The following is a 70,947-nucleotide window of genomic DNA, read 5'->3' as shown; positions in this document are numbered from 1 at the left end:
GGCAGTAAGAGCCAGAGGTGTCAGATGGCTGCAGGGGAACAGCGTCCTCCAGACGTAACAGACGTGTGTATCACAGGATCCACATAGGAACTCACAGACTGCGACAGCACAAACGAGACCCGAGTGTGTCGCGTCCGCCTCAACCAGCAAGGAAGACGCAACACCAGGCTCTTCTCCAAGCAGTTTATTCAGGAACCTTGAGACAATCTCCTGACCCCGGGGAACGCCATCTTCTTCTTCTCCTCTCTCTCTCTCTCTCTCTCTCTCTCTCTCTCTCTCTCTCTCTCTCACTCTCTCACTCTCACTCTGATCTCCTCCTCCTGGGGAAAGCCAGCCCATGCCCTTTATAGCCACTGGGCAATCAACCCCGTAGTGCCACGTGGACAATGCCGATAGGGTCAGACATATGCAAGCAAGCCAGATTAGGTCCAGGTGCGCGGAAGCAAGTCAGATCCTAGCCTTAGCCAAATAAGGAGCACCTGCCACCGGGAAGGCAGAAGCCAGACGCCGGCGCCATCTTTGAGGCACGGCCGTGCACGGCTCTCTATAGTTCCCCCTTTATTGTTTTAAGCAGCAGGCAAGAGCAGAGGTCTAATCTCTACCAAAAAACAACTTGGACATTGTACTGGTGTTAGTCCAGGTGTCATCCACCCAGAGAACACTTGACCCATCCGATACCCTTTTTTGCAGAGGTGGGAATAAGGGCATCAACCCACATGCAATTAGACTTGCTCTTCTTGGGTTTTGCAATACAGCTAGACCCAAGTTCAGTGCACTAGCCTCGCATCCTGCACAATCAAGTTTTTAATGCGGCCAGCCAGGCCTGGGGAGACTGTCTAGCTTCTATGGCTGTAAAGGCTTGGATAATCATGGCTGCATCGCGCTGCTGAGAAACCCTTAAACGAACAATGCACCACAGGCACATCAGGGAGACAAGCACCAGTAGGCCTGCCAGGGCACCTAATCCCGCCCACTCCTTTGAAAAGGTGATAGGCCAGGTGCACACGGGTGGAGTTGACTGCAATGATCTTATTGCGCAGGATCTGGGTTCTGTTCCTGCAGCAAGTCAACTCAAAAATAAAGCAATACACTAGAATGTGATGTTATGGGTAAAGGGTATGGCCAGGCTTTTATAAGAGCCCAGAGCAGTCGATCCTCAGCTGCTCCCGCTGGCACGCTTGTCAGAATCAGGGCTATCAGGATCAGGCACATCAGCTTCCGGGGTGTCATCACGTCTCTCCGTCTGAGGGGCCGTCGCACCAGTCGTTCAGGTACCCAGATAGGGTCTAGCCGGTCCTGTGGGAAAACACAAACAGAACCTCCCACCCATGTCAGCACGGGATCGGGGCCATGCCAGCTACCGGTGAGGATATCTTTCCACTTCACCATGCCCTTCATAGGGCTGTGTGGATTATGATGCCTATCTGCTGATGAACTTCCCGAGGCATCCAAATTCTTGAAATAAGGGAATGGAAAAGAAACAATCTTCTATATCCACGGCAATAATATACCAGGAGGCTGGCAGAGCCAATAGAAGCGGCAGCCCTCGCTGCATTGGACCCATGACCTGCATCTGATTATTAATAGCCTTAAGGTCATGTAACAATCACCACTTTCCAGATTTTTTTTTTCTGATGACAAATATAGGTGTATTCCAAAGGGACACAGAGGGTCGTATATGTCCAGCCTCAAGCTGTTCTTTTACTAGCTCTTCTGCCGCTGATAACTTTTCAGAGGAAAGTGGCCACTGAGGTACCCATACCGGGTCCTCTGTTTTCCAGGAAATGGGAATTCCTTCCTCAGTGGCCCCTATGAAAAACCCAATCCTGCCTAGGTGGTCTACTCTGCGCCTGAACTGGATCTTTTCTGCCCTGGAGAAACTTCCCCAAACCAAACCTAGGATGACATCCCATCTTTATCATACTCCACTAATTGTACTCCCATCTGTGGAGTCAGTAATTTTAAACCGCACCGTTTTCACTGTTAGCTCAGGTTTTTCTGTGTTGCATTGATTTTCCACAGATCTCAGCTGCGGATGCCTTGTTGTGCTGGTTCTGGCGTCCACCATTCTTAGCTTAGTGGCTTCTGTTTTTGAAAACCACTCAGACTGCCTGCTTTGCAGTCTGCTAGGACACTAACCTTCTGTGTCTCAGGTTCTTTCACCACATACATTAAGCTTAGATTCACAATCAACATTTACACCTTTTCACAAACTCACATATAACATGTGCTTAGGCCTAAACTCACACTCAACATTTACACATTTTTACAAACTCACATATAACATATTAACATCTACTTATTTATACTCTTTAATGAAACTATAGAAGTTACCTTCTCCTTGAGGGCAGCTATGCTTGAGATGGCCCATTTTTCCACACTGAAAACATGCCCCAGTGTTCCCTCCTTTCTTGTTACTAAGTTGCATAACTGCAGCCGCAAGGCCTGTGTTAGAGGTCCCCCTAATTCTCTGCACACTTTTATCCATACTTCTAGACCTTTGTTCTTATAAGGGGTGATCGCAGCCTTGCATTCTTTGGTACATTGTTCATAAACTAGCTGCTTTATAAGCGGCATCGCGGCATCTGGGTCCCCAAAGATTCTGCCTGCAGCCTCGACCATGCGGGCCACAAAATCTGAAAAAGGTTCCATAGGTCCCTGAAGGATCTTAGTAAGGTTGCTACTCACTTCCCCTTTATTAGGTAGGGACTTCCATGCCCTTGTTCCTAGTTGATTTATCTGGTCATGGTATCTCTGTTGAGTCTGGGCATTGAGAAACACTGGGTAAGCTAGCTGCATTTCAGTTCTAACCTGTCTCCAAACCTCCGGGTTACTCTTCTTAATCTTTAATTTCTTTGAAAGGAGCAGCTCGTTAAGAGCCAGAAAAATTGGGTGCGAAGAAGTTGCGCCCATGATACTAGCAGCACCTTTTCCTTCACCTGCTTTCACTTTCTTTAATTTTCCCGCCCACTTTTGACTCGGTTCCACTTAACCTTCCTGTCCGCTTTGGTCGCAGCTCCACTTAATTTTCCTGTCCGCTTTGGTCGCGGTTCCACTTAATTTTCCTGTCCGTTTTGGTCACGGCTCTACTTAATTTTCCCGTCCGCTTTTGTCGAGGCTCCACTTAATTTTCCTGTCCACTTTTGTCGCGGCTCCACTTAATTTTCCCGCTTTTGTCGCGGATCCCCACCTTACCTGGGGACTTACCAGTGCACTGCCCTGACTGCGAAGAGTTCTGAGCCTTAAAGGGTTCCCCGTACGGGCCACCACTTGTCGCGTCTGCCTTGACCAGCAAGGAAGACACAACACCAGGCTCTTCTCCAAGCAGTTTATTCAGGAACCTTGAGACAATCTTCTGACCCCGGGGAACGCCATCTTCGTCTCCTCTCTCTCTCTCTCTCTCTCTCTCTCTCTCTCTCTCTCTCTCTCTCTCTCTCTCTCACTCACTCTCACTCTGATCTCCTCCTCCTGGGGAAAGCCAGCCCATGCCCTTTATAGCCACTGGGCAATCAACCCCGTAGTGCCACGTGGACAATGCCGATAGGGTCAGACATATGCAAGCAAGCCAGATTAGGTCCAGGTGCGTGGAAGCAAGTCAGATCCTAGCCTTAGCCAAATAAGGAGCACCTGCCATTGGAAGGCAGAAGCCAGACGCCGGCGCCATCTTTGAGGCACGGCCGTGCACGGCTCTCTACACGAGTGGGATCAAACCAGACAAAATCCCTGTGCTGAGAAGGGAAGTGGGCATCATGTCCCACTCCTAACCAAGAAGCTATTTCAAATTGATACCTGCCGGGTAAGGGAAATCTGTTCTCTCTGTAGAAGGAAATCTGGAAGAATCATTGTATCTAGGGTAAACATTAGAATGAAACAGTTGTTTCTGAAAGTATTTAGACCTTCAAGAAGTCATTGTAGAAAACAGTGATTGTTTTCTGTGATTTATAGGGTTGTTTTTCTGAAGGAGCTTTACAGCTTTTGCGTGACTTTACCCACAAGATGGTCCTGAAACACCTGGAATGTCTTGCATTATTGAGTACTACAAACAGTGGACAATAAGGACTGAAATTGAAGCATGAGGTGCTCATTCAAGAAACATACAGATTAGATCAGGGGCCTTGGTATGAGTAACTTGTTTTACCCAAAAAACAACTCTTGTATAACAATCAATAAATACGCTTCTGCATGGCTGTTCAGGGTTCACTCCACAGACATCATCTCTCTGCTGCCCGCAAGGCCTCACTTCATCCTTGAGTGACCCTCTTTCTTTGATTGCCCTGAGGGACTCAGATACCAACATCCCTCCAGTGCAGTCTCACTGGGTATATCAGCCACAGTCCAGGGTAGGCCCATGCCCAGGGGCAATGGGCCAACACAAAATGAACTCATGGTTTTTGCTCCTCTCTTCGTTTGTTTATTGTTGGTGGTGTACTTTGGGTTTGCTTTAGAATTTTTTTATCTTACTAATTTTCCTTTTTTGGATTGTTTTGATGTTCAGTTTTTGTTTTCTGTTTTGCTGTTTTGTGTTGTTTTGTTTTGAGAGAGGGAGAGAGGACATGAAGTTGAGTGGGTAGGGAGGTGGGGAGGATCTGGGAGGAGTTGAGGGAGAAGAAATAATATCATCAAAGTATATTATATGAAAAATTTAAATAAAGGGGAAAAGAAACTTGAAGACACTGAGGGAGGAACAACTCGTCCACCAGAGGGACAGACAGCTTTCCTGGTCAAATCTACCAAACACTGGGAACCTCACCATGTGTTTTCACATTTGTGATCGTTGCGATTAACTTCCTTTACTTAAAACATCTTAACACAACCTATATTGAAAGCAAAGCATACTGACACAATGTGAACCCAAACAGTCAAAAACGAAGAAGAAATGATAGCTATCAAACTGCTGTTCCCATTGTAAGCATCTAACCACTGCAAAGAAAAGAGAAAGCAGTGTAAAAAAAAAAAAAAGAAAGCGAGAAAGAGAGAAAAAAGTCATACTCCAGTGTTCAAACCAGGCTCATTTGTTATTTAAAAAGAATGTCTGCAAAGATGAAATGTGCTTTTTGAATCTAGGAGAGATAAAAGGGGCTGGAAAGATGCCTTGAGTTGGTAAAGTGTTTGCTGCCCAAACCATGAGAATCTGAGTTCAGATCCCTGACACACATAAAAAGCTGGCCACAACAGCGCTGGGGAGGAGAGACAGGAGGGTCCCTGGGGCTCACTCGCCACGCATCTACCCAAATGAATGAGCTCCAGGTTCAATGAGAGATCCTGACTCAAAATAAAAGGTGGCAGAGCAACTGAAGAAATCCCCACCATCAACTGCTGGCCTCCACATGCATGTGTACAAATGTGCATGTGTACCAACACACACACACACACACACACACACACACACACACACACACACACACGGACGGGGAGAGAGAGAGAGAGAGGATAACAGCAGTGACATCCTTGATAGCCACCAGGAGAGTAATTTAAGAGCATACTGAAAGAAAAATCTCACATGGGAGATTGAGGGCAGCTGCCTGGTGAGGAGGAGATTTGCAGGAGATGAGCAGAGGGCTGAGAACACCTTCAGTGGGAACATGCCCAACAGGGATGAAATAATGTTTGCACACCAGCCGTTTATGCATCTCCTTTGTGGGTTTTTTTTAATTCTTTGACAGTTTCATACATCTATATAATGAATTTCAACCCCACCCCCACCCCTCGTTCTTCTCTCTCCTCTCCCCTTCTCCCAACAAGTCTGCCTCCTACTTTAATGTCTTGATTTTGTGTATGGCCAGTGAGTTTCCTGCCTGAGTGTGGGTGGGGGATAGTCACTGACCAAGGACAGCTCTTCATTGTCTGCAACACCACAGAAAAGCAAATCCCCTCCCCAACAGTCATTAACTGCCGAGACTCCCTCCCTACTTACAATAAAATGTTGAGGGGCACTCTATGGTGATATTTTATTTGTATTAAAATGTTATTTGTATGTTAATAAATAAAGTTGCCCGGGGGTCAGAGCTATTAGCAAGCCATAGGAAAGCAGGGCAGTGGTTGCGTACGCTTATAATTCCAGCACTTGGTAGGCAGAGCTGGGTAAGTCTCTGTGTGTTCAGGGATACAGCCATTATTGAATACACATGCCTTTAATCTTAATACCAATCATGGAAAACCTGGAGGCCTATACAGACAGGCTGTGAGGAGGCAGTCATGTGGTTGGGTTTACAACCAATGAGAAGGCAGGACAGGAACTCTATATAAAGACTTTAACACAGGGGTAGCTCTGGTTCGGAGAGGTAGGACCACCGCAGGAGGAAGGGTAAGGTTTTAGCTCTTGGCTCTGACCTCTTGGCTTTCTTCTTTGCATTGGTTCTGTGTTTCTTATTTAATAAGAAGGTTGGATACATCTACATTTGGCGCCCAACGTGACAAGAATTCATTAAAAACCACTTGGCTTGGCTTGGCGGCAGGTCCGGTTTCCAGCCTGGGCGGCCCGGCTGGAAAACTCTAGCTCAGTCGGTAGAGCATGAGACTCTTAATCTCAGGGTCGTGGGTTCGAGCCCCACGTTGGGCGCCATTTGTAGCTAGAGTTTTCCTGCCTGACCCACAGTCAGGACAAATCTCTCTCACCTGCCAGTCCCACAGCCGCTCAGACCCGACCAAGTAAACACAGAGACTTATATTGGTTACAAACTGTATGGCCATGGCAGGCTTCTTGCTAACTGTTCTTACAGCTTAAATTAACCCATTTCTATAAATCTATACCTTGCCACATAGCTTGTGGCTTACCGGCATCTTCACATGCTGTTTCTCATCATGGCGGCTGGCAGTGTCTCTCTGACTCAGCCTTCCACTTCCCAGCTTTATTCTCCTCCTTGTCCCGCCTACACTTCCTGCCTAGCCAATGGCCAATCAGTGTTTTATTTATTGACTAATCAGCAACACATTTGCCATACAGAACATCCCACAGCAGGCACTCATTTATAAACCTTATCTCTTTGGGTTGTATCCATTTGTTGTTTCATTTGTACATGAGAAACTCACGTAGTCCCCCCAAAGTCAGGTCTGAGCATAACTAGTGGCATGCTCCACCCCCCCCACACTCCCTCCTCTGCCCCACCCCATCCCTGACAACAGCCATAGGCAATCTCTCTCACTGGTGGCCTGGGTTTCTTGTTTGTTTTGTTTTTTTTAAGTTTTGCCTTGTTTGTTTTGCTGCCCTGGATAGGTAAATGGAAATCTTACTTCCATTCTTTGCATTTCTCACATCACACTGTACCTGCAAAGCTCCCCTGTGGCTGCACAGGCAGTTTTCTTCTGTTCGTGAGCTATTTCCCAGGACTTCATTGTACAGGCGCAATGTGTAACCACTCCCCACCGTCTGGGCATTTAGTTTACTTCCACTGCTCTGTGGTTATAAATGATGTGTCAACCAACACATTTCCTTGAGTTCCATGGTTTGGCTTAGATCACTGTACTGGTCTGGAATTCCCACTATGTTTCCCTCAGTATCAGGACAAGATCATCAACCCACAGTGTTTCCATAGAGGCTGAGTCTTCTAGCCATGCTGATCTAAAGAAGAAGGATGTCGAGGACAGAATATTCTCCTTTCTAGCTCTGCTCCTGACTCCTGAATATTTTTGCCCATTTGTAAATGAGGAGTTTCCTAGATACTGTTTCCTGGAATTATGACACCAAGTTTCACTTGAGAAAGTGGCTCAGGATGTCTGGCCGCTGGGTATTTTGAGATTATGGAAACAGATTCACATGGCTGGTTAGAACACAGTCTTCAAGGCCTTGGGTTATCATTGATTACCACTGCTTTGGAATGCACGAGGGAAAAATGGCATTTGGTCTTAGAGAAACACTCAGTAGCTCCAGAGAGCTCTGGATCTCTAATGAATAGTGAGACCAGTTGATTTGGGCCAAGCAAAGAACAAAACCCAAACAGACTTGGAGGCATCTTACAAGCCACACTGGACACTTACCTCAGTTGTGTTCTCTTTTTCCTTTCACCCAGTTAGCAGACCCAGAACTGTTGTTCGAATCTTAGATGGTCTTTTTTTTTTTTTTTTTTTTTTTTTGGTTTTTTGAGACAGGGTTTCTCTGTGTAGCTTTACATCTTTCCTGGATCTCGCTCTGTAGACCAGGCTGGCCTCGAATTCACAAAGATCCACCTGGCTCTGCCTCCCAATTACTGGGATTAAAGGCGTGCGCCGCCGCCGCCGCCGCCTCCGCCGCCGCCACCACCACCACCACCACCACCACCACCACCACCACCACCACCCGGCCTTAGATGGTCTTTTTTTTTTTTTTTTTTTTTTTTTGGTTTTTCGAGACAGGGTTTCTCTGTGTAGCTTTGCGCCTTCCCTGGAACTCACTTGGTAGTCCAGGCTGGCCTCGAACTCACAGAGATCCGCCTGGATCTGCCTCCTGAGTGCTGGGATTAAAGGCGTGCGCCACCACCGCCCGGCTAGATGGTCTTTTAAAAACAAACAAACAAAACCAGCTGGGCAGTGGTGGCACATGCCTTTAATCCCAGCACTTGGGAGGCAGGGGCATGCGGATCTCTGCGTTAAAGGTCAGCCTGGGCTACCGAGTGAGTTCCAGGAAGGGCTCAAAGCTACACAGAGAAACCCTGTCTCGAAAAAACAAAAACAACAAAACAAAACAAAACAAAAACAAAAACCAGAAAGCAAAACCCAGAGCCAAACATTGGGGTGAAAGCTGAAAGATCAGAGAAGCAGAACAAGCCACAGACAACCTCACCTCGCCAACTCCTCAGCCGATCCTGTTTCCATGAATCCTCAGACTGAAAGTCTCTGAGTCCTCACCTGAAAGGGTCTCTGCTGAACCGCCTTAGTTCCTGTTTCCTCACACCTTATATACCTTTCTCTGCCCTGCTGTCACTTCCTGGGATTAAAGGTGTGTGCCACCACTGCCTGGCTGTTTCCAGTGTGGCCTTGAACTCACAGAGATCCAGACAGATCTCTGCCTCCTGAGTGATAGGATTAAAGGTGTGTGCCACCACTGTCTTGGCCTCTATGTCTAATCTAGTGGCTGGCTCTGTCGTCTGATCCTTGGGCAAGTCTATTAGGGTACACAATACATCACCACACAGAACTCTTTCCTGTTGCTTCTGTTCTTCATCTCCCAACAACAAAATGATCCACTGCTATCTGCCTGAGCTACTTGTGGATGAAGGAATGTAGAGAGGTGTGTCGCCTCCCATTCTCCACCTCTTCATTTGGTTTCCTAAAAGAAAACATGAATGTAAGTGGTAGATATGGATTGTTCAGGTCCCACACACAGGGTAGCCAAGGAAACAGCATAAGCATTGCTTGCTCAGGGCAGGAGGGCGGGGGGTGTTATAGACTATGTTTCTTGGATTCTCAAAGTAAAAATGTCTACTTGGGGAGAATGACCACAGAGATGAAAAGCTGGATTCTTGCTGCTGCCCCTCCCCCTGCTTCCTTCAGCCCTGCCTCCCTGCCTCATATGAGCTGAGCTCGGATCATGAGACATGGGCAATCTAAAGGGCATTTGTGAGTTAGGTATTAGCACAGATAGCGTCATAGTAAATGGTGAGCACTCATTTCCAAGGTGTTTGTTGCAAAGTTAGCTGTGTTTGACTTTGAAGAGAAGTAGCAATCATGGCCCCTGCTTTGGACATATCTGACTTGGCGTCTTGACCAAGGAATACATGGCATCTGTGGGCAGAGTCATAGCACTGAGGAGCTACACAGGGACCAGTATCAGACTGATTTTGACTGTGAGTCTACATACACTGGTCTCCTTATTTTAAAATTTTTTGTTTTTATTTATTTACATATACGTGGGCATTGTCTATTTACACATGTATGTGCATATGTGTGCAGGTACCTGTGGAGGCCAAAAGATGGCATCAAATCCCCTTGGAGCTGAAGTTACAAGCAGTTGTGAGCTACTAATAAGGGTGCTAGACACTAAACCCTGGTTCTCTGCAAGAGCAACAACTGCTCTTAACTAATGAGTCATCTCTCTGGTACAGCTTTCCCTATCTGTAACCTATTCTCTTCACGGTGGATTCCAGGCAGGCTTCCTAGTGACTACATGTTACCTGGCCCAGAAATGACTTCTTTGTGAAGCATGTTCTTCTATCTGGGTGACTGGTGGTATGAAGGGTTCCAAAGAATCATTCTACAACCAACAATCACAACAGATGGAAGTTATTATTGCATCAAATGTTTTTCATTCATTGAATGTTAAAGTATACATAGGTTGTTTTCATATATATGTGCATGTTTTCATATATGTATATTATACATAATATATACATATATATATTTAAATTGTTACTGTGCTTAAGCCAACCAGCAGAGTCATGATCTCCCACAAAGGATTTGCTCGCTCTCTCTCTCTCTCTCTCTCTCTCTCTCTCTCTCTCTCTCTCTCCCTCCCCTCCCTCTCCTGAATCCATCAGATATACTCTTATTAGGAAGTCATATCCGTACCTTTGTTCTAATCTCTAAACCACCGCAGACACATTCTGACTAGGCAAAGCTTTCATTGTTGTCTCTGAGAAGATCTGCCAATCTCATCTTTGATGTGATGAGGCTGTCCCTGATTCAGAGCACACTGCTTGTTCCACATCAGAGAGAAGGCTCTGTCACCGGGGAGCTGTCAACATCAACACTGGGATGATTTTATATCCTGTTCAGTAGTAGATGTACTTCCCACTGAGTGAGTTGATGCACATGACTAGGTGAAGGACCCTCTCTTGCTCCAATCAGGGACTGTGACAGGCTTGAGTTTTCTTCAGGCTCTATTGTTTTTCCCCAAAGATGACTATGGAGCCACAAATGAGCAAGGTGCTTCCCACACAGACAAAAGACCAGGTCCTGGTGCATACTGATGTGTTAAATCCATAAATGAAAGCAAGGTAAACAGGTGGGTGATATTTGTTTCCTCCCACTCCTGGATACTTGATATCTGCTACATACATGCCAACTCACTGTGAATAACTCAAATAGCATTTTACATAACCTAAATTGTACCAAACACATAATTTTTCTCCCTCTTTCTCACTTCCTTCTAAAGGTCCCTATACATTCAGATGTGTCCACCAACGGCACTATGAGATTCAGTTACAAAGTTCATTTACAGTTCAGTTACAAAGTTCAGAGTGTCATGCCTTATCTTTTACAGATGGCATTGCTGAGATTCAAAGAAATATGAATTCAGAGAAATTTTGAACTCTGTGAGTTGAAGACCAAGCATGTCTGTTTGGTCAAGAGGGGAACTTAAGTCCAGAAGATGGTTCTATGTTGAGATTTTCTGAAATCCCAAAGACTAACAGACATGGTGTCTTAGTTACGGTTTCTATTGCTTCAATGAAACACCATGACCAAAAAGCAAGTTGGGGAGGAAAGGGTTTATTTGGTTTATACTTCCACATTGCCTTTCATCACTGAAGTCAGGAAGTCAGGACAGGAACTTAAACAGGGCAGTAACTTGGAGGGCAGGTGCCAAAGCAGAAGCCATGGAGGAGTGCCTCTTACCGGCTTGCTTCCCCTGGCTTGCTCAGCCTGTTTTTTAATAGAACCCAGGACCACCAGCCCAAGGGTGGTACTACCATGGGCTGAGCCCTCCCCCATTAATCACTAATTGAGAAAGTGCCTTCCAGCTGGATCTCATGGAGGCATTTCCTCAACTGAGGCTCCTTCCTCTCTGATGACTCAAGATTGTGTCAAATTGAAACAAAACCAGACAGTACTACAACTGACTCCTTGTCAACTTGACACACAAATACGTCACTATTAAGTCACAACCCTTCCTTTGTTATTTATCCCCAAGATTTCACATTAAAAACATAAAAGTCTCACAGTCTCAAACATTAAAATTTCAGTCCCTTTAATTCAGCTAATCTCTTTTAAAAATCCAAAGTCTTTTAAAATTCAAAATCTCTCAACTGTGGGCTCCAGTAAAATACTTTCTTACTTCAAGAGGGAAAAATTAGGGCACAGTCATAATAAAATCAAATCAAAACCAAATTCTAACTGTTCCATGGCTTGGATCCATTCATGATCTTCTGGATTCCTCCAAAGGGCTTGGGTCACTTCCCCTGCTCTGCCCTCTGCAGCACAGACAGCTTGTCTTCTAGGTGCCAGCTGCTCCCCTCCACTGTTGCTGCTGTTCTTTGTGGTCATCCCATGGTGCTGGCATCTCCAAAACACTGAGGTCTTCTGCTGCAACTGGGCTGCATTCTCACCAATAGCCTTTCATGGGCTCTCCTCACGGTGCCAAGCCTCAACTTCTTTGCATGAGCCCTTCAGTCCTGGGCCTTCAACTGCCACTGAAGCTGCACCTTCACCAATGGCCTCTCCTGGCCTCTCACAGTGCCAAGCCTCACCTGCTCTCCATGACCCCTTCATACCTTCAAAACCAGTACTACCTGGATGACTCTTACACATTACCAAGTCCAGCTGCCAGCATGAGGAACAACCGTGGCCGCCTCTGGAACATAACTTCTCTGTGCTCTCAGGAAACACTTCCCAGAAGAGTTCACCTACTTCAGTAATGCTGGCCTCTTCTTAGTCATCACTAATTTCTTAGTTCCAGCTAACCAGTATCAATTGTCCCAGTAGCATAAAGGTTTCACTCCAGTAGTTCTGGTGTCCTGTTGAACACAGATTATTCTTCAGCCCCAGCTAACCAGAAACACAGAATCTTAATTCAAAATAACAAATGGTCTTGATAGTCTTTAAACCCTCTGAAGCTTCACAAGCAAGCCTCCATCTTCTGCACTGCTCTTAACATTCTTATCTTCCAAGCTCCTAAAGAACATCCCACAGAACTCAATACTCAATGGTTCTTTTAGCCCAAAGTTCCAAAGTCCTTCCACAATCTTCCCCCAAAACATCGTCAAGTCTGTCACAGAACACCCTAGTCCTGGTACCAACTTCTGTCTTAGTTAGCGTTTCTATTGCTGTGAAGAGTCACCATTACCACAGCAACTCTTATTAAGGAAAACATTTGAGGTGGAAGCTTATTTTTTCAAAGATTTAGTCCATTATCATCATGGTGGGGAGCATGACGGCATGCAGGTAGACATGGTGCTAGAGAAAGAATTGCGACATGTTGATATGCAGGCAACAGGAAGTAGACTGAGACACTGGATGGTATCTTGACCATTTATGAGACCTCAAAGCCCACCTCCACAGTGACACACTTCCTCTAACAAGACCATACCTACTCCAACAGGGCTATACCTCCTAATAGTACTATTCCTTATGAGATTATGGGGGCCAATTACCTTCAAACTACCACACATGGAAGGAACAGAAAGGTAGACAATTGAATGAGGAGAAAAAGAGTCTTGACCCTGCCTAAGTACATGATGTTTTAGTTAGACAGACCAAGCCCAAATGGGGGCTAGAAGACTCAGCTAGAGAAACAAGACAAGAGAAAGAAATAAAAAGCATACAAACTGGAAAGGAAGATGTCAACTTACTACTTTTTGCATATGATATGATCCTATAAATAAAAAATTCTAGAGATTCTGCAAAACATCATAGATCTTAAACACATTATCAGTGAAGTACGGGAGAATATGAGATTAGTACGCAAGGGCCAGGCATGGCACACAAGTTCAATTCCAGAGCTAAGGAAGCAGAGGCATATGGATCTCTATGAGTTCAAGACCAGCCTGACCTACATAATGAGTTCCAGGCCAGCCAGGGCTACATAGAGAGACTCTGTCTCAAGAAAATCAGTATGCAAGAGGCAGCAGTTTTCCAATAATAAACTTACCACAAAAGAAGTCAAGAAAAATAACACCATTCCAATAGCTGCAACAAAATAAATTAAAACATTCCTTGGTAGGAATAGTCCTAACCAAGGAGATAAGAGACTTCTCTAAGATAAAAACTTTAAGACACTGTAGAAGGAAATTGAAGAAAACACCAGAAGATGGAAAGATTTCTCAAGTTCACAGATAAGCAGAATTGATTTTGTGAAAATGGCATTACAATACCTGATCTCAAATCATACTACAGAGCCACAGTGACAAAAGTTGTACAGTATTGGCATACATAGATCAATAGGATGAAACAGAAGGCCCAGAAATAAAACCTTATTAGCTACAGCCCCCTAATTTTCAACAACTGTGCCAAAAACATATATAAGAAAAAGACAAATGATGGAGAAAATTGGATATCCACATGTAAATGAATTAAACTAGATCTATATATTCACCCTCCATAAAAATCAATTTTAAAGGAATATAAAACTATTTATTGACCACTGTTCACCATTATTTACAATAAAGTAAATATATAGTTGGATGACATTCTGATACTACAAAGTTACTTTTCTGGCTCATTGAACCAGAACCCAAATACTGAAAAGATTGATCCTACCAGTAAGGAATGAGTCAGGGTAAAGAAAAAGCATACAAGTCATTAATTCATTTTACTAAATTTTGTTCATTTATGTCAGTGGGTCTGAAATTGCCAACATCATCTCTAACCATGATTCCATTTCCACAGCAAACAGATATTCCATAAATCATAACCTTTTAGTAGATTTCAACTTTCTACAAAGGAATGGTTCACTAGAGGAACCTTTACATGCCCATTAAGTCTTTTTGTTTGGTTTGTAGAGCCAGGGATTCTCTGGGTAGCCCTGGCTGACCTGGAACTCTCTATAGACCAGGCTGACCTAGTCTAAATCAAAGATGTGTCTGCATTCAGAGTGCTGGGATTAAAGGCATGCACCACCACACCCAGCTTAAGTCTTACTGTTTTGTCTAATTCCACTATCTGAAGGGGGAGTTTGTAAGGACAAAATTTTGTAAATAAACTACTGTATTTATGTGATAATACATAAATTCTGATGTGGTTGCTTAAAACTATCCAATAAATTACAGATTTACTTAATCTGAAAGGTTATGGCCTCAGGAAAATGTTCACAGTGATGAAATCTCATCAACACATGTTTTTATCTACAGTTTTTGAGTATTAAAAAACAAAATGAAAAACAGTTACATGTTTTATGCATATACACACATACAAACAAAAAACCCAGAATGGCCCTTCTGTGTCTCAGTTGAAAACAAATTCTGATTGAGCAGTGACTGTAAAATCTTCTCAGTGTTTAAGAAAAGCTGTCCTTTAAAGCCAAGGAAATACAACATGGTGTCAAATATTCTGTTGTTAAAGAAGCATCTACAGAAAGCTTTTATTTGCTCAAAGGAATCAGTGCCTTTTGATACAGAACAAAAACCAAAAATATCCCAACTACTGTCAATACTTCAAAGCTAGCATATCAAACTCGATTTACATTACAATGCTATTTTTCCACACTAGTAATTCAAATCCCATGATCCAGATTTTTATATATATATATTCAAACAATTATTGCACCTCATTTTCTGGACAAGAATGCCAAGTCAGCCTCTTCTCATAAAAGACGATGACAATCTGAGGACCCTTCATATTCGCCTCCTTTGCCAGCACCAAGTCTGCCTCCTCTGAGTCCCTTCACTTCCTGAGAAACATTGGTTCTCCGCTGCCGGCTGTGGCCCCGATGGTTCGTCCGGATCAGAACTCCGGCAAAGTCCCTGGGTTTGTCAACAGCAGCTCTTCTCTTCTCCGACTTACTATCATCAGAGTCGCTGTCAGATAAAGATTGACTTTTTGCACCATCTTTTTCTTTTTCTGTCTTTTTGAGAATTAAAAAAAAGTGCTTCAATTAATTCTGGACAATCTAAATTTCTTCTGGTTCCCAAGTATCCCAGCATCTGTGAACCCCTTCCACTTGAGGAGATACTCCACCTTCCCATTCATTACACGCCAGTCTAGTATTTTTCTACCACAAATTCTTCAGGCTCTGCCTCTTCGCCTTTTTTTTTTTTTAATTGAAGACTTGAAGAGTTCATCACTCAGATGCTCTGGGCCATGGATCCTACAGAGTCTTCCCGAAGATCAATTTTAAATGGATCAAAGATCTTAATGTAAGACCTGAAACGTTGAAACCACTAAAGGAAAAATAAACTTCAACATATGGGTGTAGTCAAAGACTTCAAAAAGAATTCCAATAGCAAATAATCCTAAGAATTGACAAGTGGGATTACATGGAATTTTAAAACCTTCTGAACAGGGGGTTGGAGAGATGGTTCAGTGGTTAAGAGAACCAGGTTCAGTTCCCAGGTGGTTCACAACCATCCATAAGTCCAGTTCCAGAAGATTTGATGCCCTCTTCTGACCTCTGAAGGCACCAAACATGTACATGGTGCACATGAGCGTACACACACACACACACACACACACACACACACACACACACACACGCACGCACATACACACAGGCAAAACACTCATACACATAAAATAAAATAAATAAGTCTAAAAAATATTTTTCAAAACCTTCCTTGCAGCAACGGAAGCTACACAAAATGAAAGGATGCCCTACAGAATGGGAAGAATCTTTGCCAACAATGTATCTGACAGGAGATTAATTCCTAGAATATATAAGAAACTGCAAAAATTGAATACTCCAATGAACTAAATAAACAGTTATCAAAAGAAGAAATACCTGAAAAAGTGTTCAACATTCTTAGCTATTGGGGATTGCAAATTAAAACTACATTGAGGTTACACCTCATTGCTGTAAGATGACTAAGAATTATGAAAAACTGCCTTAAATGTCAATGAGAACGTGGGGCAAGAGGAACCTTCACACACTAGTGATGGGAATGCAAACTAGTACAGCCACTATGGAAGTCAATGTGGGCTTCCTCAAAAACCACAAATAGAACCACAGTTTGACCTAGCTAATCTTCTGGCTATGTGCCTGAAGGACTATGTCAACCTTCCACACATGCACATGCACACTCAGGTTTATTACTGCACTTAGCATCACGCAGTAGCTGAGAAATGGAAACAATCTGGATATCCATCAACAGAAGATGAAGTACATATGCACAGTGGAAGTTTCTAGACGTTTGCAGGAGAATGGGTGGACCTAGAGATAACTGTTTTAAGCAACATAAGCCAGACTCAGAAAATCATTGCATGTTTTCTATCACATGTGGGATCTAGATTTTTTTTTATTATACACAGTGTAGAGCATGGACATAGAAAGGGACAATGGGAGGAGAGGAAAATCTTAGGGACGGGAGGAGAGAGGAAGAAAAGAAGGGCCAATGGAATTCATATGACATGGAAGAAGAGAGAGGATTATTCAGATAGAGGAAGGGACCAGCAAAGGGAAGGCTAGAGGAGTATGGTGGTTGGGGGGGGCATGAATAAGGACAAAATGCTGAAACGAACACCAACACTGTGTTACTAACTTTTAAAAATAACTTTAGGGCTGGCTCTAAAGATGGCTCAGCAGGTCAAGGCACATGATGCACAAGCCTGATGGCCGGAGTTCAATACCTAGAACCCTGGTAAACTCGGAGGAAGAGAAACGGCTCCATAGACTTTCTTGTCCTTGGACCCCTACATGCATGCTATGGCAAATGCATCCATGCCCCCCACATACACTGTAAAAGACACGTACACGATGATTGATTGATTGATTGAAATTCACAAAGTAACAATTCTTAAAATATAGCAAGCAATGTTAGTGACCCGCTTTCTCTAGGGAAGAAGTGAGCATGAGCAGTTCCTGGCTAGTAAGGTAGCCCAACAATCAGCCTCTCAGAGTCACTGATTCCCTCCATCTTGATGCTCCTCAATTTCCCAGGATCCTGCCCTTAAATCTTGAAGGATGCTGCTTTCACTTTTAGGCTCTAGAACGCTGACCTCTGCCTCTATATCACAGCCAGAAAAAGGGAAAGGGGTGAACAGACCTTTGGCTTTAAGATCATGTCTAGCTTCAAGGGAAGCTTTTTTTTTTTAAATAAATAAATAAACTTATTTATTTATTTATTTATTTATTTACTTATTTATTTTACACCACGGCCACAATTTTCCCTCACTCCTCTCCTCCCAGTCCCTCCCTCAGCCCCTCCCCTTGTTCCCACATCCCAATCCACTCCTCCTCCATTTCTGTTTAAGAAAAATCAGGCCTCCCATGAGTATCAACAAAATATGTCATATCAAGCTGCAGTAAGACTAAGAATTAAGTATTAAGGCTGGGCAAGTCGACCCAGTATGCCCTGGTCCCACTGTTAGGAGTCCCATAAGAGGACCAAGCTACACAACTGGAGCATGCTGTGGGATGGTCTGTATGTCAAATGTGTTGCTGATTGGTCAATGAATAAATCACTGATTGGTCAGTGGCCAGGCAGGAAGTATAGGCGGGACTAACAGAGAGGAGAATTGAGAGAACAGGAAGCTGGGTGAGAGAGACACTGCCAGCCGCCATCAGGACAAGGAAGATGTAAAGCACTGGTAAGCCACAAGCCACGTGGCAAGGTATAGATTAATAGAAATGGATTAATTTAAGCTGTAAGAACAGTTAGCAAGAAGCCTGCCACGGCCATACAGTTTGTAACCAATGTAAGTCTCTGTGTTTACTTGATCGGGTTTGAGCGGCTTGGGACTGGCGGGTGAGAGAGATTTGTCCTGACTGTGGGCCAGGCAGGAAAACTCTAGCTACAGTAGCATATATGCAAAGTGCCTAGGTCAGTCCCATGGAGGCTCCCTGGTTGTAGATTCAGTCTCTGTGAGTCCCAAAGAGCCCAGCTTAGTTGATTCTATGAGTTTTCTTGCAGTGTCCTTGACTCCTCTGGCTCCTACAATCCTTTCTCCCCCTGTTCTGCAGGATTCCATGAACTCTGCCTAATGTTTGGCTGTGGGCCTGCATCTGTCTCCATCGGTTGCTAGATGAAGCCTCTCTGAGGACAATTGGGCTAGGCATCATCTGGTCACATGAGAGGGCCAGTTCAGGCTATGTATCCGCTATTGCTAGGAGTCTTAGCTGGGGTCATCCTTGTAGATTCTTGGGAGATTCCCTTGTACCAGGATTTTACCTGAGTCCAAAATGTCCCCCCCTTTCCAGTAGTCTCTTTCAGTACTCCCCTTACCTCCCCCAACCTGATTGCCACCCACCCTTGGCCCACTCACAAAATCTCTTCTATTTCCCCTTCCCGGGGAGATCAGGGAATCCCCCCAAGACTTCTTCTTGTTATCTAGTCTCTCTGGGTCTGTGGATTGTAACATAGTTATCCTTTATTTTATAGCTAATATCCACTTATAAGTGAGTACATACCATGTTTTTCTTTCTCAGTCTGGGTTACAGACTTACTCGGGATGATTTTTTTTCTAATTCCATCCACTTGCCTGCAAATTTCCTGGTGTCCTTGTTTTTAACAGTTGACCAATACTCTATTGTGTATATGTACCACATTTTCTTTATCCATTCCTCAGTTGAGGGACATCTAGGTTGTTCCCAGGTTCTGGATATTACAAATAAAGCTGCTATGAACATAGCTGAACTTCAAGTCTTTAAACAAAGAAATTGAAGAAGATCCAGAAGATGGAATGATCTTCCATGCTCATGGATCAGTAGGATTAACATAGTAAAAATGGTCATCTTATCGAAAGCAGTCTACAGATTCAATGCAATCCCCACTAAAATCCAAAAAAAAAATATTTACAGACTTTGAAAGAACAATACTCAACTTTGTATGGAAAAACAAAAAAACCCACGATCACTAAAACAACGTTGTACAATAAAAGAACTTGGAGGTATCACCATTCCTGATTTTAAGCTCTACTACAGAGCATGGTATTGACGTAAAAATAGACAGGTGGATCAATGGAATCAAATCGAAGACCCAGATATAAATCCACACACCTATGGACACCTGATTTTCCACAAAGATAGCCAAAATTACACGATGGAAAACAGAAAGCATCTTCAACAAATGGTGCTGGCATAACTGGATGTCAGCATGTAGAAGAATGTAATAGGAGCAAGGGAAGGTTTTAATGAAGTTAAACCAGAGAAGCCAGAGAAGCCAGAAAAGAGAAAGGGAAGTGCTGTGGGATGTTCTGTATGGCAAATGTGTTGCTGATTTGTCAATAAATAAAACACTGATTGGCCATTGGCTAGGCAGGAAGTATAGGCGGGACAAGGAGGAGAATAAAGCTGGGAAGTGGAAGGCTGAGTCAGAGAGACACTGTCAGCCGCCATGATGAGAAACAGCATGTGAAGATGCCGGTAAGCCACGAGCCACGTGGCAAGGTATAGATGAATGGAAATCGATTAATTTAAGCTGTAAGAACAGTTAGCAAGAAGCCTGCCACAGCCGTACAGTTTGTAAACAATATAAGTCTCTGTGTTTACTTGGTCAGGTCTGAGCTGCTGTGGGACTGGCGGGTGACAAAGATTTGTTCTGACTGTAGGCCAGGCAGGAAAACTCTAGCTACAGGAAAGAAACACAGCAGACTTAGAAAAGGCAGGAATAAAACCATCTATAAGCTCTCTCTGGCCTTTAATTCTTAGATTTAAGAATTAAATTCTTATTTCCTTCCCTCTGCCAGCTTTGGGATCAGTTATTTTTCTTAGTTTTTTTAAATGTTTTAATTTTAACTTTGTGTGTTTGCGTGTGTGTGTGTGTGTGTGTGTGTGCGCGCGCGCGCGCGCACGCGCGCGCACATTCATGCAAGAGGGCAAAGAATTCAAGTCATGTATGCAGGTCAGAAGACAACCCTCTCTGATTCCATCATGGGATCTGGAAACCAAACTCCGGCCATGAGGTTTGCATAGCAAGTGCCTTTACCCAGTGAGCCATCTCATAAGCACATGTCATCATTAGTTCTAAAGCTACGTTCCTAGCCTCTTCCACTAATTACAGATCATTTTCTCTTTTCTGTTGTATTTTTGATAATTTATTACTTGAACATATGCTAGTTCTACCTATTTATTTTCTGCTCTTCCTTTTCTTATCGATACCTTTATGATTTCAATCTTAGTAAATATACTGAACTTTTTTGGTGGGCTTGTGTGGCCTCTCTTGGAGACTGTTTCATGGGCACTTGAAAAAAATGTATTAATACATTGTAATGTTTTGTGGTGGAATGCTTAATACACAACTCAGTGGTAATTAATCAGTACACTATTCAAGTTCTGTCTATACTGGTGCCTCATCTCATTGCAGACTTTCTTCTGCTCTCTTCAACTCAGATATCTGCATCATCTACTTGGATCTCTACTGACAACAGCATGCTATGTACATGTTTCAGATATTTACACCTTCTCCGTGGGTAAATCCTGGTGCAAGGGTACAAGAAGGCTGACACCCCAGTTTGACATAAAGATGGGGTGGGGGATGTTTCCTTCCTTTGCTTTTTATTCAGGTCCTCAAATGATTCCCCAGTGCTTCTCGAGTCAGAAAGGTCGTTATCAATACACAAGGCTCTGTTGTTCCATGGCAACTGTGGGTTAGTCTGTTTTATCTGATGCCACCTCGGTTCTTGTTTCTGTTATTGTCCTTCAGCTTGTTTGCATCTAAGTATTGGATATTTTTGATTACTGATTAACGTCCTTTTCGTAGGGCTTCACAAACTCCGTTTAGCCTTTCTTGAAAAACAGGTCTTATGAAGACAACCTCCCTCAGTTTTTATTTCCATGCAAGTGTTTTATCTGTCTTTCATTTACCGAGGACAGGTCTGCGGGGTGAGTATTTTTGATTGGCATGCTTCTGGGAAGTCTCCTAGCACTCCCACTGGAAATTCCTTCTGTTGACTCCTCTGTTCTCTCCATGCCTTCGGATGATCCTCTCTGTCTTTGATCTTCAGAATTTTGATCAGAATGCTTCATGGCGTAAGACTAACCCCTGATAGAAGAAATTTGATCTCCTGAATCTGGACATTTTAGCTTTCCTTGGGTTTGCAAAGTCTCCTGGTATTGCTTCCTTGAAAGATTTAAAACAAATGATTTTCTCTGCTCTCTCTTGAATACCACTGACACAAACACTTGCCCTTTCCATGTTGTCTGGGGACGCATCCTTCTTTTTTGCTCTTTCTTGCAGGGTGACTATGCTTTCAAGCAACTTGTCTGTGAGTTAACAAATTCTTTGGTTCGATCAGTTCTAGCAATGCTCACAGTAGCATGCACATCATTTCACATATTTTCTAACTTTCAAAATGGGAGTGGTAAAAGAAGATATCAACTGAGTGCTAATGACCAGTTAGTATATCAAAAGGGGGATCTGTGTGCTCAGTCTACATTCTGAGAAGTGGTTAGGTAAGAAGTTAGGGGTCTATTAGTAAGGTTGTATAACAAAGGAAGGTCTCACCCTAAATTGCACAAGAAATAAAGCTATTCACCTGACCTAGGAGACAGGTGTTGTTTCATTTGGCCTTGGATGCTTGATAGGTATTTTAGATAAATACACTGCTAGAAGTTCTTGGAAGCACACAAGAAAATCATTGTAGGAACCAGCTAATGTATATAACAAAAGCTAAAATATCACCAAGACTTCTTAAGCCATGGCTTGACCTTTGGAGAAGTCCTTGACTTTTCCAAGTGGTAGTTTTTGTGATAGTAGCTGAATTCCATTGTGTTTTCCTGTGGCTTGCAGCAAATTTAAAGCAAGATTACAATGTAGCTTTCTTCCATGTAAGATCTTTTTCCATATTTGAGCATTCTAAAGTTGTAGAGAAAAATAGACTTTTAAAAACTAAGTATTCTGGGACAGAGTGGCATTTTAAGATTTTGGCAGGTTAAACCAACTAAAAAGAAATTTTCTTTAAAATGAAATCTACAAGTCACCAATGTCAAGATGACCCAGAGATCGAAGACAGCAGCACAAATTACAGCTGAATGATATATAGCTGGGAGATGGCTCAGTGGTTAAGAGTTCATACTGCTCTTACACGGGACTTGATTCCAAGCATACATAAAGGGCAGTTTCCAACCGCCCACACATCTAGCTCCTGAAGAATGCAATGCCTTTTTCCCGCCTCCCTGGGCACCTGTGTAGCTAGAGTTTTCCTGCCTGGCCCACAGTCAGGACAAATCTCTGACACCCGCCAGTCCCACAGCCACTCAGACCCAACCAAATAAACACAGAGACTTATATTGGTTACAAACTGTATGGCCGTGACAGGCTTCTTGCTAACTGTTTTTACAGCTTAAATTAATTCATTTCTATTAATCTATACCTTGCCACGTGGCTTGTGGCTTACCGGTACTTTACATCTTCCTTGTCCTGATGGCAGCTGGCAGTGTCTCTCTCACTCAGCCTTCCACTTCCCAGCTCTATTCTCCTCCTTGTCCCGCCTATACTTCCTGCCTGGCCACGGGCCAATCAGTGATTTATTTATTGACCAATCAGCAACACATTTGACATACAGACCATCCCACAGCACTTCCCCTTTTCTTTTCTTAAAGAGGAAGGTTTTAACCTTTACATATCTCTAAAGTCAGCTTGGTATATTTGGGAATTTGGGCGTAGCTTCTCTTACTACTTCCTGCTGGAGGGGGGCACTGTATCTTATGGGGACACAAAGAATATTTTAGGGTTATGGAGTAGTCCATGAGGGTGTATCATCTGAGCCAGTTGCCTTGAAATGGTTCTGGATGTTGGATCATCTGGGCCATGGTGTCATTGGAGACCTTTCAGGGGGTCTTGGCTGGTCAAACCTGATGTGTCTTAATCTGGAACAAATCCATAGCCTCTGGCTTTCTGTGGAAACAAAAGCAGAATCTTCTTTCCAAAGCAACATATCCTTACATCCAAATTTTGAAGTCAAGGTACCTTTAAAATATACATTTTGGCATAACTCAACAGCTTTTGTAATCAAATGTTTTTCTTTAGTTACGAATATCAAAGAGAACATAATCCAGATTCTTTGTGTGGTAGCCATCTTTACGTGGCTTATTTTTATTTTTTTATATTAGCTTGAGCCTATTGCTTTGAACTGCAGCCTTCTAAGCCTGAAACGGCGCTGGTGCTGTGGCTGCTGGCTCCGCCCACTTCAGCTTCCCAACATGGCGGCGGTATGCTTACCGCCAGCTCTGGGAGTCATCGTGGGCCTATGCTTTTATCCAAGCAGCTTGTAGCCCAGAAACCTCTTTTTTTTGTTTTGTACTAGCAAAGGCTAAATCCACCACGCAGCTTAATGTGGCACTTGCAGAGGCCTCATTCCCGCCATACTGCAGGTCCAACGCGCACGCCAGGAAACCACCAGTAGCTCAAACCGGCAGCTGCCGCTCATTTGAGAGAGACAATTAGGAACTGTTTTTAGCTCCGTTTTAGAATCTTTTTTTTTTTTTTTTAGTTTTTAGGTGGAAACTCTTGCCACCACGTTGGACGCCATTTGTATCTAGAGTTTTCCTGCCTGGCCCACAGTCAGGACAAATCTCTGACACCCGCCAGTCCCACAGCCACTCAGACCCAACCAAATAAACACAGAGACTTATATTGGTTACAAACTGTATGGCCGTGACAGGCTTCTTGCTAACTGTTTTTACAGCTTAAATTAATCCATTTCTATTAATCTATACCTTGCCACGTGGCTTGTGGCTTACCGGTACTTTACATCTTTCTTGTCCTGATGGCGGCTGGCAGTGTCTCTCTCCTCAGCCTTCCACTTCCCAGTTTTTTCTCCTCCTTGTCCCGCCTACACTTCCTGCCTGGCCAATGGCCAATCAGTGATTTATTCATTGACCAATCAGCAACACATTTGACATACAGACCATCCCACAGTACACCTGCACTTACACGCTCATACACACACACATCTATCTGTGCAATTAGAAATGAAAACTAAATATTTTAAAAAGATTAAGTTTTCTTCCACATTGGATTCTAAGTCTCTTGACTGTAGCTACGAAGCTGTTTTGTTGTTTTGTTTTGGGTTTTGTTGTTGTCCTTTTTACATAGCTATTTTTTTTTTTGGTCATTGCCTACATAAGCAGATTATCAACTAAACAAATATCAAACACCTCACATTTTCATGGGCATGCAGAAAGAACCCAAGTGTTGTTTGTCTGGGTACCCAAAGTCCAGATTGGCCTCAAATTAGTTTTTTTTACTTCATCAACAACTAAAGCTTTTACACATTCATGATGACATTTAAAAAAAGAAATTAAGAAATAAAATATTAGTTAAGCATCTTAATCTTGTGTTCCATGTAAATAGATATGTTTTGATAACTCTAATAGTATATTGCTAGGCCATTCTCCTCCCTAATTTTCGAGATGTCATGGGTGTTGTTTGAATATTGATGTGTGGGACGTAAACTTTCAAATGCTCCCCTGAGGAATGCTGCTGGGAGGGCTGGGCTTCCAGTTTCTCTGCATGTTAAGTAAAAAGAAAGGGTTGTCCAGTCTTACGTAATAAAGAAATACATGTTGATTTATGTATTTTTTTTAATATATGAGAGCTCTGGTGGCATGTGTATCTGCACACCAAATGGCATCGGATCCCATCATAGATGGTTGTGAGCCACTATGTGGTTGCTGGGGAATTGAACTCAGGACCTCTGGAAGAGCAAGTAACCAGTACTCTTAACCATGGGATGATCGCTCCAGGAGTTGGCCAGTCTTGATACCCAGTCTAGAAAAAGTATTTTACTCTTACTGACTCCTAGCATCCTGCATGAAGCAGACCTGATGAAAAGGCCAATCTTGTGATAGCCTGAGAAAAGGACAGCCCACCCAGACCCTAGAATGTTGTATCAAGGTGTTAATTCTGCTGTCCTACTCTGTGAAGCATAGGTCCTTCTGATGGTGGCCCTCCCGTGAATCTGACATAAACATCTCTGGCCTCTACGTTCACCTGCACAGCTTTCTTGGGAGATGAAGTCACTTAGCCTTTCTCTACTCACAGTGACAGTCCTTCTTTGCTGTAACATGACTCAGCCTGGACTCAGGAAGAAAGCGGGTAAGGCAGTGTTTCTGGATCTGTTTGGTTAGGAAAGCCTTTCCTCTGATGAGTCCGTGGAACCACTTGGCACTGGTGCTTGGAGTCACCTTGTGGTATTCTTCTGCAGATATAATCAAATCTGGGTTTTGCCCAGAGTATCATCTTTCCTGCCCTTTTGTCCTCTTGTCCAAGTGCAAGCATGATAGAGGCTGCAAGAGAGACAAAAAGTGTTGTTTCTACTACTGTCAGATGCGCTGTGTGGATCCATGGGTGACTCTGGATTAGGTGAGCAGCCCTATAAATGCTACTCTCGACACTCCTTCTGGAACCCTTGTGTGGAGTCCCTTGCCTTGTATGGAGCTGCAAACTGTCTGTACCTCTAGACAGTGTGGCAACCAGAGCATTTGAATTAATTAGAATTGTCCAGAGATTGTCCCCTTCACTAGAAAATGCACCACCGTTGCGTAGGTGGGCATCATATTACCCTTTCCTGAATACTAAGGACATCTGCATAAGATTATCCCTAAACTCCTCAACTGCTACTGGATGTTTCTTATGCTTATTTTCAGTTGCCCCTTTTCATATCCTATAACAATGAAGCATTTCCCACTACACTTTAAATTATGAAGGAATTAGGAAATTATAATTTCCCATTTTACTTGTTTAGAACCACTCATGCCCAGCCCCTAATTCCCTGACGGCACATCTCAGTGTTCTTGGAAAGAGGGCACACAGTAGTAATCAGGGCACGGTGACTAGGTGACCCAGAACCATGTCCCCAGCACAGTATGCATCTGTTCTTATCTCTGTTCTTTCTAGACAAAAATGAGAAGACGCATTTGGTACAGTCTTAGTCCAGAATAGCTGGCCTCCAGTTCCTTCTTGGTCCTCACAGGCTCTTCAAAAAGCTAAGCATTTGGGGCTGGAGGGATGGCTCAGAGGTTAAGAGCACCGGCTGTTCTTCCAGAGGTCCTGAATTCAATTCCCAGCAACCACATGGTGGCTCACAGCCATCTGTAATGAGATCTGGTGCCCTCTTCTGGCCGGCAGGCATATATGCAAGCAGAACACTGTATACATAATAAATAAATAAAATTTTTTAAAGCTAAGCATTTGTTAATATGAATACAAAACAAAGGAATAAAGAGTTGTGCATTTGTCTATTTTCTGTTGTGATTAAGGATAAAAACTGCCTTAGGCTGGGATTTTAGAAACAAGAAAGATTTACAGCCCAGCATTGCAGGATCTACTTGAAAGAGTGCACACAAAACAGAAAGGAAGTTCTAGTATGGAGACTATAGGAAGAATTGATTTCACGAGAGGGATGGGAGAATTGTTAGATACTCTCCATTGATGTGACAAGATGCATGACCATAAGGAAGGAATGGGGTGTTTCCGATCATGGTTTGATGATGCTACCCATCACAGTGGGACTGGCACAGGGAACCTGATATCTGACAAATTAGACTTTAAAACTGGTCAGAGGAGATAAAGGGGAGCCTCTACATATTAATAAAGAGAACAATTCATCGAGAAGATATAATGATTGTGAATACATATGCACAAAACACAGAGACACCCAATTTCAAAAAACAGACACCAAAGGTCAGATGGGTCCAGACACTAAGATAGGGAGTCATTTTACTACACCATTCTCATGTCTAGATAGGCCATCCAAACTCACAGTCAAAAAGAAACTGAAGAGTTAAACTATACTATAGATCAAATACACTTAACGGATACCTATAGGATATTCCACCCAATGGACTTTGTTCTCAGCAGAATTATCTAAAGCAGACTATACCATAGGTCACAAAGCATATTTTAATAAATAAAAAGTAATCAAGATAATTTCTTTTTGGTTTTTTGAGACAGGGTTTCTCTGTGTAGCTTTGCGCCTTTCCTAGAACTCACTTTGTAGACCAGGCTGGCCTTGAACTCACAGAGATCCACCTGCCTCTGCCTCCCAGTGCTGGGATTAAAGGCGTGTGCCACCACCGCCTGGCTAACTTCTTGATACTATCAGATAACAGTACAGTGAAACTAGAAGTCAAGAGCAAGAGAAATTATACTTGGGATTGCATGATACATTCTTGAATGAAGAAAAAAAGATCATAGAATGAAATGAAAATGGGAATGCAACTTTACCTTTACAAAACAGCTAAGGAAATTCCAAAGGAAAATTTGCAGCTATCAGAGTTTATACAGTGAGTCAATGTGAAGATCAGGTAAAAAACTTAAAGCATCCAACAGTCAAATTAAAATGAAAGCACCATTTAGGAGACTCTTAGGAATACAGCTAAGGCAGTTCTAACAATACTTACATTTATCAATGTTTGCCTTTTAAAAAATTATCAGAGAAATCTCAAATAAATAACTTAGTCGTGAACCTCAAGGTCTTAGACAAACAATGACAAGCCAAACTCAAAGCAGTGGATGGCAAGAAATAATAAAGATCAGGGCAGAAATATATTAAAAAGAGACTAAAAGAAAAACAACTACAGAACCATCGACTCAGGACATGGAACTGGTACTAAAGCAGACATCCAGACCAATGGGAGAAAACAGAAGAACTAGAAATAAACCTGTGAAGGATACAGCCATCTGAATTTTTCCAAAGGTGTCAAAACCACTTGCCCAGCCCTGCCATCCACAGCACATATAGCTTGTCTTGTACAGCTTGTCTTGTAAGCTCGGGCCAAGCTTTACTCCAGAGCTGCTGCTATCCTTAACTGCTCCACAGTTCTGGCATCTCTGATATCCTGGGGTCTTTACTGAAGCTGAGGCTGCACCCTCACCAATAGCCTCCTGGCATCTCTTCAGGGACTCTGACCCTGCCTCGTGGTGCCTCAGTTTCTCTTCATTACACTTTTAATCCTGGGGTTCTCACTGCTACTGAGGTTGTCCCTTCACCAATAGCCTCTTCTAGCCTCTCTTCAATGCCAAGCCTCAGCTGCTCTCTGTGACCCCCCACCCCATGCCTTCAAGATCGGCACCATGTGCGAAACTCTTTACATTACCAACCAAGTAGGGCTGCCTACAGCAGGACTTCAGCTTCTGTGTGGGGGATCTGAGGAAATACTCTCCAGAAGGTATCACCTCAATGATGCTGGTCTCTTATTAATCACAGCTGATTCTTCAGTCCTAGCTAAGTAACATTGACTGCCCCTGCAAAACACAGCTTTTTCTTCCACGGATTTTTTATTCTAATGTATAGCAGAAACAGCCATAGTTGTTGTTGTTGTTGTTTTACTCTTTTGGGGGGCCACCACCCAGCTCCCAAATAAATGCACAAAGACTTCTTACTTATGAATGCCTGGCCTTAGCTTGGCTTGTTTCTAGCCAGCTTTTTGTAACTTAAATTATCCCATCTACCTTTTGCCTCTGGGCTTTTACCTTTTTCTGTTCTATATTCCTTTCTTTCCTGCTTACTCCATGGCTGGCTGTGAGGCTAGATGGCTGGCCCCTGGCATCTTCCTCTCCTTTTCCTTTTCTCACTCCTCTCTCTTCTTCTTTTTCTCCTTCTATTTATTCTCTCCTGCCTAGCTATTGACTGTTCAGCTCTTTATTAGATCAATCAGGTATTTTCAATAGGCACAGTAACACAGCTTCACAGAGTTAAACAAATGCAACATAAAAGAATTTGCATCATTAAACAAATATTCCACAGCATGAGCAAATGTAACACATCTTAAACTAACATTCCACATCAAGCAGCCTTGAGAGTCTTTGCTTCCCTCTGAAGCTTCACAAGTAATGCCTCCATTGCCTACACCTTTCTCCCATCCAAGTACTAACCAGGCCCAACTCTGCTTAGCTTCTGAGAGCAGACAAAATTGCGTGTATTCAGGATAGTATGGCTGTAGACCCTCATACTTTTCTCAACATTCCCATCTTCCAAGCTTTCATAACACTTCATTGGGCTTTGAGTTCTGAATGGCTTTTTCAACCCAAAGCTTCAAAATTCTAATCCTTGTCAAAAAAAAGAAAGAAAGAAAAGGAAGGAAAGAAGAAAGGAAGGAAGAGAGAGAGAGAGAGAGAGAGAGAGAGAGAGAGAGAGAGAGAGAAGGAGGGGGAGAGAGGGAGAGAGGGAGAAAGAAAGAAAGGAAGGAAGGAAGGAAGGAAGGAAGGAAGGAAGGAAGGAAGAAAGAAAGAAAGAAAGAAAGAAAGAAAGAAAGAAAGAAAGAAAGAAAGAAAGAAAGAAAGAAAATGTCTGATCCATCGCAGCAATATTCCACTCTCTGCTCCAAATTTCTGCCTAGTTTTCTGTTGCTGTGATAAAACATAGACCAAACCCAACTTGGGGAGGAAGGGTGTCTTAGTTACTTCTCTATTGTTGTGAAAAGAAACCATGCCCAAGGTAACTTACAGAAAGAAGAGCTTATGGAGAATCACAGTTTCAGAGGGTGAGTCATGACCATCCTGGCAGGCAGACATGGTGCTGGAGCAGTATCTGAGAGCTCACATCTTAAAACACAAACACCAGGTAGAGAGAGAGGAGGGAAGGAAGGAAGAGGAGGGGAGAGGGAGAGAGAGAAACTGGGAATGATGTGGGATTTTAAAACCTCAAAGCCCACCTTCAGTGGCACACTTCTTTCAACAAGGCCACACCTCCCAATCCTTCCTAAATGGTTCCATCAAATGGCAACCAAATATTCAAACATATGAGGCTATAGGGGCCATTTTCATTCAAACCACAGACTGTATTTGGTTTATACAGCCGATCATTAAAAGAAGTCAGAACAAAAACTATGGAAGAACATTGCTTACAGGCTTGCTTACTCTGGCTTGCTCAACGTGCCCTCTAACAAAACCTAGGCCCATCTACCCAGGGTAGCACTGCCCACAATGGGCTGGGCCTTCCTTCATCATTCATTAATCAAGAAAATGCCCCCACAGACATGTCCACAGGGCAATTTGATGGGGGCATTTTCTCAATTCAGGTTTCCTCTTCCCAGATGACTCTAGTTTGTGTCAAGTTGACAAAATATAATGGCTACAACCAGTCATAGGCGAAGTATAAATTCACACAGGGGGAAATACTACTAGGTGGCCCCCAGAATAGCTACTGAAAAAGGCAGACATTATCAAGTGTTGCTGAAATTAAGGAGCAGCAAATCTCCTCTCACACACTGGTGCTGTTTGAATTGTTACATGTGTATTGGAGAGGTGTTGGCCATATTTATGAGGGCAGAGCATATCTACTCTCCGTGCCCTCCACTCCATCAATCCAGCAATTCCATTCCTAACTACATCCCACTTACATTCTCAAATGTATGTATGTACAAGAATATTCACGGCAACGCTCCTTGTAAGAGTCAAAACAACAGAGTGGATGCATGGACTTTTGACATCTCCTTTCTGCTGATTTGAATTTTGTTGTTCTTGTTTGTTTTGTTTCTGTTTTGTAGGTTAACAAAGTAATGGTTTGTTAACCTACAGAATAGTTCCCACTTCCAGTAGTTCCCCCATTTGCTTTCATGTCACATGTATTCCATTACTTTTTTTGTAATCCTTGCCTCTCCTTTAAGCTCTCAACCTCCCCTCTCCCAGGCCCCTTTCTACTTTACACATACATACAATTAACCTACAATCCCATATGAGGAAAAATCATGAAGCATCTGTCTTTTTTGTTTGTTTGTTTGTTTGTTTGTTTTTCAAGGCAGAGTTTCTTAACATAGACCTGGCTGTTCTGGAATGTGATCTGTAGATCAGGCTGGCCTCAGAGTCAGAGATCTACCTGCCTCTGCCTCCCCAGTACTGGGATTAAAGGTGTGCACCACTACCACTTAGGGGAGCATCTGTCTTTTCAATGTGAATTATTCCATAGAAGACTATGAGCTCCTGTTCCATCCAGTTTCCTGAAGATGGCATTTATTCTTCCTTAATCCCATTGTGTATGAGCACCACACCACGTTTTCTTTATTCATTCTTCTGTGGTTGAACACCGAGGCTGAGTTCTTATCTATTGAGACTAGTGTGGCAATGAACATTGATTGATCTGCAAATATCTCTAAAATATGTAGAGTTCTTTGGGTAAATGTCCAGAAGTGATATGGCTGGTTCACATGACAAATCTACTTTCAGTTTTTGAGGAATCTCCACATTGATTCTTATAGTAACTGAACTGATTACATGACCACAATTCTATAAGGACCCTTTATCTTTAAATCCCCACAGCATCTGTTACTTGCATTTTTATATAATAATTTAAAGCTTTCTATATTACACATCCCTTAGCAAATTATTATAGTTTTACATTTTAACAAATTTATCTTTTAATCTTCAAATTAAAGATATGAGTGGTTTTTTGTCATTTTTTGTTTTGGGGGTTGTTTTATCTATCTTTAATAAAATATTTTATTAATTCTTCTTTGAGAATTTTATATACTGTATTTCCACTATATTCACTCCACTCCTTCTCCTAACTCCTTCCAGATTCATTTCCCCACCTCTCCACCCTTTCCCAATGCCAAGCCCTCCTTTGTATTTTAATAACCAGCTGAGTCAACTTTATGTTGCCTATATGCTAATGAATGTGAGATCCTCCATTGAAACATGGTTGCCCATATGGCTGATTTATATACCATTGTTACACTGTTACATTTGGTGGAGTTCACTTTTCCTTTATTTTTTTCTTTCCCCACTTTTTTTCCTATGTAGCCTGGGCTGGGTCAAGAACTCAAGATCTATGACTTCACTAGACCTGGATAGTTAGCCAGGCTTCTAATATCAAGCAGGAGAACCCGTCTCCAAAAAAGACAGAGGAGAGAGAGGGGAAACGTATAAATTATTTATTAGCCTTAATCTTAAATCCCATGACACATAGGAAATTTTTCATAAATCTAGAAAGAATATTGCTGGTAACCCATTACACTGTCTTGCTTTATCTTTACAATGGTGTAGGTAGCAGTTAAACATTAATGGCAAAAAGTAAAGCCTCCTGTGCACCCATACCTGAGCAGTATTTGGAGAAGTGGTGTTTCAAATTTTCTGGCTACGTGATAAGAAGAGTGGGTTGGCTAGCTGGGACACATGGCCCCTGAGCAGCAACTCTCTTACTGCCTGAACCTACAGTAAAACTTACAAATTAGGAAAGGCCAGGCCAGCCCTGATAGACCCTAAGAACAGAACATTATCTCCCTTACCCTTGAAAAGGGGGTAGAGGGTGAGGCTTGAAAGAAACCAGCTAAGTCCTTCCGGTTCAGGCTGATAACACTTCCGGTTTTTTTTTCCTGACCTGTGAGCCACAGCACCACCTGCTGGTTATCTGCCACCCAGCGCTGATCCGAACAGATCTTTCTTCCATGTTCACCTGACAATTTTCTTAGGAGATGAAACCAAGGAGTCTCACACTGTTCACAACAACCCTCCTCCTTTGCCTCAGCATGGTGCAGCCTAGAATAAAGAAGAAAAGAGGTGATGCAGCGGGGTGCTGGAGGTACTAGGGGAGGGGAGCGTTTTCCCACGTGGGAATTCTGTGGAACCAGCTAGCTGGTCCTTGCAGTGATCCCACCGGTGCTTCCTATTCACTCAAGGGCATTTTTCTGCAGTAACAACGCCAAAACCTGGGTACTGCCCGGAATTTTCTCTCCCCTGCCCGTTTGTCCGCTTACCCCTATGCAAGCTTGATAAAGGGTGCAAGGGCATCAAAAAGTGCTGTTTCTACTACTGTCAGATGCGCTGCATGGAACCGTGGACAACCACGATTTGAAGTGAGTGGCCCCAGACCTGCTGTACTTGGTGCTGCCCCAGAAACGTGTCCGTGCGTCCATCTTATCTGCCTTAGAGCTTAGTGTTCAGCACCTGTGGAAATCACTGGGATCAGAGCTTTCAAGTTGGCGGTTGCCTAGAAAACATAACAGTCAAGCAGGAAGTGTGTCCCATACCTGTAATCCTAGCACTTGAGAGGTTGAGAGAGGGATTAGGAGACCAGTGTCATCTCTGGCTACATAGAGAGTGTGAGGTCAGCCTGGGCTACATAACACCCTGCTTGAAATGGGCATCAGACTTCCCTGTATGATGGGATCATCTGGACAACGTTATCTCTAAAGCCACCCAACTATCACTGAATTTTTTGTCATGATTATTTTCAACTGACCCGTTTCTCAGTTTGTTGTATTTCACATTTAAGTTGAAAAGTAAGGAATTATGAGTTCATAATTTCAGAGTGGAATTGCCTAGAATCCCCCAGCCCTCAGTCCCCAATTCTTTGACAGACAGCACATCCCAGTTCTCTTGGCAGAAGAGAACCTAGCAAGACTCAGGCCATGATGGCAGTGGGATCCCAAAGCATGTCCCCAGAACAGTTTACAACTGCTTCTATTTCTGATTCTTCTCTTCCTAGATGGAAACCCTTTCTTAACCAAGCCTGGGGAGATATGGTGCCATTGGCTCCAACTTGGATGGCTGACCTCAAGTTCCTCTGTCTCACAGGCCCCTTTTATTTGTGGGTTAAATGCTTATTAATATTAAAGCAAAACAAACAAACAAACAAATCTCTATGTAATAACTGTTTCTTGGTGTCATAGTCAACTGCTTGAAGCTAGATACTTTATATAGAGAAGAGGTTTATTTCCCTTCTAGTTCTGGAGGCTCAGGAACGCACTATCAGTCTGTCTCTAGCTCGAGTTAGGGACCGAGGTGACTGGCACCACACAGTGGTGGCAACACATGTGAAAGTCAACAGCAGTGCATGCAGAAAAAAATAAGGGGAGGCACTAGCCTATGCCAAAGAGAAAATTCCAGTTCCACCAGATAGACGCACTGATTGCTTCTGAAGGTGTTCCTCACATGACCTAATCAGCTGCCACCCGGCCGTACTGCTTAAAGGCCACACTGAACACAAGCTTGCCATACACGAACTGTTCAGAGAAACACTCAAAACAAATCAAACCCACTGTGTATTTTCAACTGTGTGGAGCTCTGTAAGACTTCTCTCTTCACCCCCTCCTCTCCTCTCTACCTCCTTCCTGCTCTTCTGTCCTCTTCCCCTCCACCATCACCCCCTGCCCTCCTTCCCTCCCTTCCCTTCCTCCCCCTTCTCTCTCTTCCATAGATCAGATTCCAGAGATTTTAGGGTCAATTTTTTAGTGTTTGTACCTTATGGAGGAAATCCTAAAATGGACGAGCACATCACGTGTATTACAGCTTCCTGGACACAGGTGCTGGGTCCTTCCCACATCTTGATCTAGGAACTTTGGAGCTTTGAGTTAGAAACAAGTCTGGAACTGTCTTTCATCTGGAGTGTTTAAAGACTGGGGAGATGCTCCACAGGTCAAATGTCTGCTGCATAAGCATGAGGACCTGAGTTTGGATTCCCAGGCCATGTGTGGCACATGCCTGTAATCCCAATGCTGGGAGGTGGAGACAGGAGGCTCTCAGGGGCTATCTGGTCAGCCATAGCTAGCCCATTAGTGAACTCTAGGTTCAATGAGTGACCCTGTCTCAAAAAGTAAGCTGGAGATTGATAGAGGAAGATGCCCAGTGTTGACCTCTGACCTCCACATGCACACACATGTATGCATTATACTCAGAGAGGAGGGTGGGGTATTGTGGGTTTTTTTTTTTTTTAACTCTTTACTCTTTGGGTGAGGCCTTCACCCAGCTCCCAAATAAATACATGGAGACTTATTATTATATGAATGCCCGACCATAGCTTGGCTTATTTCTAACCAGCTTTTCAATCTTAACAATTATCCTGCCTACCTCTTGCCTCTGGGCTTTTCCCTTTCTCTGTTTCTGTATACCTTTTCTTTCCTTCTCACTCCGTGGCTGGCTGGGTAGCTGGGTGGCTGGCCCCTTGTGTTCTACTTCTTTTCTCGTTTTTCTCCTTCTTCTCTTTATCTCCTTCTATTTATTCTCTCTGCCCGCCAGCCCTGCCTATCCCTCTCTTGCCTAGCTATTGGCTGTTCAGCTCTTTGTTAGACCAATCAGGTATTTTAGACAGTTACAGTAACACAGCTTCATAGAGTTAAACAAATACAGCATAAAAGAAGGCAACACATCTTTGAATCATTAAACAAATGTTCCACAGCATAAACAAATGTAATACATCTTAAGTTAATATTCTACAAGATGGTCCAGAGGGAGGGAACTAAGGTCTTTATGGTCTTGAAATTTAAGTTATTATGTATTAGCGATTAAAGAAAGAGATCCTCTGTGGCTCATCCTAATCTCCCTAATAATAAAACATTTTCTAATTCAGTTTCTTCACCTCATGCTTCTGGGCTTCCAGCTTCCTTAAGAACCACAGAGGTAGTAGAGATTTGAAAACATGGCCAACTAAATTTGTGTAACAAATACAAAAAAAGTTTAAGGAAAACTATTTATAGTACCAAGGTTTCATCTGATATTTTTATAATAATTACACAGTCACAGTGAGTGCAGCAAACCACCGGAGGAGACCATTCTGTGTGTAGCAAAAACAGGTTTATTGGAGAAGAAACTGCTGAGCTTTCTCCTGAGGGTGGAGAGCATCAGACCAGTCGAGAAAGCAAGTAGGCTTTATAAGGTTCCTGAGGGCTTAGGGCAGGTGCCTTCCTCTCAGGAAATTTTTTTTTTCCTGTCTTGGGTAGAACAGCGTCCTCAGGCCAAGCCTACCAGGCCAATTTATGTATAGCAGATGTCTTTTTGCCTGTGGTGGATGCCCGTCTTGGGGGAACGAGGAAATTGCAGGTCTCTGATAAACAAGGTCCCTGAATCACAGGGTTTTTGAGAACTGCTGGAGGTTAGCTCCTGTTTACTCACGGCCATCTGCCCTAGGTGACTCAGGTCACCATTTTAGGGTATTGGCAGCCACACCACCATCTTAGGGGCCTTCTTTGTGATCTAACAGTCACAAGGTATAACATTTTATATACAGAATTACTGTCATTTACATAAAATGGGTACATTGCACTTTTCAGGGTTCTTAGTGAAACTGAATTATGTCTTCTTTTGATAGCAACATTAGCTAACAGAAAGATTTTTTTAAAAAGGGTCTAGAGAAACAGCCTAGTGGTTAAGAGCACTTCCAGAGGACCCAGGTTCTATCCTCTGCACTACATGGTGGCTCACAATGATCTGTAACTCCAGTTCCATGGAATCCCATGCCCCCTTTGGACCCCTCAGGCACCACTCATGCACATGGTACACAGACATGCATGCACATGGTACACAGACATGCATGCACATGGTACACAGACATGCATGCACATGGTACACAGACATGCATGCACATGGTACACAGACATGCATGTAGGCAAAACACTTTTACACACAAAATAATAAAATAAGACTTTTAAAGATAAAAGAAATTCCAGCAGGAGTGAGTCCTTTGCCACGAGTCCACTTCAGCTCTTCTGGGGGAAGAATGTTATCCAAAGAGCAACTCTTTCTCCTCTTTGATAGAACATGGGCACTTTAAACTCAATAGCAATAGATGTGTGTGCTTCATTGGACTGCCACGGGAAGTTCAGCATGGAAAAACCATTTTTGTCGTTGAATTATGGTTGCTGTGACAATGACACTATGAGCCAATAAATAATTACTGTTAGTTGGGGACAACAGTTACATCATCTCACATGCAAGGCTGTGTGCCTTCTTCAGCAAACTGAGCAGCCTTCCTAAATTCTAGGAGCAAAGTTCTTCCTAGCAGTACACTTGGAATACAGCAAACACACACCTGAGCTAGTGATCCCACCCCTGGGGTGGGCAATAGATATGATTTTTAAGAATTACCCTCTCTTTGACTAAAATGACACATATTCAGCCTTATCCCAGCCATATAAACAATTCCTTTGTGTGCCTGAGTTGAAGTAATTGCGGTAAATAACTTCACAGCCTTGGATTTTCTTATGGAGAACTAGAGGGAGGGGTCAGTCCTATCATTTTGAAACCAGTCCCTCCACTGAAGGGAAAGCTGACCTGCATATCTGAAGTAGGCTCAGCTCATTATAACCTGTTTTCATAACAGGACCTGGAAAACCTTCAGTCATGACTCTTCGGTGTCTCCCAGGTCCTCTTCAACACCTTCCTCTATTCTTGCCTTTCACACAGTCATTTATTTTAGACTCTCAGAACACTTGAAAGACTTTCAGAAGGTTCCAAGCAAGCAGGGTTAAGCTTAAGGGGGTGTGGGTGTGAGCTAGGCTGACATTAGGGTACCAGCAGTGGGCCAGAGGAGCCGCCACAAAGTGTCTTCTGGAGGCTGATGTCCTTTCCTGCCCTCCCTCACACCTTGTCCCTGCTCCCTGACATAGACATCACACACACACACACACACACACACACACACACACACACACACACACCCCGTATGCAAGTTCATGCATGAGAGAGTCCAGAGCCTGAGTGGTGAAGACCTAGCAAGTAGATTCCAGACTGATGGGGCCAAAAGGGAGAGACCCTGACTCCAGTGTGAGTAAGCCTCATGCAATCACTTGAGAACATTAAGAGGAAGACGGAGCAATAGTGGATATGTAGCCTCAACTGGTCATCTCTTGTGACCAGGCAAGACTTCCAGGGAAGGACTGACACACCAACCCAGCCACAGAACCTACAACCTACAGTCTGTCCTGCCTAAGGGATGTGCTGGAAAGGCTTGTGAGGGGTAAGGGAGGGGAAACCGTGGTCAGGATGTAAAAATAAATAAATATTTTTAAAAAGAGAGAGAGAGAGAGAGAGAGAAGAAGACAGAAGTTTCTGGAAGAACAAAGAATTCTTCAGACATGATTCCTGCCTGGGCTTCCAGCCTGTCATCACATGCACTTCTTTTTTTTTTTTTTTTTTTTTTCGAGACAGGGTTTCTCTGTGTAGTTTTGGGGCCTGTCCTGGATCTCACTCTGTAGACCAGGCTGGCCTCAAACTCACAAAGATCCACCTGCCTCTGCTTCCCAAGTGCTGGAATTAAAGGCGTGTGCCGCCGCCGCCGCCGCCGCCGCCGCCGCCGCCCGGCCAGATCTGCCACACTGACCCCACGGCCCCTGCACTTGAACCACCCCCTTAACCCCCGCCAAAACCTACTGGTTTTGTAAGTACCTCTAGAGAACCTTGACTAACATGGTACATATTCATTTATTTGGTGTCTAGTTGTATAAATTTTAATAAGTACATAGATTTGGTTAGTGAATACTATCAGGACATAGTACATTCCTGTCTCTAAACATCTCCACCACGTGTTATTGTTTGTTTGCTTGTTTTTCCATAATAGTAGCATTCCATTCTCAGCCCCTGAGTACCACTGGTCATGTGCACACATTCTCTGTTCTTATCTCTTTGTTTTTTCCAGAATGTTACACACAAGACAAAAGTGTTATTTAGCTGTAGCTACAAAAATATGTTCATGCATACAGAATATGCTGGTTTGGGTTGGCGAGGGGGTCATGGTGTGTTGTTGCTTCTGTCACTGCTGTGTAAGATGGGAGGGGTCTCACCATGTAGCCCAGGCTGCTCTCTAACTATTGAGCTGCCTGCCTCTACCTGCTGAGTGCTGGCATGACAGGCCTGCACCTTCATGCCCAGCTCTCCAGTTGGATTTAGAGTCAGATTGCTTCCACATAAAAGCAACGACAGCAGATTGCTCTTTAAAACCAAGGCCAAAGTCAACTAGAGAGGAAAATGACCATTGGTGTAACATTTAGTTCCAAGAATGAGGATGCCTTCACTTCACCTTTTGGCCATACCTCAAAAGTCACAGGATTTGACAGCATCCATGTCCACCAAGGAGGTAAAACATGAGAGTGATAAATGGAAGGTTTGAGAGAGAAGGCACTCCTAGAGCAGTGGCGGTCTGGTAAATTCTAGTCTATTATGCTCTCTGATGTTCCATTAAGTTATTATAAGTTGCTGGGTGTGGTGGCACACACCTTTAAATCCCAGCACTTGAGAGGCAGAAGCAGGAGATCTCTGTGAGTTCAAGGCCAGCCTGGTCTACAGAGCAAATTCTTAGGACAGCCAAGACTTGTAGAAAAATCCTATCTAAAAGAAAACAAAAACAACAAAAAAAGCTTTTTTTTTTTTAATGTGCAAAGCTGCTGCTCTCAAAGGGTAAAAATCCTTCACCTATAGAGCTTATTGTATGGGAAAGTTGTTGTTGTTTTAAAGAAATCGCATCAAAAATTAGCTACAAGTATACTCTGGAGACAGGAAAGCAAATGTTGCTTTTATTGTCATGTAGCATTTATTATCAGTTTTCTAAGATATGATTATCATTTTGTATGTTAGAGACTTTCATTATTAGAATTTGCATAATATAGTGTTTATCATGGAGGATATACCATCTGCAGCTCAGTCCCAAATGTTTCATCAACTATAGATCTGGATACCCCAACCTGTTATGAATTGCTCAATCCAATACAGGTGTATGAGTGTCACTGCTCTGGTTTTTAATATGTTCTACATATTTTGAAAGTTAGTAATAAAATGATAGGGGTGAAGAATAGTGTTATTTATTAAGTGGCACGGTGTTATTCATTAAGCGGTGCTGTTTACCGTGCAAGAAAAGCCGCGATGTACAACAAAACCCACTATAAGAGTTTATTAAGGGAAGGGTATTGGTGAAATTATTAGGGCCACTCCACGTAGTTAAAGGGAGATTTATTTAATGGCATAACTTACAAATTAAGGGATAGGTAGGTCGCGGAGTCTGGGGAAGGTGTATCACAGTCCAGCGGTGTTCTCTGGAGCTCTGCTCGGTCCACCTCCACTATCCAGGGTCCCGCAACCGAGAGAGCGCCTGCCGATCCAGATCTCGGGTCCCCAGGCACCTCCCTTCGCCCCGCCTTGTAGGCATGACAGTTGCCGAAGTCTCAATGGGGGTTGGAACTTCCAGATCAAAGCTGGAATGGCTACCCACTACAGAAGGGAACAGAAGGGATGTGCATAGGCCTATGGGAGTGACTGCAGGAAGAGGGGGGAGGGATAAGTGGAACCCGCTTTTATAGGCTCCCCCTCCCCCTACACATGCACATAGGGGCTTACGTAGCTACGCCACACATGCACATAGACTATGTGATCACGCTGCTTCCAAATTACGTGATCACGCAGCACACAGATTACGTGGGATGTGAGGCCCTGGGATGACTAAGCATCTTGTTAGCTCATGTGCGGGTCATGTAGCTGGGGGAGTGGCTAGGAATTCTAACAAATAGCCAGCACACTCCAACATCCATGCATACGCTCACCAACTCCCCAGACTCCAGCCCTAGGACAGAGGACACATTAGTGAGCCTGGAGTCATGGCTCACTGCCCAGTAGGAAGCTGGTGCTCTTCCTGGAATGGAGGAGTCCTCCCTTTCTTTACTTATAGCAAATTACAGAAAACTAACTCACACCAGCTTAGGCAAAAAGGTAAATTTTAGGCATGGTAACCTAACCACGAGTAAGGTATCAAAGAACTGGCCTTGGGAAAAGCACTGATGAAGGGCAGGATTTTTTCAAATCACTCTATTTCCCATCTTTTCTTTTTAACATTTTATGTATTTATTCATGTCATAGATATAAGGATGAACAAACATGTCATTTGCAGTTTTTCTCAAAATATGTAGCTTGTGGTTTTCATTCCCATAACAATGTTTTCTTGCTTGAATTATGTTTTAAATATTAACTGGAGAGAGTTTCTGGGCTTGTGCAGGAAATTTTTTTTTCCACCTGTAGAGCCAGATCAAAGAAAAGACTTGAAAAGTTGTCCTGCATCACACACACACAGCACCGCTCTGCCTTGGGCTTCCTTCTCAAGAAAAACCCGATACGGGAGTCCATAATGGATTCATATTTCTGAAGGGAGGAGACTTGGAGTCCAAGACTGGAGAGATGGAGATGCTGATTGGGCTTTTGGTGGGGGGTGGGAATTGGGGGGGGCGCATTTCAGGAAAGAAAACATAATTGCTATGAGTGAGATAAAGCTATGGCATTGATTTTATGACTAAGGAAAGGAGTTTAGAAAGGAAATGCCTTCAGTCACACAACTGGTGATAAGGCCTAGGTCTGCTCTCATCGGTGGCATGTGAGGGTGTCATGGTTTGGAGCACATAGCGAGCCAGTTTTAAACTGGGTGTTCCAGAGCCTTCCCTGAGGTGAGAAGAAACCTGGGGACCAGACCAGACATGACAGGAAGAAATGAAGACCTCTGTCTAGGGAAGGACATGCAGAAACAGGGCTCAGGAGTGAGCATCAGAGTTGAAGAAACTTGGTCCTGCCACTGCCAGGCTGTGTGTCCGGGAGTGAGTGGCTTTGCTCCCTTTCTGTGCCTCCTTCCTTCCCCATAAGATAACGTCGTCTTGATGGTAATGTGCTATCAGTAGAGACTACTTATGCAAACATGGACGCGCCCTTGGAAGTTCCCCAAGTCCCATTTCTGATAGGGTTGGGGAGCACAGGCCTCCCTATTATTAGCAAACTTTCAGCTCTGCCCACTGCCACTCCCAGCAGAAATAACTTAAAGCCAGCTCCAGCCCCAGCCCCCAGCCTCAGTCTCAGCCTTAGCCACATGACAGCATGCGGCCAGACAGCATCTTGGTCCTCGCAGTTCTCCTCTGTTCCTCCACTCTGGTAGCTGAAGATAAAGTCAACCGTGGTGAGTGGATATGGCGAGCTGGGTGGAGCTGGGATGGGAGCTCCCAGATCACACAGGCCTGAAGCCCTCCCCTTATCTTGTGGCTTCCTCCACCAATAAGACAAAGAAGGAGTTTGCCCAAAGGACGATGTACACTGCACCAGGATCGAGCCACCCCAGTGTAACAGAGACGGGAACTGTAGGGGTCAGGAGAAGTGCTGTTACTGGCACTGTGGCTACAAATGTGTGCAGCCTGTGAAGCCAACAGAGCTCTGTAAGTAGCTCCCACTCCTGTGCATGGCCCTCCCCTTTCCCCTGCCTCTGCCTACCCCTGAAAGCACGGAGGAGCAGTTCTTGGAGGAGAGGGACAGGGAGGGATGGCTATGAGCTTGTGGGATCAGAGATCAGTGGCCTTGAACTTCTCCTTAGTACAAAGAAGAAAACAAAGGTGAAGTGTGGTAGGGCTGTCCCCAGAGCAGAGCGGGAAGGCCAGCCTTTTGGCTCTCCCTCCTCCCAGGCCTGTCCTCATAAGTAATGCTCCATCCTTTCCTTCTCTGGAAGCTGCTGTCCCTTAGCACCAGCCCACTGAAGGTCTTAAAGGATGGGAGAAATGGGCACCCCTGGGAAACTTGGCCCCAGGGCCCTTATGTCCAAAAGAGGGGACTACCTACCAATCCTGAGCCCAGCACAAGCAGGTTCTTTTCTGTGTGTTCTCTTCCACCTTTAGAGTTGGAGCCCTGAGGGTGTAAAACCTCCTAAAGAAAGGACCTCAGAGAACTGCCTTGCCCTTCCACCATACAAGGACACAGCAAGAAGTACGAAGACCAGAAACCAGGCCTTTCCAGACCCTGAATCTCCTGGCTCCCTGACCTTGGCTTCCCAGCCTCCAGAACTCTGAAAAATAAATGTCGTTTATAAGCCACTCAGTCTATGGTCATTTGTTACACTGGCCCAAATAGACTAACACAACTTAATAGTTTAAAAAAATCCCTGTTCAAGAAGCTTCACCCAACTATTGATGGGAACGGATGCAGAGACCCACAGCCAAACATTAGGTGGAGCTCTGAGAAATTTGTGGAAGAGGGGGGGAAGAAGAATTGAAAGAGTCAGAAGGTCAAGGACACCACAAGAAAACAGCCCACAGAATCAACTAACCAGGGCTCACAGGGGCTCACAGAGACTGAATCAACCATCAAGGAGCTTGCGTGGGACTGACCTAGGGCTTCTGCGTATATGTTATGATTGTGCAGCTTGGTCTTCTTGCAGGACTCCTAACAGTGGGAGCAGGGGCTGTCCCTGACTGTTTTGTCTGCTTTGGGGACCCTTTCCTCCTACTGGGTTGCCTTGTCCAGCCTTAAAACTAGAGGAGGTGCACAGTCTTATTGCAACTTGATATGTCATGTTTGGTTGATATCCCTGCCCTTTTCTGAAGGGAAACAGAGGAGGAGTGGATGGGGGAGGGGAGGAGGGGGACTGGGAGGAGAGGAGGGAGGGGAAACTGCAGTCTGGATATAATATGTGAGAGAAGAATAAATACAATAAATCCTTGTTCAACATTTTATATATATAGGTCAGTCCCACGCAAGCTCCTTGATGGTTGATTTAGTCTCTGTGAGCCCCTGTGAGCCCTGGTTAGTTGATTCTGTGGGCTGTTTTCTTGTGGTGTCCTTGACCTTCTGACTCTTTCAATTCTTCTTCCCCCCCTCTTCCACAAATTTCTCAGAGCTCCACCTAATGTTTGGCTGTGGGTCTCTGCATCTGTTCCCATCAATAGTATATATATATGTGTGTGTGTATATATATATATATATATATGCTTCTGGAAATAAACACAAAATTCCTGGGGAAAAAACTATAAAACTTTATTAAATGACATTTTTTAAAAATTTGAATAAATAGGATAAAATTATCCATAATATGATTTTTTTTAAATATATGCCCTTACAACTGGTCAAAAGCCAGAGAATAAAGTGACTATGGAATCTTGACGAGTTTATTCCTAAGTGAGATTATTTGTGTCACACAATATTCACCACTACCACCACCAAGGTTCAGGGAATGTCAAGGAAGAGCCAGTGGTCCTGGAAGATTGCTACAGATAATGTTGTCTACACATGACAGGGTCACTGTTCTCATGAACTCACAGCAGCTGGTGTAACCAGCCCAAGACCTAAACAAATCAGGCCAGTCAGTCCCCTGGCATGGAGAGGGAAGGGGTGCATGAGGTCCACCTTTAGCTAAGGAGCACTGGCAGTTGATGGCCACTAGGGGAACCAGGGTCAGTTTTCCTCAGTGGTGTGGCCCATGGTGGGTTGCCTGTGCCCCAGCGGATGGTGCCTGACACCCATGAGCAAATGGGCTCAGTAGCTGGATTCACTGGGTTATTAAAGAGAGACAGAGAGACAGAGAGAAAGGCGTGGATTGGAAGGGGAATGTGGAGGAAGATCTGGGGGACTGGGAGGGATACGATCTAAATATATTGTGTTCATGTATGAAAGTACCAGAGAATATATAAAAGTTATATATGTAACTATATATAGAATACAATGCATATATACACCTATTCTTCCCCAAACAGCAAGTGTCCACAAGACAAAGATATCCATCTTGATCAACATAATTTATACTTAACTACAATCTAAACCCTTTAGAATTTGCCACCCCTAATTAAGTTGTTGACTCAGGCACTGGTCATCCACAGCTTCCTAATGTTTACAGGATGCCATTTCATCATCCCATGCTCTACTTGTCCCTGTGTTGGGGAGCATGGCTTTACAATGAGAGGTTTGAGGTGTACCAGCTGAAATACATCAATCTGTAGGAACAACATTACCAATGGGTGAACCGGGCGTGGACTTCCCCTCAAGTGATGAAATGGGAAGCACACATCCTCCACCACCCAGGAAGGTACCCGCCAGGGTGCTTTTCAGCTTGTTGAGTTTCTAGTGCTAATTTAGTACACGGAAATGTGAAGGGCAGAGCTGAAAGGCATCACAAGGAAGGGATATGGGCCACTAACTAGACACTCATCAGTTTGCTCAACCAAAAATAGCAAAGAGGATGACGGGAAGAGGGGCAGAAATGAGCCAGAATGTCGTCTATTCCAGAATAAAGGAAACTTTAGGGATGTTGCAACCACACAGTAAGCACCCCTTGTGTGGATTTGGTTCCAACAACTGCACAAACTCACTTTTAAAAAAAGATTTATTTTTAATTATGTATATGTGTGTGTCTGTCATAGTATGTGCATGTGAGTGCAGGTAGCCATGAAAGCCAGAAGAAGGTGTCAGATGCCCTAGATCTGGAGTTAAAAGAGGTTGTGAGCCACCCAACATGGGTTCTGGCAATCAAACTTGGATCCTTTGCAAGAGTGGTGAGCCCCTAACCACTGAGCCATCTTTCCAGCCCCGCAGAGTCAGTGGGGACAATAAGGGAAATAAAAACCAAATGTAGAGGCAGATGATTAGGTACGACAATGACATTAAACTGTGTGAAAAAGTGTTCTTCTTCCCTTTCTTTTAAAGTTGATGCAGGGTCTTACTATGTAGCCCAGGCTAATCTGGCACTCTGGATCCTGCTAGCTGCACATCCTGTAGGTACACATTGCCACACTCAGCCTAAAGTGTCCTTATTTCTTAGAGATCCATACTGTAATATCTAGAGGGACAATGTATGACATATTGAGTTTACTTAAAAATTCTTCAGAAGTAAAACAAAAAAACAGTGGATATGTACAAGAGGAAGTATCGCAAAATGTTACTGTTGAGTTTGGAATGTGCAGAGCTTCATAAAAAGGGTTACTGTTCTTCTGCATGTTTTTGAAATGGTGGTAAAAATTGTTAATAGCAATCAGTGGGATTTTTTTCAACTTAATAAAATACTCATCGAGTTCATATTGGGCAATGAAAGACTATGATGTAAGAAGTGACAATGTAAATTAGTAGAATTTATGGATACCAGAAGTCACTTAGACATCATGAAGCTATAACTATTACAACAGTACTGGATCAAAAATAAACAAAGAAGCGGAAGCACACACCTTTAATCCTCACACTCAGGAGGCAGAGACAGGCAGATCTCTGAGTTCAAAGCCAGCCTGGTATACAGAGAGAGTTCCAGGGCAGCCAGAGCTACACAGAGAAACCCTGTCTTGAAAACAAATAAACAAACAAAAAAGAACTGAAGAAAAAGAGCAGAAACCCAGCAACAGTATATTATAACGGTAAGCTTCACTTGTCAGCCTGACACAACCTGGAATTACCTGGGAAGTCTCAATGGGGATTGCCTATGTGAGGTTAACGTGTCACCATGTCTATGGGTGGTGTCTTATTTACACTAACTGATGTGGGAAGACCCAGCCCACTGTGGGCAGCACTATTCCTTATGCAGGGAATCTTGAAGTGTGTAAGAATGGGGAAATTAAGCTGAGCACAGGCAAGTGAGCATGGCTGGGCTTGTTTCTCTCTGATCCTGACTGTAATTGTGATGTAACCTATCCATACGTAACGTATCTATATTGACCTTCCCCACCTTGATGCTTTGACTCCCCCACAACTGTAAGGTGGAATTAAGATAAAATCAAGTTTTTCTTCTAAGTTGCTTCTTGTCAGGATATTTTATCACATCTACAGAAATGATGCTAGAATACCCTATAACATATATGACAAGGATTTTTACTAAATTCTGGTTGCTAATTAGTAACAGAAATTTGGATTTTTGAGTCTGAAGAGACGGCCCAGCAGTTGAAAGTACTTGCTGTTCTCACAGAAGACCCAGGTTCAAGTCGGTTCGCAGTCTCTACATGGTGTCTCATAACCTCCTGTTTTTCCAGGATCCTATGTCCAGGGATCCTATGTCCTTCCCTGACCTCCTCAAGCACTGCACTCATATGAAGGACATACATGCAGCCAGGCAAAACACTCATACACATAAAATAAAAAGAAATCAATCTTTTTTTAAAGACAGGGCAACACAAGGATGAACATTATCAAAGTATAGTATGTGCATGTATGGAACTCTCATAACGAAATCTTTTCATTTATATAACTAGAATTGATAAGTAGATATTTAAATAAAGCAAATGTAAGTGAAAAGGCTGGTTTGATCACCCTTAAATTTAAAACTTTGGTACAAGTCCAAAAAAATGAAAATGCATTTGGAATAGAGAATTAGAATAAGCATTTATCAAATTTATTCAGTTCTCCAAACTAGCTTATAAGATAAATATTATTTCTGTCCATCATATAGAAGAACAGCTGAGGTTTATGAAAGTTCAAATCAACTAGGACTTGGTAATACTAAAACTCAAAACCAGGTCTGTCTGGCCAGCACATATCCAACAAATCGCTCTATTACCGCTCACATACAGCATCCTTAAGATATAAACAGCTCTTTTAAAAAAATCATGATCGTAGCCAGGCGGTGGTGGCACACGCCTTTAATCCCAGCACTGGGGGGCAGAGGCAGGTGGATCTTTGTGAGTTCGAGGCCAGCCTGGTCTTCAGAGCAAGATCCAGGAAAAGGCGCAAAGCTACACAGAGAAACCCTGTCTCAAAAAACCAAAAAAAAAAAAAAAAAAAAAAAAAAAAAATCATGATCGTGTAGCTCAAAAATGAAAATAAGAAGACATCCAACAAAATTTAGCAAAATGTGAGAGCAAGCCATTCACAAAAGGGGAAAATACTCCAAGCAAAGTGAAGTGGAAACATGAGAAAAGTTTACTCTCACCAATATTCCAAGGAAGACCAATGAAGATGAGAAGCTTCCATTAGTGGAGGTTTTATTTAGTTTGTTTTTTGTTTTTTGTGTTTTTTTTCTTTTTAAATATCCTGTGTTGGGTGTGTCCAGGAACTATCTGGCCATGGGCAGCAGCAACAAAACTTTGGAGTGTCCTCATGTGAGCAGAGCCTTCTCTGCTTAGGACTCAGATGGAGAGGCGGGCAGGTGAGGGGTGGGCAGGTGAGGGGTGGACAGGTGAGGGGTGGACAGGGTAGGGGTGGGCAGGTGAGGGGTGGGCAGGTAAGGGGTGGGCAGGTGAGGGGTGGACAGGTGAGGGGTGGACAGAGTAGGGGTGGGCAGGCGAGGGGTGGGCAGGGGAGGGGTGGGCAGGCGAGGGGTGGGCAGGGGAGGGGTGGGCAGGCGAGGGGTGGGCAGGGGAGGGGTAGGCAGGGGAGAGGTGGGCAGGTGAGGGGTGGACAGGTGAGGGGTGGGCAGGTGAGGGGTGGGCAGGTGAGGGGTGGACAGGGTAGGGGTGGGCAGGGGAGGAGTGGACAGGTGAGGGGTAGGCAGGGGAGAGGTGGGCAGGTGAGGGGCGGGAATCTAGTGGTCTCACCTGGATCCAGCACTTTCTCCTGTGTCAGCAGAAATATGTGGTAAATGACAACCGACCAGAATTAAAGGAGCTGGGTCAGGAAGCAGTGGATCTACCAAGGGCAGACACAGGGGGCAGACAAAATGGCAGGTGTCTATGCAGGACAGATGGAGGGTCTCCTCTTCCTTTTGACTTCTGAAATGAATGCTGACCAGGTATATCCGCAGCCTGGAGAAATCCAGCATGCTCTTTGACCCAATATTTCTGTTTAAACAAATTTTTAAAAAAGTGTCTGAGATGTGACTCCAGAACTCCAGACTGGGATTGTGAAAAGGAAAGATCAGAAACCTGCCCATCTTCCAGCAAAGAGCAGTTCACATGGGTTTGTCTTTTAAAACAGCACACTGCCATCCGAACCCCTGGTGTTTAGAGAACACTTTACAGCACAAGAGAATGTCTACAAAATAATCTTAACTGGAATAGCATGTCGTCAATGGATGTGTACAATTTATAACTGGGGGAAATGGAGCCCATAAAATTTCCCCACTAGAATAAAGCTGCAAAAAATGTGCCAGAATTCTAAAATATCATCAGCCCCTACATGACAAGGTCCCCTCCTTTCCTGAGGGCTTAAAACACAGCATAAAGGATTCAAGTTGAACCCAAGCCTTCCTGCTTGGTCCCAGACTGGGTGGGACTGGGTAAGTGAGACAAACCCTGGAATGTCACCTCAGGGTCACATGAAGTGTTCCCCTGCTTTCAATATCCAGGAAGTCACCTAGGAATTAGGTGTGTGTTGTTGGAGCAGTCCACTTCCACATCTGGCTAACATGTTCCTCATCTTTTGAATGGGAGAGTTGGGGCAAGGTCTTGATTGTCCCAGTGTTGATGGAGCACTGTGCTCTGGAGTTTCCATTTGGGTCCCCATGGGATGCCACGCCTGAGCTACTCTCTTCCACCAAGGGCAGAGACATCATCTCAGGTGTGACACTTAGGGTGTGGCCCCTTAGTAAAAGGAGGGTGATTTGCTCAGGAGGCCAGGGAGGACAGGAATCTCATTGACACATACATTAGCTCTAGCCAGAGAATTCAGTCAAACTGAATAGATGCTCTATCCATCCTGCAGAGCCATGCCAGCCCAGGCAAAGGGCAACGCCACTAGATGTCTTTGGAAGTGACCTCCTCAAGGATGTTGGTCTCACTTCCATCCACAGGGTCCCAAGATGAGAGGCTAGGCCTGGCCTCATTCACCATGCCAACCTGAGCCAACTTCTCCAGAAGGAAGTCCCAACCCTGGCCCTTTGCTGTCCCCATTTCTTGGCACCTTGCCATCCAAACTGATTCCTACCCCTTGTATAAGACACTGTGGGAGCTTCAAGACCTTAAGAGAGTCAGGGGGGCAAATATCTCACCAAACTATCACCCTGCACACCATCAACGAAGCCGAACTCAGGACATGCACAAATAAAAAGGACTTTGCTTGGAGTCTTAGGAACTGAGATCCTGGAGGCATGAGTTCAGAGAGTATTCCTCAGTGTTCTGAAGAAGGCAGGGATAACTGGCAAGCAGAGCTCATGCTACGGAGCAGTAAAATTCCCTTTGTAGGAAAATTGCACTGAATGTTGAGGAAGGAAGAGGGCTATGCTGGGCCTGATGGTGCAGGCCTGTAATCAAAGCTACTCGGGAAACTGAGGCAGGAACATCCTAAGTCTGGACTGACTGGGCTACAGAGCAGCAAGGACAATGCCAGGCTAGGAATCTTAGCCAGGCCTTGTCTCAAAACTTAAAAGTTAAAGGGGTGAGGAATGCAACTCGGAGGTAGAATGCTTGCCTAGCATGTGAGAGGCCCTGGGTTTCATCTCCAGTACAGGTTGGACAGGCATTGGGGAGTAACTGGGGAACTGGCCAAAGGAAACCAATGGAAGAATTATATACTTAGTAAGCATGTTCACAGAACAAGTTCAGTGCCATCTCCTTATGCATCTCTGGGCACAATAAACTGGCCTGTTGTACCAGATGTTCCAGATGCCTGTCGTCAGAGGGTGGAGGTGGCCAAGGCTTACGTTCCCAGGCAGAGCCGGCCATGTAAGTTAAACTGCCTTAAAGGAAAGTCACCGTGTGTGGCTTTCATTATAACCCCTCCTCCACTCCCCACGATACAGATGAGAAGACTGAGGCCCAAAGACGGCAAGACTTGCCTAATACTCAGAGGCCAAGTCAGCAATACAGGCAGAACTAGATCCCAGTCCCCACACAAGGACCTCTGCCACCTGCCTTCAATTCTTGCACAAACACCCCTTGCCTTGAAGATATCAGGCAGCAGGGTGGGGACGAGATCAGGGAAACACAAGCCACTCTAATTGTCCTCTGGTCCTCCTCCCCTGACTCATCTGCTCTGGCATCCCTGGAGCTGTAGGTGTTAATTTGGGGGCCTCTGGGCCCTGAGCTTACTGGGTGCCACAAAAGAAACATGAGACTCCAGAGCTCCCTCCTCCTGGTAGTCCTCCTGGCTTTGGAGACCCAGCTGCCTGTGGCCTGGTGCAGGAACAAGGGAGGTGAGTGTCGTGAATCCCTCTGCTCCAGGGGCCAGGAGGCTTCTTCCTGTCTATGGAGAGTGAGGCCTTTGGGAGAGTCAGTGATGTGTGTGTGTGTGTGTGTGTGTGTGTGTGTGTGTGTGTGTGTGTGTGTCTGTCTGTCTGTCTGTCTGTCTGTCTCTCCAAACACTTCAGTGCTCCCAGGAGCCTGCATTTTTATTTGTACATGATGCTTGTTCATGCTTGTGTCTTCACCTGTCAACGACCTCTGCCACTTTCTCCATGCCTGTCTGTGCCTACAATCACATCTGAACGTTTTCAAGGACACGAGGAACGTTGTTGGGAAGTGTGACCACCCAAAGCCCTGCACCTCTCTCTGTACACTCCAGGAACATTTTCAAGGTTCCTGTCTGAGCAAAGCACTATCTATATATATAAGCTTAGTGTGTCTGCGCTTATGGACATGTCTGCATGCATCCATGTGTCTCTCTGTATAGGGGAAAGCATACCTACCATTCTGATTGTGTTAACGGGTGTAAGCCTCCTCTGGACCCCCAGGGACCTGTAGAAGGGACTTGGGAGTTAGTAAGGAATGTGGCCCCTGTGATTTGGGGTCTGACGGGAGAAATCTCTGCTTTTGCCTCTCTTCTTCCTTCCCCTGTGTCAGAGCCATTTCCCACAAAGCTCAGGTTGGTGTGTTGACAGGAAGGACGCACAGGTGTTGTTACACAGGGGCCGCCCTGTCTGGGGGAGGCCACTCCCCCGCCCCCCCACCCCACCCCCACCCCCAGGCTAGAATGCTTTGACCTACCTTCACTTCTGCAGAGCTGGCCTTGCTTCTGTGGAAAGACTCCTCCAAGCCTGGGGAAGCCTGTGTAGGGTAGGCAGATGAAGAGAGCCGTTTCTACATGGCACCCCTTCCTTTTACCCTGGATTATGCCTTTCTGAGAGGCACAGGTCTCTGCCTGGGGCATGAGCTGGTTTGGGGAGGATGGTGCTCGGAGATCCCTGGCTAAGGGTGGAAGGCTGCTAGGAGGTTCCAAGGCCAGACCTCGTGTTGACTGTGATTCAGGCAACCATCACAGTGTTGTAGTGAGTCAGTACTGTTTTTATCCATTTTACTGATAAAGAAGCCAAGGCACAGTGGTAAAAACCACCTGCCCAAGGCCAAAGACCAAGATGACATCAAAAGTGGGTCTGATCATGGTCCTTGTACCTCAGAAGGCTCACTTCGCCAACTTTCCTCTCAGGAGGAAATGGGGCCTTGAAGGATAAATGTCAGGTGTGCCCATAAGTACATTTGTGGTGATGTGTGGAGCGACTGAGGTGGCCTAAGAGAGCAGTCCTGCCACCACACCCAGGCTGAGAGACCTGGTTCCACCAGAGCTTGGGCCTGCTTTGCCTGGCCAGGTGTGACACACTTACCATCACCGACTCGTGTCAATCCATCCTGCCCTGGTTCCTCTCCCACGACACATCTGCCTGGCTGCCAGCAGAGTCTCAGACGGTGACAGAAGGTGACAGGGCTGGGGGAAGGAAAACCTCAGTCTGTCTAGGTGGAAGCTCAGCCACTGCTGTTTACAGGAGCCCACGCTCCTCCTTCGAATGTCAGGGTGTTGGCAGTTGTGTAGAGTTATGCGTATCAAGGGCAAGGCGTGCTCCTGCATCTGCCTTCATCTGTGGAGCTGAGTACATTGACTGAACCATGCCCAGGTATGGTTGCTACACAGGTATGGTGTCTACACATCAGCTGTGGTGTGTGTGTGTGTGTGTGTGTGTGTGTGTGTGTGTGTGTGTGTGTGGAGAGAGAGAGAGAATGTGAGAGTGGGGGGGGAGTGTGTGTGTGTGTGTGTGTGTGTGTGTGTGTGTGACTCATAGAAAATGTGTCAGCGAGTAGGAAACCCGGGTGTGGAGGGAAGGTAAGGAGATCAGGTTGGGAAGTGTGACCACCCAAAGCCCTGCACCTCTCTCTGTACATTCCAGGCTTTTATGTCTGTCTCCACACTGTGGCACTGACAGTTTGTTCCACTTAAAACACCAATTTTCTGTTCCCTCCCTATCAGTCTAGTCCCTGGAATCCAACCCCTGGGCCCTCCTCCAGAAGTTCTCTCTGCCTCTATCCTGCAACCTACGCTCCACCAGAATGCACACCACTCCACCCCCAGCCCCCTAAAAGTTTCTGCTTCCTTGCTTAGGATCCAGGCAACTCCATTTGACCCACTGTCTGAGGCCTGAGCATCCCTGCACTGGGCTTGTGAGTTTGATACTAAATCTTGGCCTGTAGATAGTCTCCAAAGGCACTTCCCCCGCCCCGGCACAAACACACACACACACACACACACACACACACACACACACACACACGCACACGCACACGCACACACACACGCACACTCACACTCACACCTTCTTCCCTCCCAAATACCCACATTCTCCCAAGGAAGACATTCCTCAGAATGTGTGCTCCCTCCCAGGCTAAGCTGCTCACTCTCCAGCAGGGGGCAGCAGTTCAGCTTAAACCATCAGTTTAAGAACTAAGGCTGACGGGTCCACAAAGGACCACCTACTCTGTGCACAGCCAGTGCCCAGGCAGGGACAGAAAGAAGAAGGTTGACACCCACCGAGCCAATGGAGCTGTCTGAACTCTAAGCAAGGAGTGGAGAGCTTCTGGTGGGTGGGTGGGTGGGTGGAGCTGGGTAGGGTGGGTTGCAGGGTAGAGGCAGGGAGAACTTCTGGAAGAGGGTCCCCGGGATCACATCATGATGGATCCAACCATGATGCTATACTGAACTGAAGTTCAATCAGCCCCCTCCCTATAGCTCAAAGCAGCCACAGCAGAATGAACCGATTAAAGGGAGCCACACCCTGAGAGTTCCAGCCTAGGCCGGCGTTGGGGTAGGCGGATCACTGTCCTTGTGGGGCTTTAATTTCTCCCTCCAAATGGATATAGTGAGTGGTGTGTGTGTGTGTGTGTGTGTGTGTGTGTGTGTGTGTGTGTGTGTGTAACTCATAGAAAATGTGTCAACGAGTAGGATTTCCAACTTGTGTGTGACATCACAAGAAGACTAATTAGATCAACTCCAAGCAGAACATTCTAGAACTGTTAGGAGCAAAGGCTCAAAGACAGAGTTGATGCCCGAATCTGAAGTGGCGGGCATAGCAGGGCAGATGTGCCTCGTTGGTAAGCAGCTGGCACACACCCAACACTGGGCCTCCCTTCAAATGCCCCTCTTCCAAAGGGCCATTACAGTCCGAGTGCTGTGCACTGTGCTGTGCTCGTGGAGAACAGGGCAGGCAGGTGACAAGTCTCAGCCCATGAGAGGGACAGACAGCTGCAGGCACACACCCCAGTGCTGACCCGGCTCCATGGGCTCAGAGCAGCAGGGTCTTCTGCAGGGGTGACATTTCAACTGAGATCAACAAACTGATCAAGTGGCCAGGGTGGAAGACGGTACCAGGCAAAGCCAGAGCCTTGCAGAGAGCGAGCAGGAGCCACCTTGGAGCAGCTCAGGAGCCTGTGAGCAGGAAAGTAGGGGTGACAGAGAATGAGGCCAAGGAGGTGCAGGTGGGCAGGGTCCAGACCAGGCACCGTCTTATTGTCTGAGGTGAGACTGTGTGTGTATGCATCGGTATGTATGTTTGCACATATGTGTGGACAGGTGCACATATGTGTGGAGGCATGGAGACCAGAGGACAACTTGAGGGAGACTAGAGTGTCACGTCTCAAGTGACTCCTACCTTGTTTTTGAATCAGAGTCTCTCATTAACCTTGAACTCATCTAGTAGGCCAGGCTGGCTGGCCAGCAGGCCTCAGTAATCAACCTGTCTTCACCTCCTAGGGGCTAGGATTACAAGCGCATATCACACCCCCTCACCCACCCCTCCTAAGCCCACACTTTTTTTTTTTAACATGGGTTTTGAGGATCAAATTCTCAGTTGAGTGATCTCTGTAGCTTGAGATTTTAATTTCATTTTTCTCCTATCTGTTATGCCACTTGAATGTCAAATTAGCCCTAGATGGTAAAAAAAACTATAAAGCTCATCCTGGTGGCAAGCAAGAAATGAGACTGAGAGGTTAGAACCTGCGATCCCCAAGTCAGTGGTTGTTACACAACCCTGAGCTGCCTCTGGTTACATGATGTGAGGGTTCTCGTGCAGAAAAAATGGGGGGCTGCCCACCAGACGACGGACCTTGCCTCAAGGTGACTCCTGACCAGTGCATGAATGACCGCCAGTGTCCCTCATCTATGAAGTGCTGCTCCAGAGCCTGTTTCCGCCAGTGCGTCCCCAGGGTCTCAGGTAAATGGCCCCTCACTGTGCCAACCACCCAAACCCCAAGCCCCAGGGCTAGCGGGCACAAGCAAGACTCATTCAAGCTCCTGTATTGCAGTAAAGCTGGGCAAGTGCCCCGTGGATAAACTCCACTGCCTCAGTCCTAAAAAGCACACGTGTAACAAAGACTTCGACTGCTCAGGCAAGAAGCGATGCTGCCTCAGCGCCTGTGGCCGGGACTGCCGAGACCCCAGCAAAGGTACCACTCCTGGGGGCCAGGACCGTGCCTTCCCCTCCAGCCTAGCTCTAGTCTCAGCAGGACACCTCCCTCAGAAGCGAGGCCCCCCACATGGCCACAGCTGGAGAAGGAGGTGCACGGGCTCCCATTAGCGTGGCAGAGAAACCGGCTCCCTCCGTTCTCTTCTTACTGGGCGTGGAGACCACGTCCCGAGCTGCCTTGATGTCAGTTTGCCCTTCTGGAGGAGGCTGGGGAGTCCTGACTTAGCAATCATGAGTTGGACTGATGGGATCTAACTTCCTTACAGAAGAAGAGTTAAGCCTTTCTTTCCCTTTCTTTAGGCTAATTCCAGCTTAAGATCTGTGGCTCTGCACCTCAGGTGTGGTTCCCACCAGGAAGAGATCACGACAGGGGGCCAGGGATCCTGCCACCCAGGTCATCCCTCCAGAGCAGTTGTTACCTTCTGAGAGACACTGGCCTGTTGCCACTTCCCCTACAACTCATGCCTCCTGGTTTCTCCTCCTGTGCGCCAAGGTCCACAGAAGACCTTGAAGACACATCTCATCACTCCAGCTCCCCATCCCCTGCCACGCTGAGCTTCCCACCCTACCTCATAGCCATTTTTACATCTCCCTGTACATTCTGTTTCCTCCACTTAAAATGCCAACTCAGGCAACCCCTTCTCTACGGAGCCCTGGACCCACCTCCAACAGTCCTTCCCCGAAAATGTACGTCTAGCAGAATTTCCCAAACACAAGCTGTTACAATCCGTAACAGCCACACTGTAACGTGTTAAGTTGTGTAAAGCACCCCCTGTACATCGAGTTACTTGATGTCTTCATTTAAATGGCTCACTTTTGGGTGTAACAATTCATTTCCAAAGGATGGTGTGTGTGTGGCAGGGGGTCACTACAGTAAGTGAGATCTGCAAGATCACTGGTCAGAAACGGAATGGAATTGTGAAGCCAACTGTAATGAAAACAGCAGTTCCCTTAAGTTAATTTATGCTCGATTTAAATAATACCATTAAATTCTAGCTAGATAGGGCCACCCGCCAAGGCAGAGCCTGTCTCTGTTTTAATAAATGGAGATTAACAAGGGTTAAAGAGATGGCAGAGAGCAGAGCTCCGACTGAGTCAGCTCCCTGGGCAGAGTCGGGAGCGAAAAGAGAGCCTCGCACTGCAGGGTTGATGCTGTAGGATCTCAGGTTGTAGCCAAGCGCTCGCTGAGATCATTCCAATTGTCCCACATCCAGGGAAAGGTGCTCCAGCGGTTGGGATGCCCTGTGTAGAGTAGGTCTGTCTCCGCCGCTGGGCTGTGTCTCACTTGTCTTGATTTCCCTGGAGCCCAGCCTGTAGTCAGGGCCTAATGGGGGCTTCCTGAGAGGAGTCAGCAAGGATCTATCCATTCCTTGGACCCAGACAGCTGAATTCCTGACTGTCCTTCCTCCCCAGGACTGTCAGGAGGGGAAAGAGTTACCCCTGCCCCTCTCTCTGCGGAGCCTCCTTTTGTCTGCTGGACGCAGGCTACTATAGAGGTGGACTTGGGAATTCTGGCTCTCCTGCTCCTGTTCTTGTGACCCTGCTGTGTCGCCCAGGCGAGCTGTGGTGTAGTCCAGGCGAGCTGCTGTGTAGCCCAGGCGAGCCCTGCACCAACCACTTCTGTCTGCAGTCGGGAAGATGGACCAAGTTCCACCTTCTGGCTATCACAGCCCTTCTCACTAGATTCCAATGCCTGAACTGTTGACTCATAGTAACAGTTGCTAACAACATGGATCAAGGTGACATCTGGGAAAAAAGAAAGCTCTCTTGGAGTCACGGGATCTGTGCCATCTTGGATATTTCTCTGCCTCCTTCTGGGCCTCAGTTTCCTCACCCATCCCATTAACACAGATAATACCGAGGTTCATAGTCGCTGTCCACCATGTCCCTTCCCTTCCACAGATTCCCTAGGGGATAGTGTATGTAATGTTATAAACTACCTGTAATGGTTAGTTTATAAATTGCCAACTTAGCAGAATCTAGAATTACTGGAGAGACCGGCTTCTGGGCATCCCTGTGGGGGATTATCTTGATATTCTAATTGACGTGGGAAGACCCATCTTGACTGTGGGTGGGACCATTCCCTAGGAATTGGATCCTGAGCTGGACAAAACGAAGTGAGTGAGCCGAACAGCGCATGCACGCACTCATTGCTCTCTTCTGAATGCAGACGTCATGTGACCAACTGCTTCAAGCATCTGCTGCCTTGACTCCCCTGCCAATGAAGCACTGTATCTTGAACTGTGCGCTGAAATAAACCCTTTGCCTCTCCACTGCTTCTGTCAGAGTGTTTCGTCACAGGAACAGAAGAAGACATTGCAGAGTACCCACCCTGTGCCCCATATCCCTTCATTCACATGGACAATCAATCCCACTGAATCCTCACAGGCCTACTGGGTTTCTCTCTGTTTCACATACAAACAGAACTGAGGTACAAAGATGTTAATTTGGACAAAGCCAAAGGAGTCACACATACTAGAGCTAGGATTCAACCTGGAACAGTTGAGTCCCAATTCTTTATATCTTTATTAAGTAGTTCCAGTAGGTGGACACTTTAATAACAGTGTCCACAGATGAAAAAGTGAGGCCCGCCCAGCTCCAAGAAGGTTTTGTGAACAGGCTCAATCATAGACATCAGAGGCCTGCTGGTTCACACCTGATAGTCCTGGGTTTTATTCTTGAGGGAGAAGAGGATGAAAATTCAGAGGCTCTGGAAGGAAGTTCCCATATAAGCCAGCTAAAATTTGGAGGCCAGTGGTCCCATGGCTCTCCAGTGGTTCCAAATTCTGAGCTAGGTCCCTGGAGTGACAGGAGGTGCCAGATCACAGGCCGTGGCTTATAGTCATGCAATCCCTCTAGCCCAGTTCCTGGCCCACTCACCATCTGCTTCTTGGAGACTAGCCTTGTCTACGCAGTGTCTCCTCAGTCCTCAGCTGCCTAACTGCTGCCGCAAACCCACTGCCTCTCTCCCCCACCCTTGTGGAAAGTCTCCTGGCATGCTAGGCACCTGGTTCCTTTACAAACGCCAATCTTGTTCCCTGCCCTTATTCATTCAATTGTGTTTGCTGAGCACTTACTACGGGCTACAGGCCATGCCTCACACTCTAGAAGATGAGATAAAGGCCCAGGGAGGAATCTACATGATATACCCAGGCTGCAAAGGCCTGCCAGGCTACTGGAGGCCAGGAGAGGCCTAATTGATCCTGGAAGCTGTCCAAGCCCAAACCCTGAGTTTTAGTGGAAAGTGTGACATGCTAACCATTCATTCTCCCCTCCTTCCTTCGCGACAATAGTGTCTCCAGTTAGAAATATTGTCCATACCTCTCAGCTACTGGAATGCGTATGACGTTCTACATATTGCCCAGGGCAACACAGAGGTAGAAACCTGAAATGCTAGTTCAGCCACAACCGTGTATTTGTGTACTTTAATAACAGCCTATACTGATTTTAAAAGTTAAATTAACCTTAAAAGGTATTTTCTTTTTTCCCTCTTGTTTTCCTTCCAGCTAGAGATGTCCATGTGGCTCAAGACTGACCAGTCAGAAGCAGAAATTAGTCTACTGGGAAGGCCTTCCTAGAAAGCCACTGTTTATCCCACTGATGAGACAAAGTCAGCCTTTTGCCCCTCCTCCTAGGAACCCTCACACTTCCTGGCGGCTACCTACACCTACAGCCTAGAGAACTGTCTTGGTTGGGCTCCCCCAGGAGGAATCTTGGCATACAGATTCATTTGGTGAGGCTGATTTAGAAGTGTTCCTGGGAGGGGGGGGGGAGGGGGGAGTGGAGGGTGCCGGATGCCATAGAGAAGTACACCAGGAGAAGAGGCTCATGAGAGTGTGACAGTGGATGAAGCCCACAGGGCAAGTGCAGAACAAGTGCAGCTCTCACTTCAGCTCTCCACTTGCTAGCCATGCAAGGCTTCGACAGCCTGGGGCAAGCTTTAACAAAGGGGCACAGACAAGCTTGTCAAAAGGCATTCCAGGAGCCAGTGTGCACACAAGGCTAATGGATCCTCAAGAGGCTGTGCATAAAGCACCAGCACCCTCCACTCCTGGGAGGAGGGCCCCACCAGAGGGTAGAGGAGGGAGTCCCAAGGAGCCTGATCGTCAGTGCTGCTCATGAGCAACTATGCCAGCCGTATCCTACCGTAAAAGTCAGGCTCTTCTCTTGTGAAGCCACTGTGAGTCCATTTCTGTTCCTGCAGCTAACTTAGCCTGAAAGCAAAGGATGGGGAAAGTTATTTGTGGGGATGGCACAGCATGTGCTAACCCGCTCTGAAATCCAGAATGGAGATATGTTCTCATTTGCACATAAGGAGAGAAACAGCCAAGAAGAGACACTTGGTTCAAGGTCACACAGGAATCCAGTAGCAAAGGCCTTATCTATTGCTGAGTATCAAGCTACCATAAGTAAAGTGGATTAAACGATGAACACTTATTGAGTCATAGTGTCCTAATGAAGCTGCACTCAGCCTGAGTGGGAGTCTTATCTAAGCCTCAGCTGCAAAAGCCTTTGCTCGCAAGCCTTTGCTGGCAGCATTTCAGCTCTGTGAGGGTGAAGGAACCAGACACCCAGCTGGCAGTGGCCAGAAGTTACCCTCATTTACTTGCCCTTCCACCATGGTAACTTGCTTCATTAAAGTCAACAGAAGTCATAACCTTACATAATCTAATCACAGAAGGGACATGTCATCACCATACTCTAGAAGCAAATCAGTAAGTCACATACACAAGCACACACTTACACTAACACACATACACATATACTAACACTCATACACATATACACACACATATATTAACAGCATATACACATACATATACTAACACACATATATACACATATACACTAACAGCATATACACACACGCATATACTAACACACATACACACACTCACATACATTTAAACACGCATGATGAGTACAGAGTCTAGCTACGCCATTCACAGACTTCTGATTACAGAAATGGTGAGATGACCAGTTTGTAGGGTAGGGGCTGCAGAAATTATGATAATTCGTAACACTGCAATAAAAAAAAACCTAGTATACTACATTTTGAAGACTTAGCCTAAAAGTGATTATAGAAAGTATCTCATTATTAATTTCTTTATTATGTCATGTTAAAATTATATTTGGGTATATTGAGTTAAATAAAATACATTATTTTTAAAAACTCATCTTTTTTAAAAAAGATATTTATTTATGTATATGGTATTTTGTTTACATGTTTGTCTATACACCAGAAGAGGGCATCAGCTCCCATGGGACTATAGTCATAGACCATTGTGAGCCACCATGTGGCTGCTGGGAATTGAACTCAGGACCTCCAGAAGAGCAGCTAGTGCTCTTAACTGCTGAGCCATCTTTTCAACCCTCTTTTTATTTTTATTTTTTTAATGCTGCTATCAGAAACAAAACAAACAAACAAACTCAGGTAGTATCTTAGTATCCCAACTGACCTAGAACTCATCATCCAAGCAAGGATGACCTTGAACTTCCTATCTTCCCACCTTTGCGCCCACTGCCGGAGTTACAGCTATAAACGACAGGGCCTGGTTTGCGCAGTGCAGTACTGGACATCAGCCCCGAGGGCTTCATGGCCAACAGGCAGCACTGAACCTCATTCCCGGTCCAGAACCTGTAAAGGGCATAGGGCGGCTCACATCCTATGTTGTAAACTTGGTGTAAACCTCCGCCACATGGCCTAGAGAGAGGCAGGTGCTTCTTAAGACTTACACCTCCAGCTGAGGAATAACATCTCACCCAGCCAATGATGGATGGGATGGGGCCCGTATTGGTGACTGTTGTTATGAGTGAAGGAGCACACATATCAGCTACCCAAAAAAATGCTGGAGGATGGGCGTTACTAAGTAACGGTTGTCTGCGTGCCCCACTCCCCAGCCCTCCTGGAAGGAAGTAATCAGGATTCTCTAGGTGAGTGGGAGTTCTGAGCCTCCCGGACAGAAGGATGGGTTGCTGGCTTCACAACTCACTTGGGGAGAAGAGGGCACTAGAGCCTTAGCAGGCACAGCTGGGGCTCCAAGGAGATGAAGCAGTTCCCCAGCCTCCCATCTCAGACCTCCACAGTCTGAGCAAGTACCCGGATGTCACATATTAAGTCAAAAGCTTAAGAACCACATTGGTGTCAAAAATGCCTGGGCTAAGTCCCTTGAACTAGTGCCTGGCCTATATTAATCACTAAATTAAGCAAATCGTGGTTTCTGTCATTCCTGGGCCAGAGCTTAAAACCTTTCTCCAAGGGTGTCCCCATTCCCTAATGTCCCATTCCTCCAGGCTCTGACTTTGAAGGATACTCCCAGCTGTTAGGCCCCCATCCATCCCAGGCAAGAATAGAAACCAGCGCCTCCGGCCGCCCGCGGCCTCCCTCCCTCCCCCGGCAGCGATCGATGCGGCCTCAGCCGCGGGGGACGGGAACACAGGAAAGGAGGGGGCCGCCGGGCCTCCGCAGGAGTGAGGCGCAGCGGGGCCTCCGGGGCAGAAAACAGCCCCGGAGGCGCCTTTTGGAGACAGGCGCGCTGGACTCCCAGGAGGCCAGGACAGGTAAGGAGTCTCCCTCGGGGAGGGGCGTGGCTGGGAGAGTGGGAGGCGGAGATGGCCTGGGGATTCCTGGTTCTGGAGTCCCTTCTCGGAGACCTTCAAGGAGGGACAGCGCGACAGAGATGGTCTTGCTTGCACATTCTGTAAAATGGGATTTAGAAAACTTGGGTGGTGTCAGGATAAAACTGAGTACGCTGTGTGTGAGGAGCTCAGTGAAGCGGCCAGCATGCAGGGGTACTCACAGAAAGTATCAAGAATGCAGAACCAGTCCCCTGACAGGCCCACAGACAGTCTGTGTGATCTTGAAAAAGTAACTCAGTCTGACTGACTGCGAGTCTTAACAAGAAATGTTTGTTGAATTAATTATCTGAATTCATACAGCAGGGAGGTGAGTGCCAGATAAATCCCCTTCTACCAACCTTCTAACATGTGATAGAAGAGGATTAAAAACTGGATGTTTTGATGCCAAAGCCAATGGAGGATGCCAGTGATGTACCAATTATGGGCCGGGGACAGCACTACCATAAACATCAGCTTGCTTAATCCTCAGAGTCTCTCCAGTGTGGTCCAGACCACAGAGCAGAGGACAAACCGGAAGCTTGGATAGGGCAATGGGTCCACTTAGGTCAACAGCTAGGAAGTGGCAAATTCAGAATCTGAACGCAGATCTGATGAAAAGAAGGGACACGATTGTGATGTTTACTGAGCACCCATTGTGTACCAGGGATTTTGCATGCATTCTGGTAAGAGTTCATCCAGTGTCATGCTCTCCGTTCTAGGTAAGAGAGCTAATGCCCAGAGCCCAGTAGCCAACTAAGGATGGAATCTCAATGCCCATAAAGCCAAGCCCAGTGTTAGTGAAGGGCATCTGGGCTCCAGGGCTTGGTGTGCCCTCCATCCCCTTCCCCTGGAAGAAGGCATTACTGACCGCTCAGCACAGATGAGATTACACAGTTTCATGGAGCAGGGATGAGCCAGCAGCGCTCGGTTCCAGGAGGATCAGGGATCAGTGGACAGTGGGAGAATCTAGCATTTCTGAAGTATCAACTAAACCAGACAGTTTCCATAAACCATCTGGACCACCACCACCCTCCACCCCGTCCCCGGCTATCTCTGGAATGTGTGCTATTGTCTGCACTGTGTATTCTGCAGGAAACTAAGGTCTAGCGAAGAAACGTTTTAGTCAAGGGCCAGGTCCATTAAGGATAAAGTTAAATTGTGGTTTGCCTGACTCCAGAAGACAGTGGCATAGGGGGGTAATTTAACCAACTCTTTCTGTGAGTCTGAAAAAGATATTAGGCCACACAATCACTATACCCACACTTTCAAGTGGATATTCTGACCCCTGTTGGGGAAGGCTATGAGGAAGTATGTGACTGTTAAGGTAACACAGAGCCAAGGTTGAAGGTCCGGTCTGAAGGACGCCACGGCATATTATTACATAGTCTATCCCAGTAGCTCTCAGACTTGACCATGTATTAGAATCACCCTCCAGGCTTCTTAAAAACAGACTGGCCGGGTGCACTGGGGTGGGTCTGGAATCCCAACACTCAGGAGACTGGGGCACAAGGATCAAAGGTTTGATATCAGCCTGAGTGGGCTGCATGGTGAGATTGTCTCCAAATAAATAATAAACAAATACATAAATAAAACAATATAAAAATACAGAGTGCAGGCTCCCACCTCAGAGGTCATCAAAATCAGGGCAGACTGAGAATGCATCTTTGACCAACTCCTGTGATAAAGATGCTCTTAGTCCAGGGAACACAATCTGAGAATCAAGAGTCTCCCAGCTGACTTTCTTAATAATCCTGGGTAGTAAGCCCTAACTAACCCCATCTACAGAGGAAGATACTGAGGTTCAGAAGAGCCACCATACACATCTGGTTTCCTAAGCCCAAGCTTGACCAGGAAGAGGAGAGATGTCCCACACTAGCGCCTAGCCGATGCCAGGCCATCCCGCCACCCCATCGCTTCTAAAGCCCTTTAAGGTAGGCCTCCTATCTGTTGTACCCTGGAGGAAATAGGTTGGGCATGGGAAGGATGGGTGATTTAGTCAAAGTCATCAAGTCTGGGGGTGAAGAATATTCAGACCCAGGCCTGACTTCAGTCCAGGGGGCATTCCATATCTGGGTGCCTACTGCATGCCTGGCACTTCACACAGTCTCCAGCACCCCGTCTGGTGGATGGAGCCATGGATTTTAACCCACAGGGCAGCACACTTGAGCCATGGTGAGCGAATCCCCGGGGCCGGGCTCCAGGGTGCCCTGGAGGCCAAGAGATGAGGCACTGCGTGTGAACGTGGGCGGAGTGCGGCGGCTGCTGAGCGCGCATGCTCTAGCACGCTTCCCTGGCACACGGCTGGGTCGCCTACAGGCGGCGGCGTCCGAGGAGCAGGCGCGGCGCCTGTGCGATGATTATGATGCAGTGGCACGCGAGTTCTACTTCGATCGGCACCCGGGCTTCTTCCTCGGCCTGCTGCACTTCTACCGCACCGGCCACCTGCACGTGCTGGACGAGCTGTGCGTCTTCGCCTTCGGCCAGGAGGCCGACTACTGGGGCCTGGGCGAGAATGCACTGGCCACGTGCTGCCGCGCACGCTACCTGGAGCGGCGGGTGACAAGGCCTCGCGCCTGGGACGAGGACAGCGACGCGCCGAGCAGCGTGGACCCATGCCCCGACGAGATCTCCGATGTGCAACGGGAGCTGGCGCGCTACGGTGCGGCCCGCTGCGGTCGCCTGCGCCGCCGCCTCTGGCTCACTATGGAGAACCCGGGCTACTCGCTGCCCAGCAAGCTCTTCAGCTGTGTGTCCATCGGCGTGGTGCTCGCCTCCATCGCAGCCATGTGCATCCACAGCTTGCCGGAGTACCAAGCCCGGGAGGCAGCGGCAGCAGTGGCGGCAGTGGCCGCGGGTCGCAGTGCAGAGGACGTGCGCGATGACCCGGTGTTGCGCCGCCTGGAGTACTTCTGCATCGCCTGGTTCAGCTTCGAGGTGTCATCGCGCCTGCTGCTGGCTCCTAGCACGCGCAACTTCTTCTGTCACCCGCTCAATCTCATCGACATTGTGTCGGTGCTGCCCTTCTATCTCACACTGCTGGCTGGCGCGGCGCTTGGTGACCGGCGTGGAGCCAGCGGAGAGGAGCTTGGAGATCTGGGCAAGGTGGTGCAAGTGTTCCGCCTCATGCGCATCTTCCGTGTGCTCAAGCTGGCACGCCATTCCACTGGGCTACGCTCGCTGGGCGCCACACTCAAGGTAGGATGGCTGAGGCCGGGTTGAGGCAGAGGGAAGATGTAGGGCAGGATGGGCTAGTTGTTGCATTTGTAGCCTTGCCAAATACAGGTACCCATGGACTAAGATGCTACCTGTTGAGCCAGGCATAAGGCAAGAGGCCAGGTATACATTCATATTCACCCTAATCTAACCCCATGACTTCGTAAAGAAGGTTACCAGACCTGGAGTGATAACTCGATTAAGAGCCCTAACTGCTTTTCCAAAGGATTCACGTTTGGCACCCAGCTCGCAACAGTCTGTAACTTCAGTTCCAGGGCATCTGATGCCCTCTTCTGGCTTCCACAGGCACTGCACACATGTGGTGCACAAATACACATGCAGGCAAAACACCCCTGCATGCAAATAAAGATAAATCTCCAAAAATATATAAGTAAATAAATAGAAGAAGGGCTTGGTGCTACCTGTGTGTCCCCCAGAAGAATACAGAAAAATTAATATATAAAAATAAATAAATACAGAAAATAAAATGGAGTGAACCATGGGACTGGAGACATCACCCAGTGGTTAAGAGCGGGTTCTGCCCTTGCAGAGGACCAAGTTTGGTTTTCAGCACCCACATCAGGTGGCTGACGGTCACTTCTGACGGCAGCTCCAGTGGATTCCAGCACTTCTGTGGGCACCCAGACACACATGCATATAGCCACAGGCATACACATAATTTTAAATAAAACTTTTTTTTTTTTTTAAAGATTTGTTTATTTATCATGTATACAGAAGAGGGCGCCAGATCTCATTACAGATGGTTGTGAGCCACCATATGGGTGCTGGGAATTGAACTCAGGACCTCTGGAAGAGCAGTCGGTGCTCTTAACCTCTGAGCCATCTCTCCAGGCCCCTAAATAAAACTTTTAAAAATTAAAGTGAACCACTATTGAGAGAGAGAGAGAGAGAGAGAGAGAGAGAGAGAGAGAGAGAGAGAGAAGGAAAGAGAGGGAAAAAGAGGAAGGGCTTTTGATGTACCTGTCAAATATCAAGTAAAACAGCGCAAACAAATATGCAAAGCAGGATGCTAACTGGCTTCTCTTTTGACGCCTTTCCTCTAGCATCATTGGAAGGCACAGGTAGTCTCAGGTCAGTCTTAGCCTAGAAATAGCCTAGAGCTAACACTTACTATGCACAGAATGAGTGTTCCATGCCAATTTCACATTCGTTATTGATTAGTCCTTAGGACAATTTCCTTGGGAAGATGCTATAATTTATTTTCTTCCCGTAAATGAAGATCCTGGGGTGGTGAGGTTGTTTTATAAGCCTGGTTGCAGTTTATTGGCCACTGGCCCTGCTCAGGGGGTGAAATTAGCCTGGTTCAGGGAAGGAGGCAACATGAACAACTTGTACCACAATCTGATAAGGGAACAGAGTGAATGTCAGCAGAGGGGACACAGGAGGAGGAGATTCGGGGGTTTGAGGTACTGAGGGGCATGAACTCTGGGCCCATGTTTTTGTTTGTTTCTTTTGTTGTTGTTGTTGTTGTTCCAAGGGCACTGAGGAGCCTGTGAGGGGCTTGTATTGTCACTACAGATGTGGAAACTGAGGTTCTAAGAGGTGATAGGACTTGTGGGAGGCTCCTTAATAAGTGGTGGACCCCAGAGAACAAGCCAGCCATGCCCAGCTTCAGCCTTTTGTGCTCTCCCAAGCCCTAGGCAACACTGTGAAGGATCCCCAGAAAGGCACTCACAAGTCCCTCCTAACCTTGATGACACAGCATCTTGTATGTCCTAATAATGCAGGGCAGCCAGGATACTAGCCACTGGTGTGTGACCTGGGAAGAACCCTCGGGTACCAAGCAATTACGGGGAAATATGTTAGCCAGACCCCTTTAATTCAGATTCACCCTAGGGAAGAGCCTTATGCTCCCCACACCTTCCTACTTTGCAGAGAATCAGAGCTGAGGCTCCTAGCTTTATCCACAAGGAGGAGGAAGAGTGATAACCAGAGCTGTGAGAGTAAGACACAGGTGTAACTAAAGTGAAGTCCCAGACCATCAACAGCTTCCTCAAAGGTTGCCAGAAAGGCAGAATCTCTGGCTCTACCCCAGACCTACTTGAGTTTTAGCTTTTAAACAGACCCCCCTACATAATTCTTCTATATGTTATAGTTTGAGAGACCCTGCTGTAGAAAAGGGGTTCTCAGCATTGGTGACATTTGAGGACAGGTAATTAATTCTTCATTGGGGAGGAGGGTGTCTTATGTTCTGTGAGATAAATACTAAGCCTTATCCTTGGCCTGTGTGCATGCATGCCAGCCTGTGCCCACTATGACAACCAAGTACTCCCTTGGTGGGCAAGGTGAGCAGAACTGCTTTGTTTGAAAATCAGGCACCCATTAAAAGTATATTTATTCTTTAGATAGCTTAGGGAACTCATCTCCTCTCAGTTTCCTTGTGGGGCAGACATTATTTTTGTACTTGTCAGAAATGTTATAGAGCAATTCAAACACACACGGAACCATTTCTTTGCATTATGAAATATAAACTGTGGTTCTCTTGGTTGTGTGAGTGCATAAAAAAAAACACCAGGATGTCAATTCGTGTGGCCAAGCAGTTACCATCTGCATAGAAATCGGGCCTGCATTCAATCACAGCGAGTTTTGTTGCTTAGTGTAGTTGGAAGAGTGCAGTTCAGAGTCAGAGTCTTGCCATCAGTTCTACCATTTGATGTTGGATATTCTTTTATACTCAGTTCTACCATTTGATGTTGGATATTCTTTTATACTCAGTTCTACCTTTTGATGTCGGATATCCTTTTATACTCCGTAAGCCTCAGTGTCTCCCAATAATATAAGTCCAGATAGCTCTGACTTGGGCTCATATATTTTCTTTCAGCACAGCTACCGTGAGGTGGGCATCTTACTGCTGTACCTGGCTGTGGGTGTGTCAGTATTCTCGGGTGTGGCCTACACAGCTGAAGAAGAAAACGTGGGCTTTGACACAATCCCTGCCTGCTGGTGGTGGGGCACCGTGAGCATGACCACAGTGGGCTATGGGGATGTGGTGCCGGAGACTGTGGCTGGCAAGCTGGCGGCCTCAGGCTGCATCCTAGGTGGCATCTTGGTGGTGGCACTCCCCATCACCATCATCTTCAACAAGTTTTCCCACTTCTACCGGCGCCAGAAGGCACTGGAGGCCGCCGTGCGGAGCAGCGGGCAGCGGTCTTTTGAGGACTTGCTGAGCAGCGTGGACGGGGTATCAGAGGTATCTCTGGAAACATCTCGAGAGACTTCTCAGGAGGGGCAGTCTACAGACCTGGAGACCCAGGCCCCCAGTGAGCCTGCAAAACCTCAGAGTTATTAAAACCAGGGCTCTGCATTCCCTCCCCACAGCCTCAGAGTCAGCTAACAGAGCAGAGCCCTCCCCTGCTTAAGTTCTGCATGGGAGTCATCCACCTGAGCAATGAGATCTAAGCCCAAGGCAGGATAGTACACAACAACCTCCTTTGAAGTAGATACGCACCAAGAGGAGGAAGAGGATGGCCTCTATATGAGCCCCGTTAGCCCTGTGCTGGCAGATAATTATCCCCATTTCACAGGTGAGGGAACTGAAGCTCACCCAAATGTCACAGAGCTGCTATAAAGAAGTCATCTTTTAACACTAAGTCTCAGGAAGGAGCTGGAGGCTGAGTCCTTACACAATCTGTAGGGTCCATAGCACAACCGTCTTCAGCACTACTTCCTAGGGCTGACTTACACAGAGACCTGAACAGACCCTTCTGGGACTTAGACCCAACTCTATACCTGCTTGGGAAAGGTGGCCAACCCCTGTCCCCAGAACTAGATCCTAGCCCATCGGTCACAACTGGTGACCTAGAAGATTATGGAGGAGGAACCAACTTATAACCAGCTCAGCTTTGAGCTCTTGGTGGCAGAGGGCTGCTGTGTGTGCTCCTGTCCTGCTTGGTCTTTGTCAACTTGACACAAGCTAAAGTTATCCGGGAAGAGGAACCTCAACTGAGAAAACACCTCCATCAGATCACCTGTAGGCAAGCCTGTGGGACATTATCTTGATTAATGACTGATATGGGAGGGCCCAGCCTGCTGTGGGCAGTACCATCCCTAGGCAGGTGGTCCTGGGGTGTATAAGCAAACTGAACAAGCCATGGGAGCAAGTCAGTAAGCTGTGTTCCTCCATGGTCTCTGCTTCAACCCCTGCCTCCATGTCCCTGCCTTGAATCCCTGCCCTGGCGTTCCTCTATGGACGATGACCTGGGATATGTAAGTCAAATAAACCTTTTCCTCGCCAAGTTGCTTTTGGTCATGGTCTTTATCACAGCAATAAAACCTGACTACCACAGCTCCCATTCTACCCTTGGGGAGTTCCCTCTGTCCATCACACAGAACTCTAGCCCTGCCATGAGTAGTACCCAGGCAAATGTTTGAGATTCTTATCCTTTTTGGCCAGTGCTGGTCCCATCATCCTTGATAGAGGTAAATCTTTTACACTCCCCTGCCAAATCTTCTATCCCTTTGGCTGAACAAGTTGTGAAGGGGTCCGGTCCCTACCTTTTTACACATTGCAACCAAGCACCCATTTCTCTATCATCAGGGCCTCCTGGAGGCCCCAGCTATTCCATCACACTGAACCCCAAGGTAGAAGACATCATCTGGCTCATCCCCAAGATCAGGGCAGGGTGGGTTAGTCCATATTGCCTAGACTGAGCAATCGCTACAGCCTGCTGGACACCAGGTACTGGGAGGAAGGAGGAAATAGAGAGAGACCTTGCTCTTGAAAGAGTGTGAACAACATTGGAAAGGAGGCCCACAGGGCAGTCCATCCCCAGCCCTGCTTTGGTTTGGGAACTTTTTTTTTTTTTTTTTTTTTTTGGTTTTTCGAGACAGGGTTTCTCTGTGTAGCTTTGCGCCTTTCCTGGAACTCGCTTTGGAGACCAGGCTGGCCTCGAACTCACAGAGATCCGCCTGGCTCTGCCTCCCGAGTGCTAGGATTAAAGGCGTGCGCCACCACCGCCCGGCTGGTTTGGGAACTTTTAACAATGACTCCATCATGGTTTGTCACTTACTCATTTAACGGATCATTATTGGAAGAGTCGTAAGCGTAGGCTCCCCATGTGACCTACATTCCCTTCAGATGCACGGTAATTTTAGTCTATTTCAGATGTTTTCCAATGCCTTTGGAGGAGGAATGCACTCTCCAGTGTCCCACAGCTTCTCCTCTGTCCCCTCTCATACAAGTCATCATGTTCCACCCTCTTTGACCATGTCAGATTTGCCTTGGCTGTTGGACCTCTGCCTGACTGCTTACCAGGTTCAAGAGGTAGTCATGGTAGAGAACACAAACGTCCCTCTACTAATAAGGGAACTAGTTGGGGAGACAGACTCAAATGTAATAGTCACAAACTTTCATAACAGTTAACTTTACTA

General features: G+C 45.7%; 4 protein-coding genes across 7 annotated transcripts; all 4 read left to right on the top strand.

Annotated features, from left to right (window-relative positions):
- Positions 1 to 25,729: 25,729 nt before the first annotated feature.
- On the top strand, positions 25,730 to 26,081 carry LOC128100564 (WAP four-disulfide core domain protein 15B-like). Its single transcript, XM_052722856.1, has 2 exons — positions 25,730 to 25,814; positions 25,924 to 26,081. The coding sequence occupies exons 1-2, from the start codon at positions 25,730 to 25,732 to the stop codon at positions 26,079 to 26,081; spliced, it is 243 nt and encodes an 80-aa protein (XP_052578816.1).
- Positions 26,082 to 32,615: 6,534 nt separating this feature from the next.
- On the top strand, positions 32,616 to 33,510 carry LOC128101014 (WAP four-disulfide core domain protein 15A-like). The gene is made up of 2 exons (XM_052723721.1): positions 32,616 to 33,215; positions 33,350 to 33,510. Exons 1-2 carry the CDS (start codon positions 33,131 to 33,133, stop codon positions 33,508 to 33,510), a joined length of 246 nt encoding a protein of 81 aa, XP_052579681.1. The 5' UTR covers positions 32,616 to 33,130.
- A 17,600-nt stretch (positions 33,511 to 51,110) lies between these two features.
- Wfdc5 (WAP four-disulfide core domain 5) lies at positions 51,111 to 63,100 on the top strand. The gene is made up of 5 exons (XM_052723720.1): positions 51,111 to 51,195; positions 55,333 to 55,473; positions 55,565 to 55,705; positions 62,020 to 62,286; positions 63,063 to 63,100. The coding sequence occupies exons 1-5, from the start codon at positions 51,111 to 51,113 to the stop codon at positions 63,098 to 63,100; spliced, it is 672 nt and encodes a 223-aa protein (XP_052579680.1).
- On the top strand, positions 61,687 to 69,812 carry Kcns1 (potassium voltage-gated channel modifier subfamily S member 1). 4 transcript variants are annotated; one of them, XM_052725571.1, is made up of 4 exons: positions 61,687 to 62,286; positions 64,129 to 64,274; positions 64,501 to 65,538; positions 68,399 to 69,812. In XM_052725571.1, exons 3-4 carry the CDS (start codon positions 64,513 to 64,515, stop codon positions 68,864 to 68,866), a joined length of 1,494 nt encoding a protein of 497 aa, XP_052581531.1. In that variant the 5' UTR covers positions 61,687 to 62,286; positions 64,129 to 64,274; positions 64,501 to 64,512; the 3' UTR covers positions 68,867 to 69,812. The 4 variants fall into 4 exon arrangements, with proteins under 4 accessions (XP_052581531.1, XP_052581533.1, XP_052581530.1 ...); XM_052725573.1 differs by having other exon boundaries at positions 61,688 to 62,286; positions 64,660 to 65,538; XM_052725570.1 differs by having other exon boundaries at positions 61,688 to 62,286; positions 64,496 to 65,538.
- Positions 69,813 to 70,947: the final 1,135 nt, after the last annotated feature.

The sequence above is a fragment of the Peromyscus californicus genome, unplaced genomic scaffold (genome assembly GCF_007827085.1).
Source record: "Peromyscus californicus insignis strain IS unplaced genomic scaffold, ASM782708v3 Scaffold_7__1_contigs__length_154581171, whole genome shotgun sequence".
Lineage (NCBI taxonomy): Eukaryota > Metazoa > Chordata > Mammalia > Rodentia > Cricetidae > Peromyscus > Peromyscus californicus.
Note: the sequence above shows the minus strand (reverse complement) of the source record. Positions and strands in the feature narration are given on the sequence as shown.

Coding starts and splice junctions, on each gene's coding strand:
- Wfdc5 (XM_052723720.1), top strand. CDS start 51,111: ATGAGACTCCAGAGCTCCCTCCTCCTGGTAGTCCTCCTGGCTTTGGAG. Junction 55,474..55,564: donor GTGCGTCCCCAGGGTCTCAG/GTAAATGGCCCC, acceptor CCTGTATTGCAG/TAAAGCTGGGCAAGTGCCCC. Junction 55,706..62,019: donor CTGCCGAGACCCCAGCAAAG/GTACCACTCCTG, acceptor CCATTCCTCCAG/GCTCTGACTTTGAAGGATAC.
- Kcns1 (XM_052725571.1), top strand. CDS start 64,513: ATGGTGAGCGAATCCCCGGGGCCGGGCTCCAGGGTGCCCTGGAGGCCA. Junction 65,539..68,398: donor CGCTGGGCGCCACACTCAAG/GTAGGATGGCTG, acceptor ATTTTCTTTCAG/CACAGCTACCGTGAGGTGGG.
- LOC128100564 (XM_052722856.1), top strand. CDS start 25,730: ATGAAGTCACTTAGCCTTTCTCTACTCACAGTGACAGTCCTTCTTTGC. Junction 25,815..25,923: donor TGGACTCAGGAAGAAAGCGG/GTAAGGCAGTGT, acceptor ATTCTTCTGCAG/ATATAATCAAATCTGGGTTT.
- LOC128101014 (XM_052723721.1), top strand. CDS start 33,131: ATGAAACCAAGGAGTCTCACACTGTTCACAACAACCCTCCTCCTTTGC. Junction 33,216..33,349: donor TAGAATAAAGAAGAAAAGAG/GTGATGCAGCGG, acceptor ATTTTTCTGCAG/TAACAACGCCAAAACCTGGG.